This window comes from Triturus cristatus, chromosome 2_2 (genome assembly GCF_964204655.1).
Source record: "Triturus cristatus chromosome 2_2, aTriCri1.1, whole genome shotgun sequence".
Classification (NCBI taxonomy): domain Eukaryota; kingdom Metazoa; phylum Chordata; class Amphibia; order Caudata; family Salamandridae; genus Triturus; species Triturus cristatus.
The window spans coordinates 985,383,519-985,455,607 of NC_140582.1; positions in this window are offsets into that span (position 1 = coordinate 985,383,519).

Below are 72,089 nucleotides of genomic sequence, written 5' to 3' on the forward strand. Positions count from 1 at the left end.
TTTACGGAACAAAATCAAAATATTGAATTGGGGATGTTTTACCTTACAATTTTGGGAGAATCATGAAATGCTTAAAAGAATTTAAGAGGTTTCTGATGGGTGATGTTACAAATCTGATGCAGGAAGGTGAGGAGGCACCATACATGTTTATGGCCGCCTCAATGGTGCAAGATTAATGAGAAGAAGGTCCATTAATGTTTCCAAAATATAGTACCTTTGAGACTAGAAAGTTTGAGAATTTTAAAGAAAAATTGTGCAAAATTAAACTGCCTCCTAGACCCACTCAATATGAAACTTTAAATATATGGGAGAAAGTTGCACGAGAGAATGAAAGGTAAAAATATCAGAAAACAGTAAAAAAAAGCAATGTGTAATTATGCAGATGCTTGATGGGATGAAGAACAGCAGAGATGGAGGAAAGCCATACTAGGAGGGACTAGATTATATCGAGTTATTTCCATAGAAATACCAGATAAAAATTCAGTGGATGATATTTTAGAGGAAATGTTAGCTGTGTGTCCCCTGCCTTTTGCAACCCCAACCGTTAGTACTGGAAATAATGCCATTACTAGCAGTGCAATAGCTACTGCCCCTGTAGAAATTAGCATAGTGCAAGTTCAGAGACCCATTGAAATACAGCATATTGCTCCACTATGAGTTGCTCCACCACAGACTGTTATTCCACCTGTGTTAACTACATCTGTTATGGATGGTCCGGTGCAAGAATCGCTAACAGCAACTATGCAGACAGTGCCTGCACCAATTGAAAATGCCCCAATAAACAATAACTCGACTCCAGAGGTTCACACAGCTGTAGAAGGTTTACTTACATCAGGATTTGTTCCAACTAGTCAGAATTCCCAGATTGTTGTATGTAGACCACCTCCAATGGTCAAGCATTTAGAGATGAGGAAAGGATTGTTTTTACAACATCATTAGCACCGGGGGAAACAATTTTGTTTGAAGAAGGAACTTTGCCCTCAATGTTTTGAAGAAGCGGCTAGGATTAATAAAACAGACAACACTGTGCAAATAGATAACCAGAACCTGAAAAAGAGTGGCAACTAAATATTCACAAATTAAAAGAAGGGATTATTAGGGGATGTTTAGATTCAGAGCATTTTAAATGATATCAAGAAAAGGAATTGATGCACCTGTGTAAAGAAATTACAAGACGGGCTGCAATTACACATGACAAGTTTATTGAGTTGGATGACCCTTGTCACATTTGTAACAGGGTCAGGCATTGAAAATGGGAGTGTAGGTTTAGGGCCTTATTACGACTACTGTGTTCCATGCACCATCCGCTGTGGGACCACCAAACTTGTAATAAAGCCCTTAATCCAGATAAAGAAAATGTTGATGTATACATGCAGAGAGGAGTGAGGATGCATAACATTTCAGTACAACAGATGCAAATGCCCAGAGAAAAGCAAGTTCTGCAGATGCAAATTCCACAAGCCCAAATGATCCTACAAAATATGGGAAACCCGAGATTTAGTTTGAACAAGATGCCAAACGCAAATTTAAACCCTTTCCAGAACCAAAATCAAAATACATTTCAGCAATTCTATGTATTCAATAATGGCAGTTCAGGCTCTGTCATTTCCCAATGATGGTGCCTGAGGGGGGTAGAAGATTGCGTTCTTGGTGCAGTCTTAGAGGTAGACCAGAGTGGTCCATTCGTAGAAGGTGAGGTGAATGGCCACATGTATCATACTTTATTGGTACAGGTGCCACCAGATCTACTGTTAGAACTGTGGAAGTCCCTGACCTGCCCCTCTCAGGAAAAATATCCAAGTTGTAGGAGTTCCAAATACATAAATAACAAATCCAGTTTCAGGAAATGTTCCTTTAAAATTGGTTCATTTGAGGAAAATAATCAGTTTGTTGTTTATGATACGAGCCCTGTAAACTTGTAAGGGGGAGATTTATTGTGCAAATTAAATTGCGCAATTTTCTGTGCACCCGATGGTGTCTAATTTCAGACTAATGATGAGGATATGGAATTTAAATTGGTTCAACAGAAGACACCTGTAGTATTGTCTCCATTAAAGACAATTGAAGAATTACCCTCTGATTTGAGAGAAACTGTAAACCCAGAAGTGTAGCATCTCACAGGGAAAGATATTGGACTAATTAAAGGTGCGAAACTAGTCTGAATTAACTTAAAGGCAAATGCATTGTATCGGAGAATACCATTATACCATTATACCATCTGATAAAAGAGAATTGGGGGTATTTTTTCATAGGGAAAAGGTGCCAAAAAGGGTATGTCCACTAAGTATAATTACCACTATCTCAGTTATTACGGTGCTTATAGGGTGGAGAGAACCAGCTGCCTCCCCAAATTCTGTGGCCTAAGCTTCTACTCTAGTGCTATCAATCTCTAGCACACGTCAATTTAAATCAAACAGCAAATGACAGCAGTAGCTATTGTATGTCAACACAACTATGTACATGGATCACAGTTGTTTCTTCATTCTTTTATTCTTTTGCATGGAATCTTCATAAGCAGATCGTCAGCCAACACGTGTTTCGTCGCCTCAGTTTATGTATACATGTGACTTTTTCAAGGCTTCACTGTCTTCAATTTCTAATTTTAACGAGTGGTGAAAATTCCAACCCACATGTTCCTCCGTCGTGGGGAAAGTATTAGTGGCAAGGTCCGAAATCACAACTCTCGCGTTTCAGTATCCGGGTTAGATCACATCTTTATCTTGCTAAAAACGTCCAAAGCCCTCACGCCGTCTCCTCTGACCCCAGAAACAATTGCAAGAATAACATCTATAATAGAAGACATGATACAGAAAGACATTTTGAGGGAACTGATTGGGAGTCCATGTAAATCTCCAATCATAGGTAGAAACACGATGGACAACATAGGATAGTGCAGGGCCTTGGAAAAATCAATGAAATTGTTGTTCCATGTTGTCCTGTGGTACCAAATAATGCCACAATACTTTTCCAAATTCCATGTACTGCAGAATGGTTTGCAGTCATTAATGTTTGTCAGGTATTGTTTTCAGTGCCATTGCATGAAGACACCCTGTTTCTTTTTTTCTTTTTTATTCCAGCAGAAAGTTTTGGCATGGTGCCGATTCCCACGAGGGTATACAGAGGGTTAGTCCATTTTTAACCAAATCTTGAAAAACAATTTGGAGTCATTACAGATGCCCTATAGATCAGTACTCATGCTATATATTGATGACATACATGTGGCATCAGAGATGGCCGCTCTCTCTCAGTGCTTACCCAGATGCGCGGTGATGCTTGAAAACCTGTGGAATACTTTTTGACAACCCTAACCCTGTTGCCGCAGGACTACCCAGATACATTAAAGTGGTTGACAGTGATCACTAGTCTAGAAAAGAGTAAAATCATAGTGATGGGATACCCTTTAACTGTAAGGATCTCTTACTCTGTTGAACTACTTTTGACACGAACCAAGGGGCTCATTATAATGGCAGGAGGATCGCCACCGATGTGCCGGTGGTGGCGATCCTCCCGCCATCACAATGAGATTTACCCACCGGCAAATTAGGTTGCCGAGGGTATCGCAGCGGGCACAAAGCTCATCCGCCACTTTTCCGCCGGTGGCAGTCGTTACAATTCTCTGCCAGGCGGAGCAGGGCCACTAATATGGTGGTGGTGCCTGGTAGGCACCGTCCGCCGTATTAGGATCAGGGTATGGGATAGAAGGCACCGTCCGCCATATTAGGATCAGGGTATTGGACAGGCCTTTAGATGGGGATTGGATTTTCCTCTGTGAGGGTGTGTACTGGGGGTAACCCCTCCAGTACCATGCACTGAGTGGCAGGCACCGTGTGGTGCCTGCCACGTGGTGCAGGGAAATGCTTTGCATGCTCTTTTACCATTGCGGATGGTGCTGCATACAGCAGCACCGTCTGCAATGGTAAAAGGACGGGATGTGCCCACCATTATGGCGGTCGCATCCTAATTGCACTGGTGGGACCGCCGCATGTCTGGTGGGCGGTCCCGTCACCGTTATGATGACGGGCGGACTGATGTCCGCCCGCCATCATAATGAGCCCCCAAGACCCAATACATGACTCATAATAGACTCAAGTAATAAGAGCAGAGGTTTTTGTCATCAGAGAATATTGCGTTGAAACCCGTCTACATTACTCCCTGTAAAGGAAATAGCTTGTGATGAAGTTGAACATGATTTCCTAGATGGCATGGATTTATGCACAAATCATAGACCTGATACTAAGGATTAAACCCTGAATGAACCCGATTTTGTATTTTCTGTGGCTGGCTCGTGTCTGAGAAACAATGAAGGTACCATGAGGAAGCTTATGTTGTGTGTAGAATAAAGGATGTCATCGAAGCTTCGTGGCTTCAAGGTGTTACCTCAGCACAAGTTTGAGAATTGATTACCCTGACCAGAGCATACAGTCGAAGTGCTCAACTTAATGTGACTGCTTTTAAGGTTAGTCATTACAACTTTGGCATTGTCCATGATTTAGGGAAATTATGGTCACAAAGAGGTTTCATGACCTCTTCAAAACCACCCATTAAAAATGGGGTGCATATGAGAGATTTGTTGTAAACTGTCCAGTTGCCTACAGAAATTGCAGTAAAATGGTATTGCCATGGGATGAATTGAAGAGAGTACAAGAAAATATTTCAGAAGCATAACAACAATAGTGGATCAGAGCAGGTTGTGAGCTGATGGGAGATCAGTGTTAACTGATAGTTAGTTGTTTCCAATGACACAATACTTTCACAGATACACACACTTGGGGAGGGATTCCATGGCATGCCTCTTAAGAACGATTTGGTGTACCCAAAGATTAGGATGCTTGCAGAAGAAGCGTGCCATTGATGTTCGACATGTCAACAAATGAATGCAGGGAAAAGGATTATTAAACTGAGTCACATAGGGAGATCAGGTTTTCCTTTTAACAGAATACAGATGGATTTTATCGAGATGCCTGAATGCAATGGGCTGAGATATGACCTGGTCATAGTATGCACATTTTTGAGATGGCTGGAAGCCTACCTAACCAGAAGAATTGACAGTCTCACTGCAGCAGAACTGTAATTACGAGATCCCCTGCTATAGAATGCCTGTTTCTCTAGAATTCGATAGAGGGATCCACTTTAACAATGAGATGATTTGCACAGCATTATGTATTGAGCAAAGACTGCACTGCAGATATCGATCTGAAGCTGCAAGTATAGTTGAGCAACTCAAGTCACGACTAGCTAAAGTTTGTGCTTCTACATCACTGAAATGGCCAGATGCTTTACCTTTGGTGCTGATGAGTATTCGAAGCATCTCTAATAGACAGAGATATTTATGATCCATGCAATGAGGCTACCTGCTGTACCTGCAAATGCACTTGTGAACAACACAGATGATATGATAGTCGATTCCTGCTAAGGATTGACTGATGTGGTACATTCTGTTTCCTACCAGCTGTCAGTAAAGATCCACATCAAGAACAGTGCCACAACCTCAATCCTGGTAATTGGGTTGTAGTCAAAAAGCACATTCAGAAGACTTGTTTGGGATAAAGATGGAAAGGCCCCTTATAAGGTCATTTTGGTAACAACACTGCTGTTACCTGTGCCAGAGTTCCGACTTGGCTGCACACTTTAAGCACCAAGAAAGTGGGAAATTTGGAAGAAGAAAGGGTGCTCTTTGAACCTGAATGAAGAGCATTGGTGACTGCACCACCATCGGTTGTGACAACGCAAAGAGCAGTGGGTATTCAGAAAAAATATAAAAAATGATCAGCCTACAGAAATAAGCATCCCAAGAATGTGACACGCAAGTTTTCATGTCACAGTGAGTTGCACAGCCTTTTGCACATTTGCAAATTATTTACACGTACTCGTTAATTTTGTTCAAGTTCATCCAAATTTTATTTGCATAATTCATCCAGCTTTATCCGTCATACATCAGCCCCATATGAATCAAAATTAATTTCAAACACAATCTTTGTATTAATCTGTGCGACATCAAAATCTAACAATGTACAAGCCTCCCTTATAAAAGAACGTACCCGTTCGAAACCCCATCCACCCGCAAATACATATTTAAACCTCCCGCCTTCTTTCCTTACTCACTTCTCACCAGCTCTTTCCCACCTTAACCACTTTACATTTTATATATATTTTGTTTTTCCAATAACTTCCTTACTCCTCACACTCTGATTATACAGACTGTATTACCAACAGAATCTATGAAAGCAAAAACTGGGGAGTTGGGTGGTATAACTGAGAGGTTTAAAACTGAAGTGCGTGGGGATTGAAAACAATGGGTATTTCATTTGGGTCACGGAGGAGTTTTGGGTTAACATCAGATTGGTAACTGTGATATATGTTCATGGATGGGTACGTTCTTTTATAAGGGAGGCTTGTACATTGTTAGATTTTGATGTCGCACAGATTAATACAAAGTTTGTGTTTGAAATTAATTTTGATTCATATGGGGCTGATGTATACTTTCAATATTTATAGATACCCCTGAGGAAGGTCTAAAGTCAGACCGAAATGCATTGGGTGAAAAAATATGCAGAAGGAATGGAGACAGATTACGTGCCTGTGAATAGGCCCGGATGGGCAATTCCAGTGTCATTTAAAATGCTTAAAAAAGTTGATCTTCATTTCCTTGACGTAACGGATAAAGCTGGATGAATTATGCAAATAAAATTTGGATGAACTTGAACAAAATTAACGAGTACGTGTAAATAATTTGCAAATGTGCAAAAGGCTGTGCAACTCACTGTGACATGAAAACTTGCGTGTCACATTCTTGGGATGCTTATATCAAACACACGTTTTGGAACGGAGCGTGATTGAGTGTATGCACGCCAATCTTGAATACAGCAAAGTAACAAAGTTTGAAAAACCGAAGGTGTGCTTCAGAACTCTTCCAGCCTACAGAAATATCATCATTGACAAGAATATCGATTTCAAGGTAAGTAATATTGATTTAAAAATTATAGAAAGTGTTATCATTGATTACAAAAGTATCTATGTCGTTAATATCGATGTTAAAAATATTGGTGTTAATAAAATCGATTTTTTATTATTGTTATGTATTTTACTATATATTTTAATTGTATATGTTATAAATTGTTTGTGTGAATTTTTGTTAAAGTGTTTTTGACAAAGTTTGTACATTTAATTTAATACTTTAATACTTTTTTTGTTATTATTAGTACCATAGCGGGTTGTGCGTTTTCTATGGGATAACGAGTGTGAAGTATAATTAATTATTATTATTTTATTTCAATTAATCTAATTTAATTGATAATTGTTTATGTTAATTGTATAATTTAACTTTTTTAAATTTAAGTTTTAGGTGCGGTTTTGGGGTTTTGTAGGGCTATGGGGGGGGAGTAAATTAATTAAAATTAATTAATAAATATGTATTATTATATGTATTACTTAATTGATTGAGTAAAGGGTGTTCAACAAATTAATTATAATTGTAATTAATGTTAATTTATAATAATTCTATAATTGGTAAATAATTATGTAAATTGTGTAATTAAGATATTGTTTGTGTTATATATTAGGTGTGAGTATTTGTAGAGTTGAAGTGTGGGAAGTTAATTAATATGATTAATTTGTTATTAGTTAATTTTTATTGATCATTTAAATGAATATTATTCATGTAAATTATGTCAATAATATTCTTTAAAATATGTATATTAAGTGTGTGTTGTTGGTTTTGTAAGGATAAAGGCTGGAAAGGTAATTACATATAATTATTTTACTGTTAAGTAGTTATTAATATTTGAATTGATAATTAATTATGTAAAATGTTACAATATGATAATTTAAAAAATGTACTTTAGGGGTGTGTTGTGTAATTTGTACAGGAATAGGGTATGAAATTACATAAGTAATACATTGAAATATGTACATATTTTTTAAAGAATTGTGTTGTTTATTATGTTATATGTTAATTGTGTTGTGCTTTTAGCATTAAAAAAAGATGTATTTTATTTTTTTAAATTATATATATGATTTTTCTTTTTAAATATGTAAAAATGTTTTTATTTAATAAAATTAATTAAATGTTTAATTTTTTTAAGTGGACTACTGTGTGTGTATAATGTTGAATAGAGTGTAGTGGTAATAGTACATTTTATCCATCTGCAATCCAAGACTTTCTCTACTGATTATGTGATTTATTTCTATCAACAGTAATCTGATATGGAAAAGGCACTCCTGAAGAACCAAAACCGTGAACCACTTTTCTCGCAAATATCTACACTGGGAACACCATGATTGCAGAAACAAATATTATGGAGCATTGATTGAATCAGAGGCCTGCTAGGTGCAAAAGGACTCTGTAACATCCTAGGTTCTCTGAAATAATATGAATTGTAGAATAATATTTTTTTTTAAACTCACAAATGTCGGAGTACCAAATGTTAGTAGTTGTATTAGTCTGTTTTTCATTTCTACCTCAAATAATCACACAGAAAGAGAACTAGAGTGTGACCAGGGAAAATAATGAGGAACAAAGTAAAAAGTAAAAGTGACCTAGAGATGTGGTCAAGGTGCAAATCAAAATGTTTGGAGGGAGAAAGAATAAGGACTAGAAATTATTAACAGAAAAATGGAAAGAAGGCAGAAACTAGATAGAAGTGGAGAAACAAGTGGTGGTGGAATGGAGTATTGTGGTGACAGGTGGTTGTGATTTTATCCCCTACTCTCTTGGAGGAAAGACAATGATGAATGCTGTCAATTGAGGTGCGATCAAGGAGGATAAAAGAGATGAATGTGGTCAAGGAAAGACTCCTCCTTGTTGCTTCCTCCAATGCAAATGGAACTCTTTGCGTCGGAATTGAGAAGGTAGCTCGTTAGCAGGACTAACCTGGTCCCTGTATCTGGCCCGCACCACATCGTGGTCTACCTGAACTTGTGACTTTCCCACTGTCCAGTGCAACTAGATAACCGCAAATGGTGTTTTCTGCTTCTTGCTACTATTTTTACCAAAATCTTTAACATTTAATATCTCCAATTCTGCTGATTAGATTTGTGTCATTCTAGTGTAATCTTATCTAATATCATTTGCTCGGCTTTTCTAATGTGATTTAGGATTTTTCTTGTGTTGTGTTTTCACTTTTTTACTATTTGTGTACTGCATAAATACTTTACACATTGCCTCCAAGTTAATCCTGACTGCTTTTGTGCCAAGCTAATAAAGTATTAACACAGGTTAATTAAGTGACTTTTGTGGTTCACCTTCACAAGTTTTTTAGAGGTTGCTTGGATGAGGATTCCACCCCTCCCAACCAATATCCCGATTTCTTAAACCAACATTGGCAAAACCTTAATAGCAAATCAAACAACATTAAATTAACCACACTTTTAATATTTTGTATTTCTTATGGGTAGAAATATCTAATTTGTAATAAAAATCATAGATGTTTCTTTGTATTGCATGCACACATACACATCTATTTATGCAACTTAGGTTGTTTCATACAGGGATGACCAGCATTCCTTTCCATATTTGTCCTGACTCACACTCAGATGTCATATGGCACAAACGACACAGCAAGGACTGCATATTGAGGAAGGGGAAGAAATTGGGAAATGATTTACCAATACATGCCCATGCATTTAATCCCTACAGGGCATCCAGTTCAGGGATCCAAGTGAAGGGCTGACGTTTAAGACCATCTTAGCATCTTTATGGTATGGGCCAGTAAGAGTTGTGGATATAAACCTCTGCTTCCCCACATGACCTGATGTGCTCTTGGATGCTACAAGTTGAATTGTTCTCTGTTGTCTTTGAATGGACTCCATACAGCACTCACTTGGTTTTTAACAAACTGCTTATCTCAGTTCGATTCCTTACAGCATGCTAGTGGTGGTTTACTTATCCTCAATTGGGTGGGATCTCTTTCTTGTGTGTACTATCGAACTCCCTGAGCAGTTAAACATAGCCTCCATTGGAAATGTGCCTCTGTCTCTACTGGGTGAACACCGTCATGTGTTTAATACTGCCTACAATGGGTGGGACTTCTATCATTCCTCAATGCACTCCATATTCCTCTCTCTTTGTAATTGAGCAGTGCCACCAATGGATGCACACTCTGTGACTCCTGGGTTGACTCAATAGCACAGTTCCTTGATGGCTGTAATGCACTGAGTCTTTTGGTGCTTCTTAGTGGACTCCATATACACTAGCGAACCCTGGTCATGCACACCAAAGACAAGCTCTACATTTGGTATAGTCCACTCTAAATATGGTAAGTATCTGCATGTGCAAAGACATCTATTCGGTCACACTCTCTCTCTTTATGTCAGTAAGTTAGGCACACAATTTCCCGCCATGTTGGTCAAATTTCAAACACCTTAACCAACCTATCCATGACAGGTCAAAATACAAATAACTCCCTTTCTACCTTGTAATCTGATGGGTGCTAAGAAACCCAATACAAATGTGAGCACGTCATGACCAAACCACAGGGAAAAAGCAGTACATATATATTGTAATTGGACCATCTAGAAAGTGTTTTAGGCTTCAGAAGGGGTATAGAAGGTACTATATAATTTCAGGTATCTAAACCTTCCAGCTGATCTTCTGAGGTTAGATCCATCAGCAGCTTTCAAAGCAGTGAATAATGCCTCTGGGATGGCTGGTTAGGCTCTTGACTGGTTAAGGTTCTTTCATTGGAATTATTCCAGGTACCAGTTATTTCAACTTTCCTCTCTGTTTGAATGCCGCTAATCTGTGAAGTTCCAGAGGGCTTGGCACTCTTGGCAAGATTTGTACAAGGGGTACAATATATGTGTAGACTCTTGTGGAACGTATCAGGTAATGAGGCTTCCAGTGAGATCCCACATCTAAGGGATTGCTCATTCATTATTCAGGGATGGATATTTCCTATAACTGAGTGGCAACAAGACTGAGATCTCTATTACAAATGGCAACCAATTGGTCTGGTCTAAGAGACTCTAGCCAGCCTCCTTGGGGGCATTCCCTGCTCCACTGACTAAAGAAACTTGGGATGTGGTTTATCAAAAGTTATCTTTTCATTGTTAAATGGAGACGCTGTGACTCACCTACATCTTGATGCTATGCACACACTGAAAAATATATATTGTCCTCCCACTAAGAAACACATCACACTCGTTGGCTCACTGATTTTGTTCAATCTGGATTATGGCAATACTTTGTAACTCAGGTTCCCAGATCGATAGACCAAGAAACTGAAGACGATCCCAAACATCTCTGTGTGGCTTGTATCTAGGCTTTGTAGTGTTGGTTATGTATCAGTGTAGTAAGTAGATTGTTTATTGTAATGGTAAATGGGTAGTGTTTCTTTATGGAATGTAACTAGGTGAGCAGTAGGTAGAATGTTACTGGGGATCTAGAATCTCTGGGAGAAGTCAGATGAAGACAGGATGTTGACGGGATATGTCGTGGGTCGTTTGCTCTGAAAATAAATACTACATTTCAAGAATCTCCTGTTCCAGCGATTTCATTTAATGCTCTGAAGGTGAAGAGAGCATACTACAATCAGCAGCTCGTTCCTTTGTGCACTGTCTCACCATTAAGCAACATATTCATTTCAAAGTTCTTTGCCTGGTGCAAAGAGCTTATTTCCAGACATATGGGCACATGACGTAATATTTTTGTCTGGTGCTATTTTGGATGTCTGATAAACTATCAATTGCGAAAATATTATGTGGGAAGAATCAGTGTCAAAAATATGGAGGTCCAAAATATCGAGAGGTTAGTGAAAATAGGTAAGTATAGATTTTCTATTCTTAACTTCACATCTACATACCATGCAAATATATATTGTCAAGTTATGTATATGTGGAGTTAAGTATAGTAAAACGTTGCCTTCACATAAAAACATTACCTCCACAATATTTTTGTCCTCAATATTCTTGACTCAATATATTATCCACACAACATGTTTTCTTTGATATTTTGGCCAAACACTGCTATTTCACGTCCATGTACGAGGCAAGGCATGTTCCAGACATATTTTACCACTTTACTACGAACACAGGATTCTGTGAGTGGTAATGTGTGACAAGAACGTTTTTGCAGATTTGTTGTGTGGCATTTTGTTGTGTTGGTGATGTGTTTTGTTGTTTTATATGCTGCTCTGTTGTTGCTGTAATATTGCAATGTCATTTGTTGTGCTGTACTGCAGTTGTGATTTGGCATTTTATTTTTACTGTTTTGTTATGATGCCATTTTATGTTGTAATGTTTGTTTTTACTTGTTTGTGTATGTTATTTTGTTAGGTTTAGTGGTTTACAGTAGATATATTGAGAAATGTTACACTTAACACGTCTTTTAGGTTGCGCTCTCTATTTCTATTGACGATCTTGTGTTATAACAATGAACAATGTAGAAAGAGATTTGGGGATTTTTAGTCTTAAATTTGGATCACATTTCTCTTCCATCTTTGACAAACTTAATTTAGCACTTAAATTCAAAATCTATTTGTTTTTGTAAATGTCTTGGCACCTTTTAATTTTTTTTTTTTGTTATAGCCTCAATGTATTTCGGCGACTGTTTGTGCACTGTAGATAAATAAAGTCTACAAATGGACCACAAATGAATTCAATATTGATACAATATAATACAATCTCATTGCCCTTCTCACTTTGCCTAAATCTTTTGAACAGCTGACTCTTGCTTTCCGTGTAAACCATACAAGTTTAACAAATTCACCCCAAAAACTTTCAGCTTCCTAGGATTTTTGTGTTCACAAAGGGATACATGAACAGAAACTCAGGTAAAATTACAGTGACAAAAAAAATTTATGTCACACAATACTAGGACAATAGAAAACATAAACATGCCACAGGCAGAATCTGAGAAGGATTTCTGTCTGATGCTCTGTTATCAAATGGATTTAAAGCAAGTAACATGGGATGCTAAGATTTATAAATCTTGACTCCACACAGCAATGAAAGGTGTGTTTTTTCCATGATCTTTCTACTTTATTTCGGTTTTGGGCAATGCTTTTGAAACGCATTATGCTATCACTTAGTTTAAACCCCTAATCCAGTCACAAATGAAAAAGAAAATCAAGGGTAGCCTAAAAGAAGAGAGAAGGAGGACATAGTAAACTCAGAGGTGGGTAGAAACAAAGCAGCAAATGCTGCCTGGGTAACAGTGCAGGTGTAAAGGAGAAAGGTCCAGAAAGGAAATTGCGTAGTGACAAGGGATCGTAAACTCATTACAGTGAAAGGATGACATTTATGCAACAGAGGGCCATAAGTATTAATTACTGGTAGCAAAATACTGGTTTCAATTTAAGACCACTATTTTTGCAACTAATTAACGGTGGGCGGAGTGTGCATAGTTGCATCATGCGGAATTCCCAGGAGTTGCATAAAAACTGTGGAATTCCATGGAGATCCGCGGACTTGTGTTATAGTCCTCGTCAGATCACCGCCGATACTTTCCCGTAAATATTTCTTAGAGAAGACACTGAGCTGGGTAAGGGTTACTGAGTGTCAGAAGACTATTCGTGTGGATGTGAGACTGGGATGTAAATCTAATCCAAGTCACAGAAATCGGTATATTGTATATACAAAGGGCCTCATTTATGAGAAGTGACGCATCGCTGCGTGACAGCAGCGATGCGTCACTTCTCAGTGCGCCCTCCTTGCGACATGATTGATGCGTCATATTTACTGTATGACGCATCATGTCGCAAGGAGTTACAGATACGTCAGATACTGTTAGGAGGTGACACACTTTGCAGCAGCCGCACTTTCATTCTGTGCTTGTGTGTGATTTGAGGCCGGTGCACAACTGATGATGCAGGGGTTTACCGCGCAAGCCACCAGCGCCTCTCGCTCAGCAGTGACTGGACGTGTTTGGGTCTGCCGAAAGGGGAAACACTCATCTTCCCCCAGCAATAATGAGAGTGACTTCTCTCCCCTTTTATGAAATTGACCTCGCCTCTGGTAGTTGACCTGTCCTTTGCTTTGCTCAGTTATTTGACATTTCGCAACTATCAGAGCATGGTGGTAATCTCTCCTGAAATCTGTTGCAGCTGCCTTGCAATGCATCTAGCTGGAGGCAGCAGATGGACCAAGCAATTTTACAATGTTGTGTCACAGTGGCATCTCTAGAGGGAGCCAGATGAGGTCCCTGTCCAGGCTCAATTTACCCTGCCCACTTATCTCCACTCCCCCCCTGCCGTGCCCCTAAACCACTTTATTTATTTATTTACAGAGTTTTATATAGAGCTGGAAAGACCCGAAGGTATCAGAACGCTTTTCATGAAGATCAACGGGTTGCAGGTTCCGAGAATTACATCAGTTACATAAACAGTTGCAGTTACAAGTATAGGCTTAGGAGCTTAGGATAAACTACATGAGACTACATAATAATATAAGATATTAGCGCATAGCCAAGAACACGCATTTTATGGAGATAGGAAGGTACCGGGGGAAAAGTAAAGCAGGAGAGGGGAATGCCGATAGAGTCAGGCAGGCCGAAGTAGGAAAGTCCATCAGGGTGAGGAAAGCAGTTAGAGTGAAAGGCAGATAAAACCGAGAAGAACCGTGAAAAACAATGTCCGATGTCCAGCTGAGTAGGTGATGGCCGAGGAGTGAACCAGAGCCAGACTCCTCTATAGCTGCATAGGACAGCTCCACCGGGCAACGGCCAAGGGTGCTCGCTGACAGCAGTAAAAGAGAAAGAAGGATCCCTGGCGGAGGTAGTTAAGGAATCATCTCGCTCAGAGGGGTGAATTTCATGTGGAGGGACGGTGCGCAGTCACTGACAATGACTACATACCTCCAGTCGTGGGCTAAGACCCCGATCAAGGTCTGGTCTCGGGGGACACTGCATGGTCAGGCTCAGGTGCCCCTCGCCCTCCAGCCGCAACCTTACCTTAGAAGTAGCACGGGTAAACGAAATTGCACAATGCGGCAAAATCCCCCCAGTGGAAGTGGAGGAATCAGCTAGCTCAGAGGGGTGAATTGCATGTGGAGGGACAGTGCGCAGCCACCAATAAAGACCAAATACCACAAGCCGTGGGCTTGGACCTTGATAAAGTTCCGGTCTCAGGGGACGCTGCCAAGAGACCAAAGTCAGTATAAAAACCCATCTCCTTAAGAACTGGGCACAGTTAAAATTATAATGGGCACTGGCACATTGCTTGGCAAACTTATGGGAGGATGATCCGATTGGGCGAGGGTCCCCCCGTGTGGTGTGGTTGAAATCGGGCACACCATTGCTGCAGTTAGTTCTCTCGGGCACCATCTCAAGGTCAGGCCACACGCGAAGAAAGTCACCGCAATAACCATAACATTATGAAAGTTAGTGCTCCTATTATAGCAGCTGTACTTCACTAAGATCAGCATTAGCCCAGATTGGTCATCCTCTGCACAGCAGCCCCATAGGAGAAGGGTAAAGCGCTCTCAGCCATGCGCAGATCACCACCATCTTTGAGTCAGGATGCGTCAGCACAAAATCACATCAAAATGTAAAAAGCGGTTTTATTGTGCTGAAACAAATAAAGAACCATAGCTGAGATTGAGATCTGTTAGAGACTCAAGGATCAGGTACTTGGGAGGGTCATCCGGCATTGTTTATAATCCCTCATGGCTATCGGTGTAAGTGGTATATTGTATTCGCCTTTTTAGGCTGTCACAATTGCTCACTCAGTGGAGCCACGGGCGATTTGGTTAGGCTATAATCTGCGTGTTTCAACGATCACCCGCAACAGTGGGAGCTCGGGTGCGGTGAATGTCAACAAAGAGACTTGCCCAGTGGCTGCTGCGGTGGAACTCGGAATCAGCCCAGACTCGGGAGGCTCTCACTGAAAAGGTCTTCAGGTAGATTACAAGCCAAATTCGCTTTGTTGCGGGGTGTAAAACAGAACGCTGGGTTGCAGAAGAGTTTCTTGATGCAGGGATGTCGAGTGGAAGGGTGGATGGGGGGCATAAGCAGGTATAATCACAAAAGAGTGATCCCTAGCCCCGGAGCTTTTTTTGCGAGCTCCATCACGGCGGCCATCTTGCGAGTCCGTCCCACTGTTGCTTAAGGTGTCTTGAAACGTCCCAGAAAAAAACAGTTACTTCATGTAGCACAGAAATGAGCCCGTACAAACCCACTTCATTGTGAAGCAGTGCTGTGTGATAAAAATATTTAAATTTGGGGCTGGCCAGCTCTGGTAAATTCCACTAAGCTATGCCGCAGGGAGAGTTTTTTTCCCGATCTCTGTGTTCCAAGCAGAGCATAGAGTAAAAAAAGCTCTGCATGCTCCTCCAGCAAAGCGGAGTTCACCGCCCACCGTTGTAGATAATAAAGAATTTTAGAAACCAACCTGTGTCCCAATGGGGCAGTTCGGAATCGGGCCAACAGCATCAGTATTAATGCAGTAGGTTGCAAGTTGTGAATCACTAATTTTAGAGGTCATCATAGGGATGGACTCCTGCTCGGGTCAGTAGACCAGAATTTGAATGCCATTTTATGAAGCAAACTTTTTCTTAAATGGCACAAGGAAAAGGGACTGCATTTGAAAATGAAAGTTTACTTTTCTGTTTGTTTAAGAGCTGGTAGTGGTCCATTGGGCCACTGCCTTCTCTTCAGCAAACCTTTTTTTAACATTTGTAATGTGGAAGGAGTTCCAAGGGGACACCTTCCCTTTTGAGAGTGCATTGCTTCTCCTTTGAGGTGCCTGTAAAATATCAATGTTTTATGACTGGATTTCGTTCAGAAAACATTAATACATTAGATACCAATTCAGGATTTGGAAGGGACACCTAAAATATGTTCCGTCCAGATACCGATTTGATTTCAAATTAGAATTCCTTTTTAGGACTCTAAAACACTTTTCCGACTACTTAAATGGGATTTGTACAGAGGAAAAAAATGTAATGGTCCCAAATGCGAAAGTGGAACATTTGTGACTGTTAAAATGCTTGGTACATCTGGTCCAGAATTTGTAGCGGAATAGAGGATAACTGAATAAAGACAGTAAGGTAAAAAATAGTAGAGATCAGTAAGTGCATGAAGAATTTAGGCATATCAGTGAAACTGTGGCCATTTTAGCTCTATTTTATATTTTACTGACATCTTTGGAGATCTCTCCTTCACATTGCCTCGCCTCTTTGGGTTTTATTTCCAGGTCAATCAATTTGTCCACTTGGTGGGAGTTGAGTGGACTAAGCCCAATTTTGATTTGAAATTGTACTTTCATCTTTCCATTTGCAGCAAAATGTTTCTAACCTTCTGACAGTCGCACATGGGTAAATAAGTGGAAATTCTGTTCCTAAGCTATACATCTATCAGGGATTGGAGAGCATAATGCTCTAGAGAATCAGCCTCTGCTGGGAGAGCTGAAAGCTAGGAGCTGGTCAAGTATCCAGGAACAGAAATTAGTGACTAGTCCCCATGACTTTACAGTATTGACAACAAACTTCAGGTTCCTGCGTCCATTGTACCCATGAGAAAGCACCACATCTCCCACCATTGTACTTGTATAGTGCTGCACCGTTGTTGTGTCTCATGCCATCAAGAACCAACTTTCAAATGTTGACTAATCTTACAAAACTGGGAAAGTGAATCGAGCAAATTGCCACTTAATGCTCTATTGTGAATATATGCTTATACCCTACCACATAAAACGAAATTAGAGATAACCTTTACTAAACTATGAAAAGCAACTTTAAAAAGCCTGGAAATGCCATGTTAAGGCACAAGTATGTGGTGCAAGCTGAAAGGCATCGTAACTTGCACAAACTCCTCCTAGCAACTGTGAATATGTTTTAGACTGGTGACATTCAATAAGTATAAAGTGACTACTGGGAGGTCATGACCACCAGTTTTGGACCATCACTGTATTTGTATGACAGCCTCCACATCAGGCCTGAGTCACAAGTCCACTCATCCTCCACTTTCTGCCTCAATATTTGCTTTGGGAGTCCTCTTCAAGTCTCATATTAACATTGCTCTCACACCAGTCAGATCACATGCAGGGCCACCATTTTCTCCAGTTGTCTTCGGTAGCAGTAGTGCTGTAATCGTGAGCCCACAACCACCATTCCCTCTCCTCCCACAGTTGCTTCTAGTCTAAGGCCATAGCCTGGCATGCCACCCGAAAAATGGGCCGTAACTAATATGGTGGGAGTAAGAACTCTTTAATACACATACATTTGTCACACACCACTTGCCCAATGTCAGAAGTAATGTGAGGAGCTAGCAAAAACTAAATTCCTGGTATAGCTGCTTCAGTGCCACAAACATACTGAACAACCTGGCAGGGAAAGGCCCTTCTAATATTTGCTGTCCTTCTTTCTTCAGGGTAGAATTTACCCAGATTAATTCCTCCAGGTCCCATAATTGATGATTCTAGGTTCACCTTCCATTGAATAAATGTATTACCTATGCTCCTGATGCCATACCTCGAGGAGCTGTGACTACTGGTAGGTGTTCAATGTACCTCGACCACAAGGTACTGACAGTAACACATTTTATTTAAGGGTGGTTTATTTACATTTTCAGAAACTACATTACGGAAGTGCCACTGTTGTGGAATGCAAAAACAACAATTGATGGACAGAATGCAGAGCAATGTCATACATTCACCCCAGTACAGAGATCTGGGCCTAAATCCATCGTTGGCAGGGTATGCTCAGACGTGAGTCCCTTGCTCACTTTGCCACTGAATTCAAGCAAGCCTGGCTGAAGAGGGCTGAAATGCCAGAAACCGGTCCTAGGAAGCTTGTTTCCGGTCCAGGGAAGGCATGGCTTGGCAGTTCGGGCTGGACTGTTCCCATGAGGCACAGGATCAGACTGATTTGCATATGGCCATGTCTGAACTGGGGTGGCAGAGTGGGCTAAAGAACGGTGATGGATCAAACCCAGATCTGTTGACTGGGTGTGAGTGTTTGATTGGTTCTGATGCTCCGTCCATCACCACCCCCTTTTGTACCGCTTTGTTCGCCATAAGTTGGCAGGGTATGCTCAGACGTGAGTCCCTTGCTCACTTTACCACTGAATTCAAGCAAGCCTGGCTGAAGACGGCTGAAATGCCAGAAACCGGTCCTAGGAAGCTTGTTTCCGGTCCAGGGAAGGCATGGCTTGGCAGTTCGGGCTGGACTGTTCCCATGAAGCACAGGGTCATACTGATTTGCATATGGCCATGTCTGAACTGGGGTGGCAGAGTGGGCTAAAGAACGGTAATGGATCAAACCCAGATCTGTTGACTGGGTGTGAGTGTTTGATTGGTTCTGATGCTCCGTCCATCACCACCCCCTTTTGTACCACTGTGTTGAAATGCGCTTTTGTGTCCACGTTTTTACAACCCCATGGCACATCCAGACACTCTTGTGCTGCCACTTCTGAAACATCAATTTTGCTCCCACACAATATCAAATGGCCATTCCATCATTTACATGTGCCTGTGACTCACCTTTAATTTTGTGCCTGTGCCATATTACTGACACCGACTAGTGAATGAGCTGGCTTTTGTCAGTGCACCAATAAACATCACCAAGAAAGTGGGATGCAGTTACACAAGGCATTCGCTTGCTAGGGGTTCCATACTCCTCTTTAAAATCTGACACGTCTTCTACCTGCAGTGCCAGAAGAAGCTTCAGTTCAAAGTTGCCACTTTGTCCTTTACTGCTGCACTGTCACTAATTCAGTCGAGTTTGTGCCTGTGTTAGGAACAGTCTATTTCTTTATCTGCTTCGGACATGGTCCCGGTTTGCACCAGATGTAGTGTCTGTAGAAAGCACCACGCAGACACAGGTGTGGGAGGCTTGTACATCTCTTTATTCCACACGTCTCGTACCCTCAGTTGCCTGCTTCTCACTGACTTCTCCTTTCCCGGGCTATGCCTTGCCACGCCTTCGTCCCGCCCCTTCCTACCTCCTAGCCCGAGGCAGTCCTAGCAACTGTCTCATTCAGCCCCACATTACATCTCCCCCTTTCTTAACAAAATTCAAAACAATCATCCTGATGCTTTATGTATATATTCAAATAACATAACATAGTTACAGTTCCTCGATCAGCCGACTCGGCCTCTTGATGTGCCGGTGAGGGCGACTGTGGCCTTCAGGACGTTCACTGCTTCCTTCATTAGAGTCCACTCCGGGTCTCAGAGTGTTGGTCTCCATTTCACGAGTACTAGTTTCCCTTTGTATGGGACTGCCAAGAGACTCTCGCACCTTGGGGCTGCACTTCTGAAAGTGAGCTACGTTCCTGGTTATTCTCTTGTCATCGGACTCGGCAGTGATCATAGTCCCCTTTTGTTTGACGACCACCAGAGGAGTATCACTGAAACGACAGTCAGTTTTTCTTTGCTGTTCCTGTTTCACCAGGACCCAATCACCTTCCTGAATCCCCGATGGAGCAGCTCGCCTGCGATGGTCCGCATTCGTTTTAATTTTTTCCTTTTTGCGTTGGTCCGTGCGAGCAATGTCATCCGTGTCTGTATCGGGACACACAGCCTTGTCAGACCACTCAACCATCGGTATCCGGGTGCGCACGGGCCGGCCCAGCATTAGCGTGGCGGGACATTTCCCCGTCGTGGAGTGAGGTGTTTTCCGGTACGCCTGTAGGACTTCATTGAGCACTGTCTGGATGTCTTCCCGTGCCACCTCGGCTTGCTGAATGGCTTTCTTTAGCGTAGACATGAATCTCTCGATCATCCCATTGGCTTGTGGCCACAGAGGCGTGATTTTGCGATGTCTGAAGTTGAGATGCTTGGCGAAGTCCGCAAAATCCTGACTGTTAAACGGGGGTCCATTGTCTGTTTTCACTGTTGTGGGGATGCCCCAGGCAGCAAATACTTCATCCAGCACAGGTATCGTGCTTGAGGCTCTGGTGGATGAGATGATGTGAGCAATGGTGAAACAAGAGTATTCATCCATTATGGCTAAGATGTACTGTCCCGACTTAAACGGACCAAAGAAGTCTACTGCCACTTGCTGCCACACACCCTCCGGTAGTCTGGACATTTTCAGGGGTGCGGGAGGAACGGGCCTGCTGACGAGTTGGCATTGAGGACAGTCTCTCAACGTGTTTTCTACCATCTGATCAAGGCCGGGGAACCACACTCTTTCCCTCAGAGCTCTCTTGGTAGCCACTATTCCACGATGACCTTCATGAGCTAGGTTGACTACTCCCTGACATAGACATCTGGGGATGACAAGTCTATTGTCCCTTAGCACTAGCCCATTGGGGGCCACCGACAGTTCCTCTCTCACGTGCCTGAAAGCAGCCAGATCAATTTTGTCCACCGCTCTGTCAAGATCATCACCTTCCAGATGTCTCCATTCATTGTGTAGCAGTCGCCTCTTCACTTCTATCAACGTGGCATCCTCCAGAGTAGCATCTATGATGGCGTCGACCGGGACAGCGGGTGGCCGGGCTTGGTCCGCCACAAAGCATATGTACTCTTGTGCCACGGAAGATTTGCACCGTGTTGTTACCTTGGGGTGCCGTGACATGTAGTCGTCAGGATTCTCTGCTTTGCCAGGCTTGTGCACGATCGTATAGGTGTACTCTTGAAGGCGAAGGCCCCATCGTTCTATTCTGGGGGGCATTTTCGCCCATGAGTTGCCAAATATGGTGATGAGGGCTTGATGATCCGTGATTAGCGTGAAGTGTTTGCCATACACAAAAATGTGAAAGTGTTCGCAGGCCCAGACAACAGCTAGACTCTCCTTCTCTGGTTGTGAGTATGCTTTCTCTGCCTCTGTAAGGCTCCTGCTCGCGTACGCGATTATATGTCGTTGGTCACCCTCTGATTCGTATTGAGCCAGTATCGCTCCCAGACCTACGGGGCTGGCATCCACCGTAATTTCAGTTTTTTCCTTTTGATCAAAGTATGCCATGTTGTCGGCGGAATCCACAGCTGCTTTGATGTCCTTGAAGGCTCGTTCACACTCTGCTGACCACAGAAATGAGTGCCCCTGTTTCGTGAGCTGTCTCAGAGGGTAGCTAATTGTCGCATAGTTTTGGATGTAGCGCGAACAGTAACTGGCCATTCCTAGAAAAGATCGAACGTCCCCTACATCCCGGGGGCTGGGGGTGTCATTCAGTGCCGCCACTTTCTCCGGGTCCGGCCTCATTTCTGCTTGCAAGAAGATGTGGCCAAAGAACTTTAATGTTGATTTATGGAATTCACACTTCGTCTTGTTCAGAGTGAGATTGGCTTCCAGCAGCGCGTGGCAAACTCGCTCCAGCGCCGTGTCATGATCCTGCGTGGTGGACCCATACACAAGGATGTCATCGCTGTAGTTGAGAGCGTTAGGAATGTGGTGAATGACCTTCCTGATGGCTTCCTGAAATATTTCAGCCGCGGATGACACACCAACGCTGAGCCGCTTATACCGGAAGAGGCCGACGTGAGTGGAAAACGTCGTTATGTATCTTGATTTTTCGTGTAACTCAAGTTGATGATACCCTTTGTTTAGATCCAGTTTGGAGAATATTGTGGCTCCATTAAGTGACGCAATCATGTCACTGATGTGCGGCCCTGGGTGTCTCTCGCGCTCGATGGCGGTGTTGGGCGCCCTCATGTCTACGCACAACCTCACCTTGTCCGGTTCGCCCTTCTTTGGCACGACAACCACCGGAGAGACCCATGGCGTAGGTCCCTCTGTCCGTTCAATGATGTCCGCATCAAGCAGATCTTGTAGTTCTCGTTCAACGGCCTGTTGCTGATGGAAAGGAATCCGCCGGTGGTGTTGGGCTATGGGCGCCACCTGTTCATTGATATGTAGCCGAATTTGGCAGCGAGTCATCTTCCCCAGGCCAGTGAACAGCTTCGGAAATTTAAGTGTCACATCAAGCTCATCATCCACGCGATACAGAATGTCCACCAGGCGCAGTCGTTCCGCAGTTGGAAGACTGAGGAGGCAGTCAGCTTCCGGCCCTTCGATGACGTGAATGTGTGCACCATATGTGAGTTGCGTAGAAAATTTCCCCACGCATGGGAGTGGCTTTCTCGACATCCAGGTATATACTTTTACATGGGCGGGTCACAGCGACGGACGAGGCTTCATTTGCTGGTATTCTGCTACTGGCATGTAGTTCAGAGATGCTCCACTGTCCATGACAAATTTCGTGTGGTGTTTTCCTACTTGAATGTTGAGTCGGGGGTATTTTCTAAGTCGGTCAGGGTCCGCGACCATGCATACGTACTCGTCACTGTCTTGCGAGATGGGTGATAATGACCGGGAGTCTTGAGACGACAGGTGCCTTTGTCGGTGACTTTTGTATGAGTGACAACTGGACTGAGAGGAACCAGTTAACGAGTCCCGCCGATCCCGTACTGCTTTGGCCTGGTGTCTTGTACCATCCAATCTAGAAGCCCTGTCACGATCTTTGGGTGCGAGCTTTCTGTTGTTTCCACACACATTTTCAAAGTGATTTTCCCCTCCGCACATACGGCACTCCTGACCCATGGCGGGACACCCATCTGTGTGAGGGAAATCATAACCACATTGATAGCACTTGAGACGCCGATCTCTCCGTCTGTTGGTGCGACTGGAGCTGCGATGCTGTCTACGCGCCGTCTGTTGATCCCTCCTGTCTCTTGACGGCCTGTGTTTCGCTGGCGAGCGTCTGCGTTCGCCGTGCGATTGAAGTCTGAAGGCTTGCTCGCGCTTCTCACCTCTCCCAGCCTCCATCTTCTTGGCATGTTTATCCGCTTGGTCATGCACACGCGTCATCTCTTCAATCTCGCCGAGAGAGTAACTCTTCTTTAACAATTTCCTTCTCAGCGATTCGGATTGACGCCCTTCAATGACCCTCAGGCGCAGGGCATCCTCTGTCGAGAAAGAATCAAATTCGCAGTAGCGGGCCAAGTGGCTGAGGCGGGTGATGAACGTGCACATGGGCTCATCTTTTTCTTGAGAAGCAAGATTGAAAGTGTACCTCTCATAGTCTGTTTTTCGTTTGTGAAGGAATTTTTTGTTAAGCGCCGCACACACCGAGGCGTAGGATGCCGCATCCTCAGCCGGGAGTTCTTTTATTATTTGCCCAACATCCTTGCCGATCAGGTTGCGTAGCGCTATTAATCATTGGCCAGGATCCACCACCTGCGACCCCGCCATGAAATCTTCGAAGTCCTCCAGCCATTCCTTCCATCGAAGGCCCATGCCTCCGTCAGTTTCAAGGACCAGCCGCTCAGGTGGGCGCAGGAAAGACACACCGAGCTTGCCCATCTGTCCAGCGATGGGTGACGTAGACCCAACTGGCGGACCGGTGACGTCGACATGACAGCGACTTGGTATGGCCAGATCCTAATTCGTGTTTCTGTTCACCTTCGCCGGACGTGGTTACGGTTACTCAGCTCCAGTCCGCTTTGTCTTGCTATCAGGTAACAGTTACTTGATTTAAAGAAATTTTTTTCTTCTTGCCAGTGCTTGTTGAATTTTTTCCACTTTTCCTTCCAGTTACCAATGCTTGATGATTTTCTAGACCTCCTCTCGCCTCGATAAAAAATGTATATTGTTTTTTTTTTTCTTGCCAATGCTTGTTGACTTTTACACTTCCCTTACAGGAACCAATGCTTGATGATTTTCTGGCCTTCCTCTGGCACGCGGCAATGCTTGTTTGCACCTTTCAGCTTCTGCCTGTTTCAAAGATGGCCACCAGAGTGTCTTCGCAGGGGATTGGTGCAGGCGCCTGACTCAAAAATGGCCGCCACACTAGCACACGCCCCTCCAGGCTCGATCACCTCACGCAGGCCTCAGCTCCTCAGCCAGTCCAAGCACACTGCTCCACGCGTGCACGCTAGGGAAGGCACTCACCCCGAGTCTTCAATTTGCAGGCAGTGCATGAGAGGGGTGGGCACCCTGATCGTTTTTCCATCTCCTCCACGCGCGAGACCACTATGCGGAGTTCCACCGAGGGGAGACACTTCGGCTGCACAAGTGCACGCCGGTTCCACGGGCACAGGCACGACAGGCTTCTCCACATGAGCGACCGGGGTAGGCACCCGCATCGCGATCCGCACCCGCACAGACGCGAGCGGGGTGGGCTCCCGACTCGCGCTTAATCGTCGTCCTGAGCGCTCTCCTCACACGTTGCCGAGCCAGGCAACTTCTCCCTTCAGGGGTGTACCACGCGCTTCGTGGCCCACCTTCGTCGCCAGCTGTAGTGTCTGTAGAAAGCACCACGCAGACACAGGTGTGGGAGGCTTGTACGTCTCTTTATTCCGCACGTCTCGTACCCTCAGTTGCCTGCTTCTCACTGACTTCTCCTTTCCCGGGCTATGCCTTGCCACGCCTTCGTCCCGCCCCTTCCTACCTCCTAGCCCGAGGCAGTCCTAGCAACCGTCTCATTCCACACATTACACCAGGCACACCCAATAAGGATGTAGCTGGATGCACATCAGGACTTTGCACCCTAATACATAATATTGCAACAGGTCTCCAGTAACTGATTAAGGCCTATATAAAAATACCTTTAAATAAAATTTGTCAATGATATGTCTCCGTCTTTTTTTCTTCCTATCAAACAAATTGCTGCTTTGCCAACCCCTATGTGTAATATTTTCAATTTAGCAGGTTCCCTTCCAGTAGTGTTTCATCAAACTCCTGGGAGTAGGCAAACTCCCCATTTTCTCACACTTGTACAATAGTCTTTATATATCAGATGTTGAAAAGTTATATCATTCACATTCTGTTGTCCAGACTGTTCTTCTCATGACTCATTGTTCCTGGTGTCTCCTCTCCTCCTGGTAAGAACCTGACTATCAGTCGTCTAATACAAAACAAGTGCATATTCACTCGCTAATAGAAGGCTGCTGGAAAATGACAACATCTGCAACAAAGAGAAGAAAAATCTCTTGGGCAAGCAACAATCTAAATAAGAAAATGGGCCTTTGAATGTTAATTCATTATTTTCAGTTAACATGGCATTGACAGTTGGGCTAACTTTAATTTTAACATATTTATTTCACTTTTAGGCTGAGAACAATCAAGTGTAATTGCCTACTCCAAATGTTTGAGCTTTGTTTATGTGCTATTCAAATGTAGGCTTTGCACATTTTTAATAAACATTTTTGTTTGCAAATTGTTTGCAAATTAAATGTGTCTAACACAAGTAAAGTCAGTTATATTAGAATTGGAGGAGGGTATGAAGTGAGTCACAGAGAAGGCATTTACATTTCATACATTTCAAACCAGATGAAAATCTGAAATCACCAGACAGATATATGATAAAAACGTTTCATTAGAAATATGAAAATAATAAAACGCTGAGCTATATTGCAAGACATTATTTTAGTATATAACATAAACAATAGCAAAATACTGAATTACAAGTTATTCCATACCAAACATACAATTAGGTGTTTTACAATTATTTTAATGAGAAACGTTTAATTCCTCTTAAATTTAATGTTTTTAAATTTGTTTCTTGCTGTGGTACCCTACTTCCCCAGAGCAAATCTCACCTTTCCTATAATTCAAATATTAAGTCTAAATTTAATTTAGCATTGTCCAAAAATTAAAGGAAGAGTCCGTCGAATTCCATTGCTATTTTCCATTTTCAGCTGATGGTCTTGATGATCACAGCGGGCAGTGTTTTCAAGCAAATAAACACAACTACTGAGTTAGGAAGATATAAACCCTCTTTGAATAATTGCTCACCAAACAGTTATGAACCCAGGAGACCAACCAATAAAAATATATTGGATGAGGAGGTCTCACCCATCTAATGTGATGTGCTTTATCATCAACCACCTCACCCTATCCTGGTAAGTTGCTAAAACCGAGGCGGACTCAACCTGAACTCGTTTCAGGGAGTTCTTAATATTCATCTTCTGGATAAAACAGAGATTCAGGTATTCTAAAAATACATTAAGGCGTACCTCCAAGGTATTCTTTATTTGGTGGTACCTTAGGTATGATTAAAAACATTATAATGTGTAGTCATACAATGCTTTCCAGGTGCCAAAGACAAGCCCGTCTGCCCCCGTCCGCACCTGGACAGCTCCAGGGGTCAGGAATGCTGGCAGTTGTGTCATCTCAATTTTGCCAAGGTAGGGCAATATTCTCGTGCCCAACTTAAGGATCTTCAACCCATGAACCCTAAAGGGGCATGCTTAGCTAAACTTAATTTGTATGGTAGCGCAGTAGGGCATTGCCAGAAATGCATGTTTCATTTAAATACATTTCTCACTCTAACACAGTGAACTCACTTAGGGGCCGATTACGACGGCAGACGGACTGGAGTCCGTCCGCCATGGTGGTGGTGACCGGGACCATCCGGGATACCTGCGGCAGTTACGCACACCAAATCAGGATGCAACCACCATGGTGGTGGTCGCATCCTGCAGCTTTAACATTGCAGCGGGTGCTGCTGACAGCAGCACCGCCGCAGTCTAAAAAAATGCATGTTGTGCATTTTACTGCACTACGTGGCAGGAACCACACTGTGCCTGCCACTTGGTGCAGTGAAATGTAGGGGGGTACCATGGGTACCCCCGAGTGCACAAACACCCCCCCAGCACATTGAGGGGCCGCAACAGGCCCCCAAAGCCAATATCCACCAGCCTTTCGATTACGTTTTTTCCACAGCGGAAAGGCTGGCTGGAGGCAGCGTCGTAATTTGGCGGACAGTGCATACTAGGCACCACCACCATTTTGTGGATGCAGGCTGCTACGCCCTGCAATCGCAACGATTGCCTGTGGCGGGACCGTGGCAGACAGACTTTGCGTCCGCCGTGGTCGCAGTCTGGATCCCACCACCATCGTAATATGGCGGTGGGAAAATTGCGCTCTGCTGTGGGAAGCGCCACCACCGCCGGGCAGGCAGTGGTGGTCCTTCCACCATCGTAATCAGCCCCTTAGTACACTTATCTGTGTGCTAAAGAAAGATCACTCAGCTGCACTGCTGGAGAAACGGAAAACCAGATTAATATTTGCGGGGTGTTAATTAATTCCTGATCCCTCATAAACATTAAACAGAGATTTTTGATTTAATTCACTCACTGTCCCTTGACTGCCTACTCATCACTGTGACTCTGGATCTGATTTGGTGGTCGCAGTCCCTCCAGCTTATGTTGTTCCTAGTAGTGATCATCAGGGCCTGAGGGGGAGGAGGAGTTGGCTATAATGGCACATGATGTTTTTATAGCACCCTTGAACCTGGGCCCAGCAGTGCAGGAGACTCTCTGGAGGCAGCCTTATTTAGGATCAAACTTATTGTCAAGTACACCTTTTTGGGTCTCCTGTTATACCGTCCTCTAGGCCCATGGGTCAATTTTCCTGATGTCAGGTGCCAGACTTTGGAACCGACTCTGATGTATTCTCAATACACTATTTTAGGGGACTTCAATTTTCATTTTGATGACGTTTCTTGTAAGGTCTCTGCATTTTCTTCTCGAGTTTCTGTCAAATTTTGGATTTGATCAGTTGCTACAATCTCCTACTGCCATGGGGAGCTAAATTCTGGATGAGATTTTTAACAAACTATAGCAGCTTGCTCTTTGAGGATGTCCAGCCCCTAGCTGGGTAGATCACCAGGTGATTCGGTTTAAAGTCTTTCTCCTATGTCCTACAATAGGTAGGGGCTCCACCCCTCCCAAACATGTACTCTGTGGGAACCTAAACAAGATCACTGCAGATTGCTTGTAGCAGGCCCTTGAATTTTCCATAGTCACACACAGCTCTGTATATTGTAGCTCCCCATAAAACTGAGATTGCTACTAGATGTAAGTCCTCAACACCTTGGTTTTCAACAGAACTCAAGACCCTTAATCAGGAATGCCACAGACAAGAGTGGAAATGGAATGCCAATTCATGCCTTAGTAGAAAAGAGAAACATAAAGCTCTTCTTTTTGGCTATAAACAGAAGAAATTATCCCAACCTGATATTCAGCGTCTGCTCAATTCCTCTCAAGAGTTTTGTGACAAAGTAGAATCCTACTTTCAGGATAAAATTCTTTAACATTTTCTCAAACTTCAATTCACCTGTTGTAATTAATTCATTTTCTGGTAATTCCGGTACTTGTCTTTCTGACAACCTTTTTTCAGTCTTCTCACCTATTTATTTCCAGCAAACCAAGGACTTATTGCAGAGTTTAAATTCCGGATCCCCATCTGATCCCAGTCGCCTAAAAGTCAACAACTTGCTCTGGATCCTATTACTAACTTTTTGCAGAAGGGGTTTAAATGCACACTTTAATCTGGCATTTTTCCTACTATCTGGATGGAAGCAGTTGTCACTTCGCTGACTAAGACAGCTAATGTGGTTTTTGAAGATATGAAAATCTTCATCCCATCTCTCTGTTTTCAGCCACAGCCAAGATCCTAGAAAAGTTCACCAATCAGGAGCTGATTACATTTTTCGATGCCCATGGTATTCTCGATGCTTCTCAAAATGGTTTTGTGCTAGCCACAGTATGGAGAGTGTACTTATTGTGGCAGCAGACAGCATTCGCTGCCAGGACTATCAGGGTGGGGTGGCTATCTTGGTAATGCTTGATCTGTCTGCAGCATTCAATACAGTCTCGCCTGCATGGATGGTTCAGCATCTGCAGCAAGCTAGGGTCAGTGGGACGGCCCTGCAGCTTCTCCACTCTTTTCTATCCAATAGGGTACAAATTGTCAGCTGCGGTGGTTTCAAGGCAAAGGCATTCAGACTTTCTTGTGGGGTACCTCAGGGCTTGTCCTTGAGCCTGACCCTATTCAAGCTTTAAGTGGCCCTTCTTGCTGATCTAGTGAATTCCTTAGGCCATCAAGTGCCTTTGTACACAGATGGTACTCACATTATGTTATCTATTTCCAATGAACTGTCTTTGGTGGCAGGGAGGTTTAACCAGTTTTTGTATTGCATTATCCGTTGTGAAGATTAATGCAGACCAGACTGAAGTGCTTTTGTTCGGCTCTTAAGATTCCATCTGGTCTAACATCTGGTGGCCGGATGCCTGTGGACTGCTCCCCACTCCTAAGTCAGCTAAGAACCTCAATGTAATCTTCAATATCACCCTAAGTTTTGGTGCACAGGTCAGTCACACAACTAGTACTTACTTTTACATCATGAGGACCCTGAAAAATATATTTCCTTACATTCCACCAGAACATCACCAGGCAGTCGCTATTTCCCTATTCACCTCACAGCTGGACTAGTGTAATGCACCGTACCTCACCATCAACAGTTCTTCCCTGAAAAAACTATTTTTATTCTGAACATCCCCAAACAACACTCAGTTAGAGAGGGGATTCGCTCCCTCCATTGGCTCCCAGTTAGGAAGCAATTTTCCTTCACGGCTTTGTGCTTTGCTTTTGAAGCTCTACATCAGATGGGTCCCAGAATAATGAATGCTCTATTTTATTAGTACATTCCTGGCAGACCACTTAGACTTTTGTGCTGCAAAAAACTCAGGATCCCAGGTTTCGGAAAACAAGATGGGGGAGGGGGCGTAACTTCTCGGTTCCAATCGTCAAATTAAGCAACACACTGCATACCCACATTTCTTAAGTGTATCTCCTTATGGCCTAAAATTTGGCTTTTCTCATCTCATAATCCTTGATTTCTTGGCTGGTCTGCTCGTGTCTATCCTGCTATTGCGCTTGGCACCTGCAGGTTTTAGTGCGCTCTGTAAATCTTATCCTATCCTATATTGTCCTTGGAATCCTAATATTCTGCCAATATGTTTCTGCCTCTGTGGGTCTCGGATATTCTTCAGGGCTTTAAGGGTTGCCTGTTACTAATTATGCTTGGATGAATAGCCAGCAATGTAAGAAGGAAATTCCTACCATCTCCGTTAGCTACAATTTCACCCTAATTGGGATATTGCTATGCTCCATGGTCTGCAATGGGGAGGCAACTTCTTCAGTCACACAGTTATCAAGGAGATTGATAACGCCGGATTCTTATCTTATCTTACCATCTCGAAGAATCCTTGTTCGACTGGACCTTTTCACCTGCTGTGAAGTGTAAAGGGGAGAAACCAATTCATTCAATGTTAAACCAGTAGACCAAATAATTCCAACGCTGGAGAATCACTAACTCCGAGTTAAGTTTAGGGGCTTTATTACAAAGCCAAAAATAACTGGACATACAAGCACCTCATAACGAGGTTAAGAAAGTACATGGGAACTAATACACATTTAATCTACACAGTAATCTAATTCGATGAAGCATAAAAAGGATGATGAACTCTAAAAATATCAAACAAAAGACAACTGCTACAATATCTAAATCAGTCTTCATGGCTACCTACAAAGAAATTGATTAGCCTGTCCCTACTCTACCACTAAAGTGACATCCCTGCTTAGCATTTCCCAAGGCAAGATCGGAAAAGGTGTCAGCTCGTGAAGACTTCCTAAGAAGTACACTCACGTTGAAGGGTTGATAGCCAAAGCTACCAAACTTATTCTAAGTCTCCTTTCTCAATATCAATCTCTTCCTTGTACCCTCATCTGTTCCTTCTCTGCCGCTCATCTGCCTCTTCTCTGCCTCTCCTCACTCTGGGGACTGTCCCTAATACAAAATGCACAACTTGGAAGACACGCCTTCGTTCCACCTCTTCTGGCTGGACACTCCTGGAGGTAAATTTCCATTGAAACCTGTCTGGCGTCCAATAATGGTTGAAACGTCCTTGAGTCCCAGGCGTCTCCATCACTGAAAGTATCCTCCTCTCCATATCAGCATTCCTGCAGAATATTGTAAGTATCCTTCTTCGTACCTAACTCCTAAAACAAAAGGTTAGTCATAGCTAACGAGGACAATGTCCTTACACCTGCAACAGAAGCTTGAGAAGCTAAAATCCTTCCCAAAGAAAATACATTTCGGGCCTATGATATTCAGGTAACATACGAAACGACTAGGCCTTTCATTACAATACATGAACCTTCAATCGGCTTTCACACATTATAAATCACACATTAATAAACATTGCATCTACAAGCATTATTTTCATTACATTCAATATATGTGTAATCATTTCTACACGTTCATTCTTTAATATTGTGCACGTTTAAATCAAAGGCATTACATTGCACACAAATTAATTCATTAGGCACTTTGCAATAGGCAGTCACATTTAAAAGTCATTTTACTTTTTCGACGAACACGAATTACATTCCTAACATTACTCTCACATTATTTACTACTACATTTACTCTTCTAATGATCATCTGTTAATACAACATAAGATACATGTGTAGGTGTGGACTATACCTGATTATGATGCACCCCTACAATTTTTGAAACAACATGTCGCTCTATCAGTTCCCCCCTTTGATGACTAGTGCCATCACCAAAATCACAACTCCCTGGAGAAAGAACCGACCTAAACAGAGCTCGTTGCCACTCTTCCCTGTCCGAACTTCTCTAGAATCTTGATATTCTGATAGTGACTGTCCTGCATTCCAGCCATCCTTATCTCTTGTTCCCTAAGGGACCTTTCAACTTGGCTCGCCTTGTACCATTGATAAGCTCTGGCAAATCCCCACAAGCAAACCACACAAATCACTAGGATAATGGTAGGCTTTAAAATATAACCAAGAATGCCTTTTCCTAGATTTGCAAATCAATTTCCCAACTTGCCAAATCCTTTTCCAACCTTTTCCCAAACACCCTCTTCAGTCAGATCCTGGATCTCATGATGGATCACAGTGATGTTACTTATATACTTCTTCAGATCTTTGCTGTTATCTGGTATATAAGTACAGCACTCTTGAACCTTTAACGTTTTACAGACTTCGCCCTCTTTTGCCAGTAAAACATCTAAAGCAAGACGGTTCTGCATCACCATCGTCCTTATCGATAACATCTCTCAATCCACAAGTATCAACAACTTAGCTGTATTTATTGACAACTCGTCACAACAGTCGCCAATCTCCTAATCTTCACATCATTCAGAATCACTCCCAAACTTGGAATTACTGCTCCAAAGATATCTCCAATCACTGCTCTCGCACTCGCACCTTTTTTGACTCTAGAGTGCTTTCCATCTTCCAAAAGTTCTAATTCTTCTGCGTGGTAACTTTTTGGAAAAAAGATTCCTAAATAATAAATTCCATACCAATTTGCAGGCAATCTCACATAAGCATTCTTTCCACACACATAATATACTGTGGGCACCACTTGCACCTTACCTTGTAAAAGTTCTTTGCTGACTCTTCCATAGTGAAAATATGATCACATGTACTTTGTCCCACATAGACCTTATCATAATCGGTCTGCACACGCTTCACACACAACTTCCCCTTCTGCACCAGGTCCAATGCTATAGAGCCATAACTCCCCTTTGCTCTGTGAGATCTTTCCTCCTCAGTCCAATCTACTGGACTCTTCCCAGTATCATGTGTTTTTGTTAGCTTTCTATATTTATCTTCTACTTGGTCTACAGATTTATTTCCTACCTCAGTTAATGAACAAGTCAAATTATATCTATGAGCATACGCTGTATCTAATGTTGAAGTCGGAATGAAATACTTCTCAAACCTATCCTCCGGCTTGTAATAATCATACTTATTCAGGTGCTTGTAAGCTGGTACCTCTGAAAGCACTGCATCATAATTCGAAAAGAAGTACTCATAATGACCTCTCCCATAGAATATACCAAGCAACAAACTACATAAAATTCCATTCGTCAGTTGAAGATGGTGATACTTAATCCCCTCATCCCCTGAGGCAGGTAACTGCATACACTCATAGCAATTTTTTGCATCCATCGCCTCCACATATTTGTATAGCAGCTTGGCATACGCATTAAGCTTAAAATCACCTCTAGACAAATCTACATGCAATCTACGACTATCTTGTTCTAGCAAAGACTTTTTAGGTTGAAGTACTGGGTGTAGGCGTTCCCTTCACCTCTATGACTCCTACCTCATGTGGAATAGCAACTGACACTATAATAATTATAACTATTGAAACTACCACTCCTCCTATGAGTGTACCTATCATACATTTGGACATATGGTTCGGATTTCCAGCCTCCATCTTTTGTTATTGGTTTTGGATTCAGCAACGAACACTTAGAGTCTCTTTCTCCACCACAAGTTGCTGTTCAAACCGGTTCAAACACCACTCCGGAAGGGCTGGAAAATCCCTTTACAGTACTTTCAATCCTTATTTACACAGTCCAAAAAGACTTCCTTAACCCTCCTTCTTCTTCTATAGAAAGTCCCTAAATTTCTTCTTCTTCCCCTTTGGCCTAGGTTATCTTCCTTTAAACATTTATTTACAAATCACAGTTTATTCACAATCCACGATAAGTTCAGATCCAATTGCAGCTAGAACATGATGTAAAATTTCAAGACGGACAGTTACCAATTCATGAGTTTATGGTTCAAATACAGACATCGGGAAAACCAGTCTTTGCAGAACCAGGATGCGCACCTTGCTCAAAAGTGGAGGTTTTGGAACCGTGAGAGTCAGCACTCCCTCAACTTTAAAACCAGGCACCAGCAATACCACTTTTATCTTCAGTAGTGGATTCCTGCTGACCACGTTCACGGACCTCAGCCTCCCGGAACTCACTACTCCCGGCATCAGTTACTGTGTAAGCCCACTCCAGGGTAGCGTATCTCTGGCAAGGTACTCTCGTCCTCCTCGATCTTCTCAGGCTTTGATTCTGCTCTTCTTTGCTTTCTCCCGATTCAGAGACCTCAGACACAGGGGCAAGATCTTTCTCGGGAGCTAGTCTCAGATTCAGCCTTCTCTGCCTCCTGGGCCAGGCTTCTTCTGCGCCTCCAGCCCTTCTGCTTTCTTCTTGAGCGCTCTGCGCACCACTTCCCTCCGCTGAATCTGACTCTATGCCACTCCCAACGTCCCTTTCGTCTTCAGAGTCATTATCTGGGCTATGGATAACGTGACCCCCTTCAGCCTGGTCTGATGAGAAACCAGCCTCTCCTGCAACCCTCACAGCTTGGTTTGCTCTCTCTCGTGGCCCTGCTGCCACAGCTGGATTTTCATTTGTGAGAGGAGCTGTTTCTTCCAAGGGTGCTGAAACTCTGCGGGTGCAGGAAGCATGTACCTAGTTTGGCTATCCTCCGCACTTCACTGCAGTGCTCGTTACCAGTATCATCTGATAAGAGCCTCTCCACCGAGCGTCCAGGCAGCTCTTCTTCATGTGCTTACGGACAAGTACCCAATCTCTCGGGCACAAATCGTGGCATAGATCACTTAAAGCTGGAACAGCGGCAGTCTGCACCTGCTGAGACACAGAATGGTCCACATTAGCAAGTCCTTTGCAGTATTTTATTTATTTATTTATTTAGGTTTCTTATAGAGCGCTAACAATCATCCCAAAGGGATATCACGGCGCTGAGATTGCTAAAGTGTGGGTGCAGTGGGCATAGTTGGGTGGTTTAGTCGGAGTGGGGGAAAAGGAAGGTTTTTAGTTGTTTCCTAAATGCCAGGTGGCATTCTGTGAGTCGGAGGGCCACGGGAAGTTCGTTCCACTTCCTTGCAGCGACGTGGGAAAAGGCTTGTTCACCCATCCTGGCTCTCTTTACCCGGGGGATGCTGGCTTGCGCCGAGATTTGTGAGCGGAGGTTTCTGGTGGGAGTGTAGAACAGAATCCTGTTTCTAAGGATGAGAGGGCCTGTCTTGTGCAGTGCTCTATGAGTGATGCACAACATTTTCAAAGTTGCTCTTTGCTTCATTGGCAACCAGTGTAGATCACGCAGACAATTTGTGGCCGAGTCGAATTTTCTTTTCATGCAGATAGCCTTGGCTGCTGCGTTCTGCACCATTTGGAGTTTGGTGAATAGGTACTCTGCCATGCCTACGAACAGGGAGTTTCCATAGTCTAGCCTACTCATCAGGAGAGACTGAACTAGGATCCTTCTGCACTCTGTTGGAATCCATAGAAAGACTCTTTTAAGCATCTTCAGAGTTGCAAAGCCTTTACCGCATATAGCGGCTACATGAGTTTTCATGGAGAGGGAGGTGTCAATAGTTATTCCAAGATTCCTTGCTGTTGATGTCGGGGCAGGAGGGATACCCAGAGCTTCGGGCCACCAGGTGTCGTTCCACAGTTGAGTGTGGCCTCCGAACAGCAGTATCTCTGATTTGTCTGCATTTAGCTTAAGGTAGTGCTTGTGCATCCATTCAGCCAACTCAGAGAGACAGTTTAGAAGCCTGTCCTTGGGGTTGTTCTTCTCGTCCAAGATTACAGTGAGTTGGGTGTCATCCGCATAGGAACAGAGTTCAACACCCCATTTTCTGCCGATTGCAGCCAGGGAAGACACGAAAACGTTGAACAGAGTAGGGCTTAGCGAGGCCCCCTGCGGGACCCCGTATTTGATGATCCGGCGAGGGGATGAGAACTTGCCCAGGTGCACCGATTGTGATCTTTCCGATAGGAAAGACCGCAGCCATCCCAGTGCTCTGTCCCTAATGCCTCTAGATGCTAAGGTCTCCAGGAGCAGTTTGTGTGGGACGGTGTCGAATGCCGCCGAGAGGTCCAACAGGATTAGGGCAACTGTTTTCCCCTGGTCCACATGCATTCTGATGTTGTCAAGCATGGCCAGGAGAGTTGTTTCCGTGCTGTTGTTGGCCCTAAAACCTGTTTGCGTGATGTCCAGTAGGTTATTCGTTTCGAGAAAACTGACCAGTTGCCTGCTGACCAGTTTCTCCAGGACTTTCGACAAGTAGGGAAGTTGGGAAATGGGTCTATAGTTGGCCGGGTTGTTGATATCTAGGCCTGCTTTTTTTTAGAAGGGGGGGTGACTGTGGCGTTCTTCCAGCTGGATGGAAATTCTGCCGCTTCTAGCGAGTGATTCAGCACTTGAGTTACTGCAGGGCAAATTAAAGGAATGAGTTGTCGGAAAATATGATGGGGGCAAGGGTCCAAGAGGGAGCCAGATTTAATTTCGAGCATTGCTTTGCCCACTTCCTCTTCAGAGAATGGGCCGAAGCTAGTACAGTGGGCTTGGGAGGTGGGTGGCTCGTGGTCCATCGGGGAGCCCGCCTCGGGGTTGGGGAAGGAAGAATAGATCTTGTCTATCTTTTCACAAAAGAAGTTGTTCATTTTGTCGCAACTGATTTGCGAGGGAATCAGATTAGATGATAAACTGGGCGGGCTACATAGCTCATTAACTATTTTAAAGAGCTCTTTAGAGGAGTCTTTATTCTCTAGAATTCTATGAGAAAAGTAGTCCTTTTTTGCCTTCCTGATGGCTTTAGTATATTGCGACAGTTCTTATTTGTAGATTGACCCAGTCTCTTGGGATTTTGTTAACCTCCATTTGTGTTCTAGCATGGTGCATTTCCTTTTTAGTGATTTCAGCTCCTGGCCGTACCACTTTTCTGACATGGTGCGCCTGGGTTTGGGATTCATACACTGTCGAGTGCAGTGCTCGAGAGCCATTGCGATGTGGTCCTGCAGTCTATCTGTTGCTTCATCAACACTTATTTCTCCTGTAGGGGGATGTACAAAGTGTTTCTTGAAAGTTTCAACCTTGAAGTTAGCATAACTTCTTTTGTGGGTTGCTGTCTGATAGGAGGGCCTAGTGTTTTTAGCCGGTAATTGAATATCAAATTCAACCAAAGAGTGGTCTGTCCATGGTAGTGGTCTTATCCCTGAGATTGAGATAGGGTTAATATTGGAGAAAATCAGGTCGAGGGTGTGTCCGGCCTGATGGGTTGGTTGGTTAATTCTCTGAGACAGCTGCAGTATCTCCATATTTTCAGTTAGTTGTTTAGTGAGGGGGTTATTACTGTCATCGTAGTGGATATTAAAGTCCCCTAGGAGTAATATATTTTTGTTCTGAAGACAGATTGGCATAACTTGTGCCAAGAGATGAGTGTTGAATTCAGAGGTACAGCCCGGGGGGTTGTAGATGACGGCTCCACCAAATAGGATGGTGGTGTTAGAGGATAAAGAAAATGCCATAACCTCGTGGGTACTGGCCTGAGTGATCACTTCTTGTCTACAGGAAAATGAGTCTTTAAACAGCAGTGCTACCCCCCCCTCCCTTCTTTTTCTTCCTATTCAAGTTGAGAATTTTGTAGTTGGCTGGGAGGGCCGTGGCAATATCCGGGGTATTGTGGTTATCTAGCCAAGTCTCCGTAATGAAAGCTAGGTCTGGTTGATCATTTTCTAGAATGTCCCATACTTCAATTGCATGTTTGGGGAGGGACCTTACGTTAAGATAGATACATTTTAGAGTTACTTCGAGGGTAGAGAGGTTGGTGGGGCAGTGCCAGGGGTTGCTCAGCCAGTGGCAGTTCCAACAGCTGACTGGTCCCAAGGTGCTTAAGGGTTCCAGTTGTGCACATGATGCTTGGGTCTGAGAGTCAGCGGTGTTTAGTTTTCTTAGCTCGTTCCCTGAATAAGAGATGGAGCGTTTGCTCAATGGCCGTGGATGGCTGGAGGGTGGGACAGGGATTATGGCCCTGGGTCCCGGCCTGTTGCGGACGGGCGCAGACGGGCTTGCCTTAGGATTAAGTCATCAGTGATGTTTATCAAAGCTGTTGACGGTACTGCTGGCAATCGCATCGCCACCTCCTTCAGGATCGCCTATCTATCTGGGATACTGCAAATACTCATCAACACCAAAGGCAATGCATCAGGCCATTTCAAAGACATAGACTAACACACTTTTCCCATCCGTGCCTTTAAAGTTCCGTTTATCTGCTCCACTATCCCATAAGCCTCTGGTGGTTAACTGCAATGGAGTCTCTGATCAACATTTCGGGCGGCACATAGCAACTTCATGATCTCGCTGTGGAAATGTGTCCCCCCATCCGATTCCAACGAGGTTGGAAAACCGAACCTAGGAATCAGCTCTCTCAGTAGCAGCTTTGCCACTGTGAGAGTGTCACACCTTCTTGTTGGGTAAGCTTCTATCCACTGTGAGAAAACACACACCACCACTAGAATGTACCTCAATCCATTACACTTAGGCATCTCAATAAAGTCTAATTGCATACTATTGAATTGCCCTCCCGACCTCGCAATGTGACTTAGTGTAACCACAGTCTTCTTTCCAGCATTCACCTGTTGACAAGTAACGCATCTCTGACACACTGCTACAGCAAACATCTGTACGTCTGTCTGAACACTCGCACCATCACATCCCTTTCAAGATGCACAGCACCATGAATCTGTCTTGCCATTGGGCTCAATAAGTCATCTGATAATACTGCTCAACCATCACTTGAAACTCAAATGTCAATGTCTCCCTTCTCACAGCCTGCTTTGACCCATATCTCCCTCTCTTGTTCTGAAACCTCTTCCTGCAGGCGCTTGATCTCATCCCAAGTGTCTGCCATGGCTAACATCATGTTGAGCTCGGTTCTCTCTTGGCTCTCTCCTGTGTACTCTCTAGTAAAAATACAACTTTATTCAGCGCAAAAACGTGCAACTTCATCAGCATACCTGTTCTCTGAGGAAACGAAATCTGTTCCCTTACCATGCGCTGCACATTTTACAACTGTGATTTCTTTCGGACATTGCAATGCTTCAAGCTACTGTCTCACATACTCTCCATTTCTTATGGGTGAACCAGATGATGTCATATATCTCCTCTGAGACCATAGCTGCCCAAAATCGTGAACCACACCAAAACCATACTGGTTATCGGTGTAAATTGTGATTCAGATCTGATTGGCTGCCAAACAGGCGTGAGTCAAAGCAATAATTTCGACCACTTGTGCGGAGTGTACTCCCTCTAAACAAGCAGCTTCAACCACTCCGGTAATGGTACATACAGCAAATGCTGCTCTCAATTGGCCAACATTGTCCCTTAAGCATGAACCATCAACTAAGAATATTTCATCACGGTCAGGCAGAGGTTCATCAACAATGTCAGGTCTCGGCTTGGTGTAAAGTTCAGCCATATCGAGACAGTCATGGTCCTCACAATCATCATCATCTGCGTTTGGCAAAGGCATAAGTGTAGCAATGTTTAAAACAGAACACCTTTTAAGAGTCACATTCTCTGCGGCAAGTATAACTTGCTAGTAGTGTGTGAGTCTGTTGTTTTTCAGGTGCTGTGTTTTAGTTCTCGGCATCAACAGTTCAACCAAGTGCGGAATGTACACAATCAAAGGGTGATCCATGACTATGCTTTCACACCTTTCAATGCTGACACCTGTTGCAGCAATGGATTTAAGACATCCGGGCAACGCTGATGCTACTGGATCTAAAGTAGCTGAGAAATAGGCAACTGGTCTACAGATACTTCCATTACTCTGAGTCAGAACTGACAATGCATAACCTTCTCTCTCACAGCTGAACAATGAAAAAGGCTTATTGTAGTCAGGCATTCCCAGAGCCGGAGTACGACACATGCCCTCGCTCAACTCCAAGAATGAAACCAGACAATCGTGGTCCCATAGTACCGGATCACTTACATCCTTGTGAGTCAGTCTCAGAGAGAAATTGGAAATCCATTGGCGACAATAGCCAACCATCCCCAAGAATATTCTGACCTCCCTCTGAGTGGTAGGTACAGCCATGTTCAGATCGCCTCAATTCAATCTGGTGACACCTTCCTCTTGCCTTTCTCAATTCGATGACCCAAATACTATACTTCACTCAAATTGTACTGCAACTTGTTTGGGGACACCCTGTGTCCATTCTCTGCCAAATGATTCAGTAGGGCAGTTGTGTCAATTCTGCAAGCGTCCTCTGTTTCTGATGCAATAAGGAGATCATTGATGTATTGCAGGAGAACTGAGTTCTGCGGCAACACAAGACTCTCCAAATTCTTCTTCAGAATCTGATTAAAGATCGAGGGGCTCTAAGTATACCCTTGAGGAATTCGACACCACGTTAACACACGATTTTCCAGCCGGGAAGCAAATAAAAATTGGCTTTCCTCATGAAGAGGTATCAAAAAGAATGCTTGACACAATGGAATCTGGAATAATATCACTGATGGATTCTGGACAACATGGAAAATCAATCATGTTGACCTTTCGCAGGTCTTGCAAGATTCTGAATTTCCCGCTTGGTTTCTGTAATCCCATAATGGGTGAGTTACATGGAGTGCCCATTATCTCCTTCAGAATTCCTTGCTTAATCATGGAGTCGATTACAGGTTTTATCCCTGAGATCGTTTCTGGTGAGAAATTGTACTGTGGTGTTCTCAGGAACTCAACATTCTGCTTAATCTGGATCTCAACTGGCTCGACACCTTTGATTAATTCAATCTCTTCTCCCATGAAATCTCACACATCCAATGAAACGGAGTCTCTTTAGTCAAGTGGAAGCTCATCCACTGTCAACACAGGGTACATCTCTATACATAAGTGTTGATTCGCAACCTTAAAGGTGGCATCATCATCCTTAGTCTGTACTACTTCTACTCCTTTGGGTGTGCAATAGATGGTACAATTCAACTTGCACAACAGATCTCGCCCTAGCAGGCAGACTAGAAACTGGTGTCGGTCTCAGAAGGTTCTTAATCTCACAGGAATCGGTTCAGTTAGTGGATTTGTCATTGTCTTGTTCGCTACTCCTACGACTTGGATTGATTCCCCCGAGAGGGGTAGGTTAGGGACAACTGCAGATCTCACAGTAGAACGGGTAGCACCAGTGTCAACCAAAAAGGTGGTAGGGTGACTGTCAACATCCGCCTCCACAAATGGTCCCCTCTGGTCTACCTCCAAGACTGCCCCAAGAGTCCAGTCTTCCTCCCCCCTCAGGCACCGTCATGCCAATGGGTCTGGGCTGTACTCATCAAACTCTTCAAAGAGAGGCATCTGCTGGTACGTCTGGATCCCCTGCGGGATCCTCGGAGGTTGCGGGACTTGGACCTGCGGATCATCGTCCCGCCTTGCATGGATCTAGGTCTCGTTACTGTATTGACAACTTCAGGCACTTGCACTACCTCTACCTCATGTTGCACCTGGTTTGCTGGGTTCAATGGACACTCGCATTTCCAATGCCCGATCTTGTGACAAAGATGACACGGAGTGGTCTTCTTTAGTGTTGCCACATCCACTCCCGTTTTGGGGTCTACAGGTTTCCCCTGACCCTGTGCATTCTGATTCCCTCATTGATTGTTTCCCTGTCGTCTTCCTAGCGTCCCTCCACTGGGCTGAATCTGGAGTCCCTTATCAGCGGTTTGCATTTGAACAAGCATCAGCTTGTCCTTCAACTTCCTGTGTTTCGAGTCTACTTCACCACTGCAGTACCTGGCATACCGCAGTATTTCATCTAACGGTTTGTTCTGCCAGCAAATCAGATGTTGCTGAATCATGAGACTAACCTCAGGTCTCAATGCCAAAACAAACTTTGAGACAAACTGTCCCATATCCTTGGGGTCTAAGGTGTCCAATCCACTGTACTGTTTGAAGGCTTGTAAGAGCCTCTCATAATACTCATGCACAGTCTCCTATGGTTCCTCAACAGTCCGATCTATCATAACCCAGCCGATATCTTGAGGCGAGATCTTTAATTTCAGCCACAAGATTACTTGTTCAAATTCTTTCATGACTATAGGTTAAGGACCATTAGTAACAGGATCCCTATCTGGTTCAGAAGTTGGCCAATCAACTGCAACCTTGCAAGCTGCCCACAAATCACTTGGTACTACAATGTTAAACAATGTATTTAGATCGATCCACAACATCTTCGAGATTTTAACAAACCGATCGACCTGCTTGTACCATTCAACGGGTTTCTCCCTCAACCGAGGAAAATCATTAGTGAATGCTGCCAAGTCACCTACTCCAAAGCACATGCACATACCCTCCATTCTGCACCTCTCGTTAACGGTAATTCTCTACTCCTACCATTCCTCCCCCTGGAGGAGGCGTCTCCCCAATGCTTCTCTTAGTGCTTTTCTTTTTGGACCACCTTTCCTCCCATTTATCAAGCAAGCTCCATGCAGATATCCCTATAATCAATTCTCGAATATGAGACTTCAACCCTATGAGTCTCTTCTCTTCCAATTCCTGATCACTGTACTGCAATCTGTGATTTCCCTGCAACATCTTCATTTTGGACAGGTCCACTTCATACCTTTTTGCTAGTTTGATCAATTTCTCGTGTACGGACCTTGCTTTGCGAGTTACATCCTTCACTACAAACAGAAACTCGTCTGGCTCATAAAGTTCTATTCTTTCCAAAGGTAGATTCCCACTAACTATCTTGTCTACCTCAGCCTTCAATCTCACCACATCCAATATCTTTGCTCTTATAGCAACTTTCAGTGTCCCTTGACTCGATGTGCCACTCAACTCTTCGTTCTCACTGCTCTGATCTCCACACCTGTTTGCTTCTGCTATATTCCTAAGAACTGGTCGACCTCTTGAGTCCTCCCGATCCCAGTCTCCTTGCATTCTGTCACACTGGTTTCTTACTGGTGGCTCCCACATTCTTAGATCTGATCGAGACTCAGCCAGGGGCCTTGGTCTTTCTGATCTCACATCCACTTGTCTTCTAGAGGAGGAATGTGCAGTGGCTGGCAATGGCGTACTCGATTCTATAGGTCTCGGACGGTGAGCTATTCCACTCACCGTGCCATTCCCTCCAGGGGTAATCCCTTCTCCTACAGTTGACTGCACCGGGCTCCCATTTCTCACCTGATCCGGGTCATACAGGGACACTATGGGTCCAATGCTGACCGGCACTGTAAGAGCATCCAGTAACCTTGCAGTTCTGTTAGCCTCAGTACTTGCTGATGTCTGTATCCTCATCCCTTCTGTTTCTGTTGAAATTTTCCCCACTACTCTCGCATGGGTTTGGATCTGCGAATCCCCAGTCCACACTTTCGGTACTGACTTTCCCTCTTCTGAGTCTGGATTATATGGAGGTGGTCTCTCTGACAGTAGCATCTCTATCAAGCCATCATCTGTTTCGCTATCATCTTCTTCTGTACTCTTCTTATGCGTGTCCTCCACCTTCACCATCAACGGGAACAATCTATCCCCCTCAATCGTCTCCACCCTCCTTCTTTTCTGCAATGCATCCCATCCCGCATCCTGAAATGCCCTGATTGACTTTTTCACCCTGTCTTGACTTCTGTCTCTTATCCTGTCATACGCTGCTCTTATCCATGCGTGCAACGCCTCAAACTGCGTCGGTCTAGGCAAAGGTCGCAATGAAGACACCACTGTCTTCATTTGATACAACACCTCCACCCGGAAAGTGTCATCGTGTGGAAAAGTCAGTTATCCCTCTCCTTTAGTCATCTTATGCCAATTTTCAAGCCACAGTATAGTATGCAAACCCACATTTGTAGCCATGTAATGAGCCATGGTATCTTCGGGCAGAGCCTCTTCTCCTCCCCGAGTAACCACCGCTCTATCTCCTCTACAAATGTCTCGTAAAACTTTAAAACATTTCATGGTAAAATCGACTTAAATTAGCTCTTATACACATAGCGTTTCCTTCTACTTCCTGATGTCAATCCACCAATACCAGCGCAGATTCACACTAACCGACCTATCACAGCCCTGCACCCTCCGGCGTAACTCTCCCTCTGCATGCAGCAGTTCCCCATCCTTTACAATTCGCTTCTCACACTTTCCTGCGTCTCTTTCACACTCTGAAGTAACCGTCTGTCCACCAACCGCCTGGACAATTGCTTCTCTGACTGTCTGTCCACCAAACGACCGGACAGTCTCATGAAATTGTTGACCCCAACTTTAGCAATCGTCTGTCCTCAAAACGACCGGACAACTGCCTCGGACTTAATTGATAGGATCCAAACACTCAATATTCCACATACAGCAACCCAGGATCTGCATCGGTTACTCACTCACTCACGCATTTCTCTTTCACGGGTGGGTCAGTCTATGATGTCTCAAGACTCCCGGGATATCAAAGTCAAATCTCACGGACCGCGCACGCTTACAGTCCAAAACCACAATCACTCAACTCTCACACCAACTCCTCAAGACATCACACAATCAACACAACACCACAATCTAACAGATACACAACCCTGTTCATACTCATTCTCCCACGAACTGCTGCTTCCACCGCACCGTTACTCTCTGTCAGCTTCCATCAACACCCTTCTTCCACTCACGATCCACTGGATCACCATAACTCAGGCTCTATGGGGACTAGATAATTACTTACCCTAAACTAGATCTCCCCTTACTACAGAGACAACCATCCTACTCTGCTACCAACTGATAACTCCAGATTCTTATCTTATCTTACCATCGCTAAGAATCCTTGGTCGACTGGACCTTTTTACCTGCTGTGAAGTGTAAAGGAGAGAAACCAATTCATTCAATGTTAAACCAGTAGACCAAATCAATTCCAACGCTGAAGAATCACTAACTCCGAGTTAAGTTTAAGGGGTTTATTACAAAGCCAAAAATAACTGGACATAAAAGCACCTCATAACAAGGTTAAGAAAGTACATGGGAACTAATACAAAATTTAATCTACGCAGCAATCTAATTCGATGAAGCATAAAAAGGATAATGAATTCTAAAAATATCAAACAAACGATAGCTGCTATAATATCTAAATCAGTCTTCATGGATACCTACAAAGAAATTGATTAGTCTGTCCCTATTCCACCACTAAAGTGACATCCCTGCTTAGCATTTCCCAAGGCAAGATCGGAATAGGTGTCAGCTTGTGAAGACTTCCTAAGAAGTACACTCAAGTTGAAGGGTCGGTAGCCAAAGCTACCAAACCTGTTCTAAGTCTCCTGTGGAAAGGTAGCTCGTAACTGAACATTATCTGCGCCACCTTGTCTCTCCCCAGCGCGACACACAGGAAAGCGCACGGCAGCCCTTTTAGGCACCCTGGTCTCTCTCTCTGCTCATTGCCGATCGCCAGCGCGTCCCCCTGGCGCTGCGAACATTCCCCCGCGCGCCGGCCACCCCCGCTCTCTCATACATGGGCCATAAACCCTCTCCTTCTGCGCGACCCTGCCATGGAACCACATCCCACGCCTGACCAACATCCCACACATGGTCGTACATCTCTTTGATAATCCCCTTCCTCTACGCCCGATTGTCCGGGCCGATCCCAGGCCATCACCTAGCCCTGCTGATGCAGTTTATTGCCCCTACTGTAAGGGAAACACCTCACTTCATAGGGATTACAGTTGGTCAAGGCTCCCACCCCCTGAGACCCGACCGGTTGCACACGCCCCCCGGGAATTGGCAGAATGTCCAGCTGTGTGATAGCCATCTCCTACCGCGGGTGGGGTGGGGACCTCTACTGTAACTATGTGTGGGAGTGGCCCTGAGCCGGGGGCTCCGAGGATGTCCTTTCATGTATCAAAGCAATCTCAGGAATGTGCCATGTATGATAAACCTGCAATAAAGTCATAAACCTGTGTATAAGAGGCCAGGCCTCAGAGATGTGGTTAGTGCACCTCGTGACGATACCTTGCTGTCTGATCTGATGTGTTCTACTCCGACGGAATAAAACTTTGTTTCCTGCCTTCCAGTCTCCGGCGCCTGCCTCTTTTATTGGTTAAATCATCGAATGGTATAAGAGGCGATTACCGCCGGGCAAATCTTGAAAGGTTATCGACTGCAACTGCCGCTACCATTTAACACTCCTTTCTCAATATTGACCTCTTCCTTCTACCCTCATCTGCTCCTTCTCTCCCGCTCATCTGCCTCTTCTCTGCCTCTCCTCTCCTCTCCTCCCTCGGGGCACTGTCCCTAACAACAAATGTACAACATCGAAGACACCCCTTTGTTACATCTCTTCTGGCTCGACACCTCCTGGAGGTAATTTTCCATTGAAATCTGTCGGGTGTCCAATAACAGTTGAAACGTCCTTGAGTCCTAGGCGTCTCCATCGCTGAAAGTATCCTCCTGTCCATATCAGCATTCCTGCAGAATATTGTAACTATCCTCCTTTGTACCTAACTCCTAAAACAAAAGGTTAGACTTAGCTAACGAGGACGGAAGCTTGAGAAACTAAAATCCTTGCGCGCACATCATTCTTGCTGACTTTCTATATGAGATCCTTCCCAAGGAAAATACATTTCGGGCCTACGATATTCAGCTAACATAAGAAACGAATAGGACTTTCATTACAATACATGAACCTTCAATCAGGCCTTCACACATTATAAATCACACGTTAATAAACATTGCATCTACAAGCATTATTTTCATTACATTCAATATATGTGTAATCATTTCTACACGTGCAATCTTGAATGTTGTGCACGTTTAAATCAAAAGTATTACATTGCACACAAATTAATTCATTAGGCACTTTGCAATAGGCGGTTACATTTAAAAGTCATTTTACAAAAATTCCATTCCTAATATTACGCTCACATTATTTATTACTACATTTACTCTTCTAATGATCATCTGTTAATACAACATGAGATACATGTGTAGGTGCTGACTATGCGTGATTATGATGCACCCCTACAATTTTCGAAACAACATGACGCTCTATCAAGATGCACCTGCAATGCGCCTAATTCACCCGTTTGACTACTCTGAGTTCAGCTGTGAGCATGGGTGAAGTAGGCGCATTGTGGGCACATCTCTTTGACGACTGCTGGACATATTTTACCTCATATTTTCACCGAGTGATAAATCTTACAGCACATCACACCTGACCCATCACCTCATCTTTCATTTTTATCGCACTGCACCATCTTAAACCACTTCCCACCTTACATCAGCCCTCCACCCTGTTCTGTAGCAAACCACAGTACATTATAACCCTCACTCATCTTATGCAGAGTCATAGCTATCAACAGTGCAGAATGCAGTATCACTGTACACTCTGGCTGTCAATCAGTACCTAAGCAGGGGGCAGAAGGAACCATGATACCCTTGCTACTCCACTGAAATACCAGTAGCAGACAAGCTACATTGCTGTATAGGTCGCTTTGCAAAGTCAACTTCATGCTATACAAAGCACCACCCAACTTTCCATGGCAAACGACTCCACCTGAATTGCACCAATAAACCACTGAACATCAAAGCTCCATTTTGAAATAAACCTCAGAACACAACGCAAGAAAGAGAACCATGTGTACCTTTATCGCCAATACATAGTGTGTCTAGCTAATCTTTCAATATAAAGCCATAATGTACCATGAGCTTTACTGGCTAAACGGAGATCTGAGCACTTGTTTTTTATCCGCCTGCAATGTGTAAAGTGAAATCATTTAACCCAATATTTCTTTGAGTTAAAGCTTTATTTTCAGACAGTGCAGCTCAGAAACGGAAGAAGGTAAACCTGGGTCACTGTTGTCCAGCTGTACTATCTGAAAGTAAACAAGAGACAGGTGGGAAGAGGATGTGACATAAGGACCAGAGCTGCAGACTTTGGAGCAGGGGAACCAGGTTCAAATTGTGGCCTGGCTCATCATCCTGTGAATCTGGACACCTGTGTAATGCAACTGCTGCTCATGTGAAGCGCACCAATACCTCTGGTCGAGTTTTCACGACACATAACTGAAACCAAGCATTTGCAATGCAATAGGTCTCGCATGTACGTGAGTTTAAGCTATTAGCATTGTAAATGACAATGCCTTTTATTTATGTTCTAAAAACCAAAACATAAATAAAAGGCATTGTCATTTACAATTCCAATAGCTCAAACACGCGTAAATGTGAGATCTATTGCATTGCAAATGCTTGTGTTTCCATGGGTGGGCTCAGGCTGTGGGAATCCCGGCTGTCTCCTCCCAGGCTGCTGTTATCTAAGACACCTCACACTATACGGCAGCGATGGCTGAGTGTAGTGTCCTAGCATGGACACGTTCTAGTGTTCAGAAGTGTATGCTCTACACTTTACACCCACCCACCACCTACGTCACTGGGTCAGGTGACTAGGCTAATAAAAGGGCCGAGCGCACGTGCGCTCGGCCCTTTTATTAGCCTAGTCACCTGACCCAGTGACGTAGGTGGTGGGTGGGTGTAAAGTGTAGAGCATACACTTCTGAACACTAGAACGTGTCCATGCTAGGACACTACAGCTGAGCACCTGTTGTCGTGCTTGTCCAACACAACACAGTGCACGTAGCACCTACAGCCAACCACGGAGCTAAGTTTTCCAGGCACTGAGTGCAGAGAACAGAACACAGACTTCCCCTGCAGCTCCATGAGCAAAGCCTTCAGTATGATCTCCAAGGAGAAGCCGAGGAAAGCAACCCAGCAAGGATATCCTGTCTTCAGCCGGTACATCATGTGTAGGAGCTTCTTTATCCCATTCAATATTCATGTTTCTCACCAGTTTTGCACCTAAAAGTCCATTATTTCAATTTAAACTATTAGGAGAATACTCTCTTTTTCTTGAGGAATATCAGGTTTTGGATGGAATGTGCATACCAGTCCCGGGATGCTGTATACGGTCTGGTAATAAATATTATGGAGGTCCTGTATGACCCAAAGCTGCCCCCAAAACCCTGCACAAGGAGAGCGCAAAAATGGTCTTCAGCTGTTGACCGGGGATCTCAGACCAGCGCCGAGGAAAATTAGAAGCATCCCATTAGGAAAATGGTACACATCGGACTGATAGTGAGTTTAAGATTGTTTGTTCTATTTAGCCTACCATTTAGGGGTTAGTAAAGCTTACTGTGGTAGAGTAATCTGCCACTGAACTGGATAATACATACACTGAGCCACCAGGAACACAACACAGGGCGCTTAACCTGTGCAAACAGTCACGGCATGGGGCATGGGTCGTGTCTGGCCTCAGTAGCAAATCTGAGGTGAAAAATGCCACCTCTCCTTGTCCTTTTGTTGATGTTTGCATGGTTTTTCAAATGCGCCTTTTTGTGAAATGACTGTCAACATTTTACTTAACAACACACCTGGGGGCAGATTACGATCCGCAGGTGCGCTGCATTTACAATGCAGTGCATCGTGGCGCAAGGACAAGCAGATGCGTGACGCATCTGCCGGCGTAAGGTTGGCGCAGTACTGAAGTTGTGTCCCAAGCGCGACGCAACTCCAGCACTGTTCCAACCTGCCATATCCCTAACATGATGCGTCATGCCTTATGCCTGCTTGAAGCAGGCGTGAGGATTTGATGCACCATCTTGTAGATTTCACTGCGTCACTTTTCTGAGGCTTCTTCCGACGTAACGCCCACCCTGCATACATTAAACCTGACGCGGGTTTAATGTGGCGCAGGGCTTTCCAACGTGACGCATCTCCCTAGATGCGTCTCGTTGTAAATCTGTCGCAGCATGGCGCTAGCTTTGCGCCGCCACTGCGTCACAAAAGTGATGCAACAGCGGCGCAAAAGTGGCGCACGGGGCTTGTAAATCTGCCCCCTGGTTTTTAACTCGATTAATAAAACATACTACTCTATTTCATTTCGTTTTATTACTATACTACTGTATTTTATTTTGTAGCTTAAAAAGTGCAGTATGCCAATCTCCGGATGAACACCTGGATACCGATATTTTTGACAACATACATTATACTGTACAATAGCATTTTACTTCCCAATAGCCCACAACATATCCAAGTAAAAAGCAATATGTTTCCTATATATTTTTTGTGCTACACGCAGGTCACTGGTTACTTGGTCTTTTGCAAAATGCCCACTAGTGTTCATTGCACGACCTTAACAAGCAGAAGTTTATGCTAAAGCAATATGTTAAAACAGACACCACAACACACACAGGTGCAGGTGATGTGAAACGGGGGTATTAAAAATATTAGAAACTTCATAAGGAAAACAGGGTATTTTTCTCCATCCAACCTTTGTGTACATTGGTCGTAGCACCATCTCAGTCCCTCAGCCTTCTAAAGTGGATATTTTGAAAGCACCACACAGTTTATTAAAACATTAGGGTCCCTGTATCATTTTAATCCACACTAACAAGATCTTCAACCGTTGGGTACATCAAACGTTCTGCTATCTACTTCGGCATATCTGTTCGCTTGGGTGACATGGCTTAATACATTGCCAAAGCCAATAACTCTGGCTAAACACTTTTATGGTCCCAAAGGCGAGACCTATTGGCTATGCCAATGCTTGTTTTAACAAGGTTGTATATTGTGATAACTGTTCGAGACTGTATTTAACAGACAAACCTTCATTGTCCTTTATAATACATGATCACATATGGTTCATGTTTGATCACATGGTAGCCAATTTTGGGTTTCTTTCACTTATTTGTATGATTTTTTCACAAGCTGTATTTCTTTTTTGAAAATTCAATAACATTGATTGGCATTTTTAAAAAAGGATTGTATTTCCAACCATTTCCATAGTAGGTAAATGTCGGGGAGGGTTTTGGGCAAAAACGCACATATTCACCAAGCCTCCCCTCCATGGGAAACCCTTAAACTTACTTACTCAAAAAAACAGCATGAGGAAAACTTTTTATGGTCGAAAAAACAACTATAGTAAACCCCCAAAATATGCACAAAAATAGCTTTGTGACTCGAGCCCTACATCATTTCACTGAGCTTGTGGTTGAACTTGCAAGTAGGAAAGAAGGATGCAGACAAGTAAAGTAGTGTCACTCTTCTGAGGGTGTCCAGTGACTGAGTGTTTCTTCTATGGGGGGGTGATGGAGCGTTAATATCCTTTCGTGATGTGGAGCACGGGGCAGTGCCTCGTCTTGGTGAGAAAAAGGCTGTGCCTTTCCTGGGAACGACAAAGGAAATGCAGCTGCCCTCGGCCCCCGCAGGGGGCCACCTCAGAGGGCGGCCCTCCTTAGTTCCATTTGGGCACTTCCCCACCCCCATTAACTACTGCGGGACTCCAGGAGGAGTCCCCTTACAGGGCACACCAGACACGTCATGTCTGGTGCGCCGTGGGGTGTGGAGGGTATTTAGGCCTCCCCCCTCCATTTTGGGTCCTCTTTGTTGCCTGGCACACCGTCTAGAGGGATTGTGTGTTGTCCCGTCTCTCGTCGTCTTCAGGCCTGGTCTTGCTTCGTGCGCTCTTGCTCGACATCACTGACGGTGAGTGCAGCGCCCCCCCGCCCCATCCCTGGGCCAGTACCAGGTTGTACAGGGGCCATGGCAAGGGCTGCCATGGGTGGGTGCAAGCTTGTTGCAAGCACGTCTTGCGGGAATGCAGGCACTTTCCCTCAGTGCTAGGCGAGTGCCCCTTCGGTGGGCGGTGCAGGGCTGGGCCAGTTGAGGTGTCCTCCGGGGCTGCCCCTGGTGTTAGTAGCCTGGTGGGGGGTGATCCTGGGAGAGCGATGCCCCCCCTCGACACGATGTGGTGGAAGCACTCTGCATTCGTGGGCATTTATGCCCTTTGGTCATATGGGGTTTCGAGTGGCCTACCCACAGCACTGTTTCCTTGGTGGCTGCGCTGCTGTGACGAGACACCTGGGGACGGGGGCCGCAGTTGGACTCTGGGCGAAGTGCCTTTCACCTCCCACCCACCCGGGCCTCTTCTGGCTCCTCGCGGGCCCCGGCACTGTTTATTGGCGGCCATGGAGTGCTGTATTTTGGGAGGAAGTGCGATGTCACGGCAATTATGGGGGCCCACGTCCCGAGCAGCAGCCGTGTAGGCATGTACGGCCAACTGCAGGCAGAGAAGCGTTAGTGCCTCTCAACCTCTTCTCCAGCACAGCCTGCATGGATCTCACCTCACGTGAGTCACATGGACCAAAGTGGTAGGCCCCGCACCCCCTTACAGCCATCCTGCCTCCCTCCGAACCGGGGGGGATAGGAGCTCACCGATTTACTTTATTAAACGTGCTCCAGGGGGTGCAGGGGGCATTGCGTGCCCCGCGCAACAATTACACGGGTCGGCTGATTTGATTTAAAAGTTTTAATGCCTGGCGTAGGTTCCCACTGTTGGGAGGGACAGCCCAGGAAACCCCTAAAAGCTGGTAAAATCAGACACTGCACACCACACTGCAAAATCAGGTCACCCTCCTGCGTCTGGCGCTCTCGGCTGAGTGAAAAAGGAACTTGTGGTCTGACGGACGGATGGTGTTTGTGCTTTCGGTAAAGGGACGCATAGCATGATTAATCAGTGACTTTGGGAATGCACAGTTGGTAGAGTGTTGTATTGGTTGGATACTTTTAGGAAGCTGCCAAGGGAAGAAAGATTACAGCCTTGAAATGGCATGTAGATGGGCACTCTGCACCCCTTGATGTTAAAATTATGAACTATTCATCTAGAAAGGAAATGAGCACTTAATGGATGCTCTCTAGGCTTAATGAGATGCAGGCAGTGTGATGTTTGCACCTTACACTTCTGGATTGGGCACAGTTTAGAAGGCCACAGCTCCCTCATATACAATCTGCCTGATTTCCCCCGCTCAGCATCCTGGTGGGGCGACTATGGAGGGAGCTAGAGGAACGGTATTAAGGGTAGTTATTTGTTCACCTCATGGACGGGCCATGTGAACAATTTGACCCAGTGGTGCATTGCCGAGGAGCACAGGCGTCCCGGGGGAGCCCAAGTGACTATTGGCTGATGGGAGGAATCACACATTCTTCATGCCCGGAGTGGACCATTCACACGCCTGGTGCAGTCCTGAGGCCATTTTATGGGTGCATGGATCGCCTTTTCCCCCTGCAATTTTTGTGTTAGGGAGGCCGATTGATTGTATTTCGTGCCGCAGGGGGGGACTGGAGACGGTTTTGAGGCCTTAGTTGCAATGTTTTGTTCCATTGGCAACTGAGGCTGAGTGGCCTTGGCATTGGCTTGTCCTTATTTGGTGGTTTGGGCTCCAGCCAGGGCTTTGGGTGGGATGAAAAAACTGGAGGCCCTCTCAAAGGGGCGTGGCCAATATAATTAAGGGCGTGGTTTAAAACACTTAAACTAAAAATCTGCTTAGCATAGTGTGCCAGTCGACTTGTATTTTGCTGTTTGTCATTGCATCTAGATACATGAAACAACAAGTGATATCATACCTACAACAAGTCAGGACTATTGGCTTTGTCAATGGTTGCTAGTTGCATAAGATACATAAGTAGCAACTATGGCCTGTATATAACATTGAAAAAGCTTCCACTTAGACCCTGGTGACACCAGGACAGTGTTCCTGCTCCCCAGTTTCGAAAAGAGAAGAGAAGTCCAGAGAGAAAATTACCATAGATTTCCCTTTCCCCAACAAAGCTCACCTGGCTTGACCTTCTCCACTAGTGAGAGGAGAGCAGTGTGAGCACGCGCACATGATGTGCCTACTGGCACTGCAGTCCGGAAAATAACGGACTGCAGTGACTGCAGGCACAAAACAGCCAGAAAGAGACCTATTTCGAATCCCCCCCTTTAAAAAACTGCCGGTGCTCAGACCCGGTGCGACCCGGCCCACTTAAAGCCCTGCTTCCAGCCATGGCAATATACTGGCAGTAAGAAACACAAGCATATGCTACCGATCTATGCTCTGGGGGTGTTTTAGCCACCGGGTGGCACTGTTCAACTGTTTGTTTTACATTGGGTTGTTGGTGTGTTGGAAGTTTGGCAGGTTGAAACCTACAGTGATCCAAGTGGGGCAAACCGCAGCCTCAAAGACTACGGAGGCATGCTTGATCTGATAGGCCTTAAAGAGTAGCTGCACTATTACAGGATGCAAGCAATAAAGCTCTAATGCACATAGAAAGGATGGCACACACAGTTTTAATACAGAAACAAGATGGTAGAGGTTCATATCACCAGTTTCTAATTAACTCAAGGATAACACCAGCATGGTATGTGTATGTATTCACCCTTTCCAAAGCATCAACCTCCGTGCTGCCATGTGGTTGTAGTTTTGATACTGTTACGATCGGTATTAGCCACATTGTTCATATCATTGCAGTTTACTTGGTGTAATCGCCGACTGAGCGCCAAGTGGTGGTACGATGCATATGGATGCCCAAATGGGGTGGCGCTAGGTAGCATTTCGGTTTCATGGGTACCGGTCGCGTCAACAGTTTACTTTGCGATGGCACAGTAAGGGCTAGGGCAGCTTTGGGGCCAGGGCTACTTTGGATGAAGAGTGCAGGATGAGTTGGGCTTGTAATCGGTACACTGAGCAAATACTACTTACTCAGTAGGTTGGAGCACTGCATGCACGGCCATTCTCTGCTGTAGGGATACAAAAGCATTAGTCCCCTATAGTTAATGCAGATACGGGGATAGTGCCTAGCCGACCCACTGTGGAGGTCCGTCATTGGTACCAAGGCCCATATTCATATCCTGGCAGATCCAGCAAGCATTTCATCCTGCCAGGTGCAATAAATGAGTACAGTTGAGCTGATTATCAATAACCACCTAGGAATCAGCATCAGGATACCTCCCGGGCCGAAGTTGTGCAGAAAAACACTTGTTATGTTTGGGAGAGTCAATGTCAATCACATTTGGCCAACTTACCTCCTCCTGTGGCAAGGACAGGAAACACATAGAGGGTAGCACCTGCTAGACACAGCACTGGGATAACAGAGCACAGTCTGAAGTGCTAGGGAAAACAATTTATTTGTCCAACCCCAAGTGTTAGCTTTACTCTGCAGGGTTGGTTGTCTGGCAATGTGGCAAAGACTTGGGGTAGGTCAGCAGATCTCAAAGGTGTCTCTGCAGGTCTATGTGTCTTTCTCGCCGAGTAGAGCCAGTCTAATTTTGCATAATGCCGGTGGTGGATGATCAGCTGACCCACTTGAGAGATGTTATGGTGAGGTGTGAGAGCCTGCTGCAGCCAAAGGCTGTGTTGGTCCATGCAATTGCCATAAAAATAAGTTTTGTTAGAACAATACAGTCTGTTAAAAGCTCAGAATGTATTTTGAGGTTACGGGCTGCTTCAGTGATGCACGACATGCCTCGTCCGCATAGCCAGAGTATATAGGCTGGTTGTGGAAGCGGTCTTCTTAGCAAGCGTGCTGCTGTTCCATAAATTGGGGAAACAGGCGTTAGGGAGCACATCATGCTAGAAGGGCTGCAACTACAGGTTGCAGGAGGTGGGAGCCACATCAGCTTGCAGGGTAATATAGCGATGTTTAAGAGAGCTCCCTCCTGGGAAGCCATCACCTTCTTGCAGGTCATGTGAGGCACTGGTACATTCCCAGAGAAGGATAACCTGCTCCATGCGCAAGTTCGCAGAGCTAGGGGCTTTGGCTTCAGCAGGCATGGTCTATGCCGGGCGAACACCAAAGGTTATTTTGACAAAGTTGGGGTGCACCTGGCACAGGTGGGCATGAATCTGTTCTTAGTGGACATGAATGAGGCCCGGGAAACTGCAGGTGGCAAGTGAGAATACAGCTGTGTTGGTGGGGGGCTCTTTAGGCGATGGGGGCCGCCTCCAGAGCTGTGGCGGAGTTACAGGGCAATCTGGAAGCAGTTTGGGTACAGAAGGATACCTCTGCAAGAGCACAATAGGGGTGCAAGAGCCAAATCCCAGGAGCCTCATGGGAGGGTCCTGGAACAATGAGGTCGGCGCCCCGTTGGAGAAGAAATGTTGCCTGAAGCGACCTACCTATGGGGAAGAAATGTTGCATGAAGCAATCAAGGCTATCGCTTCCTTTTGCAATGCGACTTTAATGGGGTCCTGAAGCATATTGTGTACACAGAGAGACCTCGCAGAAGGGTTCAGTGTTACAAGAAAACATCATCTGACGCGATGGAAAAAGGAAGTGGCCGACGCAGATCAGAGCATTTGCTCTTTGAGGGTCCAAGTGAACACCCAGCTTCCAAATAGACCTACCGCAACGGAAACCTCCGACGCTTTCAGCAGCTCGCTAAAACAAACAAAGAAAATAATTAATCCGCCCCGAGCGTGGGGCACACGGAAGACGCGGGGAGCGAGCCAGGAGCAAGAGGGCGCCCCCCCGCTCCCCGCGCCTTATAAAGGGGGCTGCCTTCGCACTGGGGGCCCGCACCCCGGTCGTCCCACCCCCCTGCCCCGGAAGCCGAATGTCTGCTTCCGGGTCACGGGGGAAGCATCAACCTATCGGTGTTGGGGGCGCGCCGCGCGCGTCATCGCCCCGCGACACACCCCCAACACCGAAAGGCTGGGGGAGGGGGGGCGCCGCACCGCCATGTGGGCGTGAGGGCCGAGTGGCCCCCACTTTATATAGTGCTCACAATATAAATAAAACATACTGTGCAACACTCGAAGAAAAAGGGCCAGTAATTATGGAAGGATACAAATGACGACATGCCTGTAATAAGGAGGGACTAACAATCCTTAAACCAATCGGAAGGCAGCATTTAGGAGCTAAGCCAATGAAAAAGATGGGCGGAGAGTGGGCGAAGCTTCCATGTAGCTTCCACTCCATACTGAATACTGCATGCCTCTCAAAGCAAGCAGCGCATGTGCTCTGCCGCTATAGGCTCGACCTAAAAAGAAATATCCCTCATAAAACTGCTCTGCTGAGCCAGCGAAGCTCACCGTGATAGGGATCCATGATTTAATTCTTAATACAGTCAAAGATCTGGGAGAGACAGAACTTAAGTTCCACACGATCATGGACCTTTTATGTTACGAAGCAACAAAACATGTTTTTTGTGATAATCTGTTCCCTCTTTAAATTTATTTGCCACTACTTGCCATAGTTTTGGAAAAAAAAAATTTCATTAGAAGCCATGTTGGTATCATCAAGAGATGTTCCGAGCTGCAAGAGCAGAAGCTCTGTGGGATCTATGGTGGAAAAGTGAAGCGCTCTATGACAAGCGCACAAGCCTCTCACAGTCTCACGCTTTGCACAACATCCTGTGGTTAGCTGTACATTGCACAAGTGGGCTTGTCTCTGTCAATCAATATTAGTCATCAGTTAATCTATTGTAAATAAGCCTGCTCTATGACTGCTCTGTGGACTTTGCATCAGAACAGGAATTGTCCCCACTGCATAATGACGACCTTTTGCAAACACATTATAAAGATTTGCCGCTCCCAACGCCGTCAGATCCTGTTTGCGTAGACGCCGAAATTGCTTAAATCATTAATCCATTTTAAACAGTTACTTTATGATTCATTTTAATATGTGTAATCGCAAAGCAATTTCAACTGCTGGCTATAATCAAAAACTTGCGTAAGTGTAAACATGAATCCGTTTGTAAAGGCTTTGTCCTTAACTACCGCTCAGTGAATTTTCTGAAACACAACTTAATTTCCGAAGCCTAACAAATAGACTATTTGAAAACACGACGCAGGCACTGAGCAGGTCCGGACCGGGAAACCAAGCATCCTTGGCAGAAATACTCACACCAGCCCCCCTCGCTCTCTCTCTCTTTCCAAGTATCCGTTCCCTCTCACTCCTTCTCTACTCTCTCTTCTTCCGCCGATAGCTTTCGCTCTACCTTCCTTCTTTTTCCCTCTCTTGAAAACCCGCTTTGCCTGCTACAATTAACTTCCAGGACCTGGGGAAAGTGACCGATGGGCCAGGAGCAGCATGAGGCTTTCAAAATGGCCGCCCAGGGCTCCAGCCTGCCGGGGAAATGCCGGTGGAATAAAAGGCCTAACCGGCCTGGTACTGAAGCCTGGCACGCATATAAAAGCTTATTCCATTATTTGTAAATGCGCCTGGGAGAATATCACAGGCACATAGTCCTTAAAACTCATTTTAAAAGATCTCATTATTCATGCAAAGCACCACATTAAGGAAGCCATGTACTCGAGTGGCCCTAAAACATTTCATCTTGATTTGAAAAGACATACCTGATCAGAAGATCACAATGTGCTTGTTGCAGAGCTGATGCAGAGAGCACGGTGGAGCATAATTAGCATACCTGATTTAGAGCAAAGCTTAATCCACCCTAAGTGTGAGGGATGAGTGAGTATAGGGTAAGGTGATGTTACGCAGTGAGGAATTCTGCCCACTCACATATTTTCCCAGTCTGCATTTGAGGTGTTGCTACACTGACAGTAATGTGTACAAAGTTGTTGTGCTTGTGTATGTTGGAGTGAACAACTGATTATGTTGCAAGTCTGTCCTGGATGGAAAGGTCCTTCTCTCCTTAGAAAGGGGACTCCTAAAAATGAGAACAGAAAAGTAGTCCACGTCTGTCGATGCAAAGTGATATAAGGTTTATCTGGTGTTCAGGAGTTTACCATTTGTTATTTCTCCCAATTCACAAACCCAAATCTTGTAAAAGGACGTGAAGGACTGCACCATTTCGATCATGATGAAAGGCTGCTGGTGAGAACTGTGCCTACGCCTCTATGCAGCACACCAAATGCAGTAAATACAGACCAGCGCCGCATTCAGAACCTGCTAGAGGGTGAAGTATGCTTTTAGAAAGTGAATTAGTAAAAAAAACTCACTGAGAGGAAATAATACGCTCTAATGGGGACCACAAGCCCCAGCATGCATCAATGACATCGCACTTAGCGAGACCCACAGGGGGCCGAAATAAATAGCATGCAGTCCATTGGGTAATTAGAGCGCATCTTTGAAAAATCATATTCAGAGCTGCCTCTGAAGAAGAGTCGGTAGACTTGAAACACGTCAGGCTGGAATTTAATGGAATGCGGACAATGTGTTTCCTTATGAAAATAAACCAGATGGTGTTGAGTGTGTCCCTAAGCTTTCGGGCATTTGGTGAACAATATATATGTATATATGTATATATATATTCACCAAAACGTTTCCCTTGACTTGAGACCGCACTCCACATCAGGGTAAAGTATCCACTTTCTTTTATTTTGAAGACATGCAGCTTTCCATCCTTATATATCGTCCCTGGCCTGACGCGTTTCAAAGCATTGTGCTTCTCTTCAGAGGCCCGTTGCTGCAGCCCTTTCAGGATCGGCCAGCTACCACCATCCCCTGCGCTGCTCAAAAGTACTTGGCTTCCGGTGTGCCACCATGACGGAACTCCTCGTTCTGCAAGGCACGCTGGGATACGTAGTTTTTGGCCTTCATTTTCAAGTCAAGGGAAATCTTTTGGTGAATCTATTTAACGGCAGTTCCCAGGCCGTAAGGGACGACGCACCACCGATAAATGATCGGCCTGCATGAGTGAATTAGTTACTCGTGAGAGGACACTTTAGGAACATCACTGTAGCCATGCAGTCTCGACTCCAAAGCCCAACAGAGGGTGATTAATTGTGTCCCCAATTTTTCGTTCCAGCAGCCACACCCACTGGAGGGTATGAAAATGAAGGCCAAAAACTACGTATCCCAGCGTGCCTTGCAGAACGAGGAGTTCCGTCATGGTGGCACACCGGAAGCCAAGTACTTTTGAGCAGCGCAGGGGATGGTGGTAGCTGGCCGATCCTGAAAGGGCTGCAGCAACGGGCCTCTGAAGAGAAGCACAATGCTTTGAAACGCGTCAGGCCAGGGACGATATATAAGGATGGAAAGCTGCATGTCTTCAAAATAAAAGAAAGTGGATACTTTACCCTGATGTGGAGTGCGGTCTCAAGTCAAGGGAAACCTTTTGGTGAATCTATTTAACGGCAGTTCCCAGGCCGTAAGGGACGACGCACCACCGATAAATGATCAGCCTGCATGAGTGAATTAGTTACTCGTGAGAGGACACTTTAGGAACATCACTGTAGCCATGCAGTCTCGACTCCAAAGCCCAACAGAGGGTGATTAATTGTGTCCCCAATTTTTCGTTCCTGCAGCCACACCCACTGGAGGGTATGAAAATGAAGGCCAAAAACTACGTATCCCAGCGTGCCTTGCAGAACGAGGAGTTCCGTCATGGTGGCACACCGGAAGCCAAGTACTTTTGAGCAGCGCAGGGGATGGTGGTAGCTGGCCGATCCTGAAAGGGCTGCAGCAACGGGCCTCTGAAGAGAAGCACAATGCTTTGAAACGCGTCAGGCCAGGGACGATATATAAGGATGGAAAGCTGCATGTCTTCAAAATAAAAGAAAGTGGATACTTTACCCTAATGTGGAGTGCGGTCTCAAGTCAAGGGAAACCTTTTGGTGAATCTATTTAACGGCAGTTCCCAGGCCGTAAGGGACGACGCACCACCGATAAATGATCGGCCTGCATGAGTGAATTAGTTACTCGTGAGAGGACACTTTAGGAACATCACTGTAGCCATGCAGTCTCGACTCCAAAGCCCAACAGAGGGTGATTAATTGTGTCCCCAATTTTTCGTTCCAGCAGCCACACCCACTGGAGGGTATGAAAATGAAGGCCAAAAACTACGTATCCCAGCGTGCCTTGCAGAACGAGGAGTTCCGTCATGGTGGCACACCGGAAGCCAAGTACTTTTGAGCAGCGCAGGGGATGGTGGTAGCTGGCCGATCCTGAAAGGGCTGCAGCAACGGGCCTCTGAAGAGAAGCACAATGCTTTGAAACGCGTCAGGCCAGGGACGATATATAAGGATGGAAAGCTGCATGTCTTCAAAATAAAAGAAAGTGGATACTTTACCCTGATGTGGAGTGCGGTCTCAAGTCAAGGGAAACCTTTTGGTGAATCTATTTAACGGCAGTTCCCAGGCCGTAAGGGACGACGCACCACCGATAAATGATCGGCCTGCATGAGTGAATTAGTTACTCGTGAGAGGACACTTTAGGAACATCACTGTAGCCATGCAGTCTCGACTCCAAAGCCCAACAGAGGGTGATTAATTGTGTCCCCAATTTTTCGTTCCAGCAGCCACACCCACTGGAGGGTATGAAAATGAAGGCCAAAAACTACGTATCCCAGCGTGCCTTGCAGAACGAGGAGTTCCGTCATGGTGGCACACCGGAAGCCAAGTACTTTTGAGCAGCGCAGGGGATGGTGGTAGCTGGCCGATCCTGAAAGGGCTGCAGCAACGGGCCTCTGAAGAGAAGCACAATGCTTTGAAACGCGTCAGGCCAGGGACGATATATAAGGATGGAAAGCTGCATGTCTTCAAAATAAAAGAAAGTGGATACTTTACCCTGATGTGGAGTGCGGTCTCAAGTCAAGGGAAACCTTTTGGTGAATCTAATTAATGGCAGTTCCCAGGCCGTAAGGGACGACGCACCACCGATAAATGATCGGTCTGCATGAGTGAATTAGTTACTCGTGAGAGGACACTTTAGGAACATCACTGTAGCCATGCAGTCTCGACTCCAAAGCCCAACAGAGGGTGATTAATTGTGTCCCCAATTTTTCGTTCCAGCAGCCACACCCACTGGAGGGTATGAAAATGAAGGCCAAAAACTACGTATCCCAGCGTGCCTTGCAGAACAAGGAGTTCCGTCATGGTGGCACACCGGAAGCCAAGTACTTTTGAGCAGCGCAGGGGATGGTGGTAGCTGGCCGATCCTGAAAGGGCTGCAGCAACGGGCCTCTGAAGAGAAGCACAATGCTTTGAAACACGTCAGGCCAGGGACGATATATAAGGATGGAAAGCTGCATGTCTTCAAAATAAAAGAAAGTGGATACTTTACCCTGATGTGGAGTGCGGTCTCAAGTCAAGGGAAACCTTTTGGTGAATCTATTTAACGGCAGTTCCCAGGCCGTAAGGGACGACGCACCACCGATAAATGATCGGCCTGCATGAGTGAATTAGTTACTCGTGAGAGGACACTTTAGGAACATCACTGTAGCCATGCAGTCTCGACTCCAAAGCCCAACAGAGGGTGATTAATTGTGTCCCCAATTTTTCGTTCCAGCAGCCACACCCACTGGAGGGTATGAAAATGAAGGCCAAAAACTACGTATCCCAGCGTGCTTTGCAGAACGAGGAGTTCCGTCATGGTGGCACACCGGAAGCCAAGTACTTTTGAGCAGCGCAGGGGATGGTGGTAGCTGGCCGATCCTGAAAGGGCTGCAGCAACGGGCCTCTGAAGAGAAGCACAATGCTTTGAAACGCGTCAGGCCAGGGACGATATATAAGGATGGAAAGCTGCATGTCTTCAAAATAAAAGAAAGTGGATACTTTACCCTGATGTGGAGTGCGGTCTCAAGTCAAGGGAAACCTTTTGGTGAATGTATATATATATATATATATATATATATCGTGCTCTCGCTCCGTCTTGAGCCCTGCACTCGCGATCGGGTGCTTTCATGCACGGTGACGGAAACGTGCGGATTCCAAATCCCCCGCTCGTGGCCAAAAAACACCAGCACTCACAAGAACGCTCCTCTCAAGTATTTAATTGAAAGGTCTACACACACACTAGACGCGTTTCGGCTTGCCGCCTTTGTCAATAGAGGCCGGCGCCAGTTTACCACAGATTTAAATGTCTTTGCATTAAGAGACATCAACAAGGGACACCTACACTTACTTCAGTGAAGGTGTCATCCATCTTGGAATGGGTTCATGCTATGCATTATACTCACATAAACATAAACAATTATGCCCTGGATGGGCTTAAACAAACTACAAAGAACATAATGTAGTCATTAATGCATACAAAACCGAAAACTGTGCAATTATGCCCTGGATGGGCTAACATCCTAATATACGTTTTCATAATAATTAACCCATTGATCTCTCATTTTAAAAAAACAGAAAAACAAAAAGACGCAAAACCTTACAGAGTAGAGAATATTATAAATGTACAGCCATTTCCTCCCCACTGTTGAGGCCCCCTGGTCTTTTGGTCTGATTGTCAATAATGTGACGTGATTCCAGTCTGCGTAGTTGCAGCAGTCTGTTACCACCTCTCACACTATTGGGCACTTGGTCCATACAGAAGAAACTTAAAAGGTCTCTGTTACTTTGATGGAACATCTCAAAATGCCGTGCCACTGGATAAGTGGGATCTCTATTTTGTATGGCCCTGAGATGTTCTAAAATTCTGATCTTTGTCGGGTGAATTGTACTGCCAATATATCTCAACCCACACGGACATATCAAACAATATACCGTGTGGGTTGTGTTGCAGTTCATTAGAGTTTTGATTTTCTTAGGTTCCCTCATTCCTGGTACCTTGTACTCCAGTGTTTTTTTGCTATTCTTGCATGCCCTACATTTAAGACATGGGTAGAATCCTGCAAGTTTGCCAAAATGTTGAACTTTACTGTCACTCTCGCAATGGCTTTGGACCAATATGTTGCGTAGGGATTTAGCTCGTCTAAAAGTGAGTAGTGGAGCTTTTGGCAGATCCTCCCCTATTGTTGGGTCTGATCTTAAAATGTGCCAATGTTTAGCAAAGATTTTTCTAATTGCTCCCGCATCCCCAGAGTGATCTGTGATCATCCTCAAGGTATTTTTGGTTCCTTCCATTAGTTTTTTCTTGTCTTTGATAGTACTGTTCTCATCTAGCAACTCTTTTCTGGATTTCTTTTCTACTTTGAGCATGGCTTCTTCCAGAGTCTCCTGTCTGTACCCTCTCATTTTGAATCTGTTCATGCTCTCCCTTGCTGCTACTGTATAGTCACATGGACGTGTACAGTTTCTTTTGATTCTCAGCAATTCCCCGTATGGGATACTTGTTATAGTTTTCCCCGGGTGACAGCTACTCGCGTGTAGTACGGAATTTCCCGCGGTTGGTTTCCTGTGCAACGCAGTGCACAGTCTGCCTCTCTCAGGAAATACCTTCAAATCCAAAAATTCTACACTTTCTTTGCTCACTACTCCTGTGAACTTCAGGTTTAATATATTGGTGTTTAATATATCTATGTAGTCCCTAGCTGATTGTTCGGTACCTCTATAGATGATAAATAGGTCATCTATGTACCTGCTCCAGCTCACAACTCTGGTATTCCATTCCGCATTAACCGGTTCTGCCCAGGCCACCCGCTCCTCCCACCAGCCCACGAAGAGGTTCGCGTAGCTGGGGGCGAAGCAGGTGCCCATCGCAGTACCGCGTATCTGTTTAAAGAGTTGGTCTTGGAAGAGAAATATATTGTTACATAAACAGAATTCAACAAATTCGATAATCATACAGTTGTGTTCAAATAAGTTCATAGGTTTTCTTCCTAGAAACCATTTGATTGCCTCAAGTCCTTGGAGGTGATCAATGCTCGTATACAGACTCGAGATGTCTAGTGTAATCATTACCATGCTTTCATCCCAGATCAGTTCATCAATTTGCTTTAAAAAGTCCTTAGTGTCTCTTGTGTACGAGGCCAGTTCTTTAACAAAATCAAAAAGAAAAAAGTCCACAAACCTTGACATATGTTCCGTCAAACTTCCTATCGATGAAACAATGGGACGACCGGGTGGGCAGGTTGCATTCTTGTGTAGTTTCGGGAGATGGTAAAAAGTTGGTACACGTGGATGTTTACACTCCAAATAGGCAAATTCCTCCTTGTTGAGCATTCCTCTATGATACCATCTGTTTAGTAATGATCTGTATGTGTTCACGCTTTCCTCGAACACTTTTCTTGTCACTCGAATGTAACTTGTCCCATCATTCAACTGTGTCATAGCTTCCTTGATGTAGTAGTCTTTAGTCAATAAGACCACGTTCCCCCCTTTATCGGATGGTTTGCATACAATGTTTTTATCTTGTTTCAAATCCATAATTGCTTTCATTTGTGATCCCTTGATGTTGTTCCCACTTATGTTTCTTTTATCTGTGTGGCGGAGCCTTGAGAGGTCCTTAGTAATCGCATCATTAAAGACGTCGATGGCATCAGCTGGCATTAACGGGCAGAATTTTGACTGAGGTTTGAAGGGACTTCCGGGATTAATTTGTTCCTCTCCTACATGTCTTGTGGACGGTGGAATCAGTGTTGTCGGATTTCCTTCATCTGCCAGGTCCTGCAGAACTGCCAAAGTCTCCACATCACTCGCTGTCAGATTATCTTCTCTCCATGTATCCCCTACATTTCTGTCCAGAGTGGTGCGTTCCTTTCCTTTAAAGAACTTGAGCAGTTTGACTTTTCTGCAGAATTTAAAAACATCAATTTTTGTTTGTGTGTATTCTGACGTTTTCATAGGGCAGAAACTCAGACCCAATTGTAAAGTTTCCTCTTCTGCTTTACTCAATTTCCTTGATGTGAGGTTCACAACGGTAAGGGTTTCGGTGTTTATCTCTTGTTCCATTGTTTTCTGCTCCGAGTTACTCTCGGCGATGCGTTGCTGCTGCTTGCGCCACCCTCCTCTCCTCGTCCTGCGTTTGCTCTTCTTTGTCTCTGTTGCGACTTCTCTGGTGGCTTGCCTCTTCCTCCTTTGTTCCACGTTTCTCTGATTACCTGGAATTCCTCTAAAAAAGGTGCCGATGTGGGGCCAGCACTTTGTGTTGGTTTTGAGGTTCTGCGTTCTCTCAATCCCTCGTCCTCACTCTGGTCTGTGACTTCAGACTCCGAGGTCTCCCTATGTTCAACAGCAAGTTTGCTTTTATCGGTTAATAACTGCTTCCTTGATTGCTCATATCTTTTTGCAAATGTCAAGATGCGTCCCTGTGAATAGTCTCGCTCGTCTCTTTCGAATTTGTCCTGCTTCCGTTGTTTAATCTTTTGTTCGTAGGCTTTTAGACGCTTTCTCATATCCTCGCGTAATTCATTTTGTTTGTTGGTGTCGGTGTTCTCAGTGATGCGTTTTTCCAATTCCTCGATTTCCAACAAAATTTGCTCTCTGTCACTCCAGGCAAATTTAATGAGGATGATTAGCATCCCTTTTGATGATTCCGCCGTATGTTGTGCCCATTCCTCCAACAGTAACGGGTTTGGGTTCTCATACGCGGGGACAGTGTAGATTCTGAGCCCCCGCGGGATCCTCCCCACTTCAATATAATTCTGGAGTGAGGTTGCCTCCCACCATTTGCGGGTTTCCCTTTCGTATAGTTTCTCTAGTTGGGAAAATTGGTTCTTAAGGAGGTTGCTGCCATTGGCTGTAGTGCGTGTATTTCCGCTGTCTCCTTCACTGCTTGGCGAGTCTTTATGTTTTTTAAAGATCTCTGTGGCTGCCTCGCGCCGAGCCTCTTCATCAAACATATTATATTGCTTCTATATGCTTTAACGTGTGTTGCGTTCTTTCGATCTGCCGAGAAAGTTCACTGAACTCAAAACTCATTTAGTATGGTCCCGCGCTTCGGATCAGTTTCGTCTTTGAAGCGCCAGCTGCTACGTTTCCGATACAGCCTCTGCGGACCGTTGATACAATGTTGATACAATGTTGCAACTTACAGTTCTCGGCGGTGAAGGGAAATGTTTATCGTGCTCTCGCTCCGTCTTGAGCCCTGCACTCGCGATCGGGTGCTTTCATGCACGGTGACGGAAACCGTGCGGATTCCAAATCCCCCGCTCGTGGCCAAAAAACACCAGCACTCACATTATACTCACATAAACATAAACAATTATGCCCTGGATGGGCTTAAACAAACTACAAAGAACATAATGTAGTCATTAATGCATACAAAACCGAAAACTGTGCATATATGTATTCACTTAAAAAACCATAGGTTTCACACATGTTATAGTTAGGTGGATATTTCACTCGTAAAAAAACAATGAAATTCCCCCGTTATAGTTAGTTGAGATAACTATAACTCGCGCGCCCGCAATCCTCTGCTCATGACATCACATATTACATCACTCATGACATCATCCTTGTGATAGAATGGCGGTCGCGCGAGTTATAGTTATCTCAACTAACTATAACGGGGGAATTTCATTGGTTTTTTACGAGTGAAATATCCACCTAACTATAACATGTGTGAAACCTATGGTTTTTTAAGTGAATTTGCAAGGTTTTTTAAATGCTAATTCCTAACTATAACGTATGTGAAACCTATGGTTTATTCAGTGAATTTGTAGGTTTTTTGAAATGCTAAGTTATGTATGTATTATAATTTTTTTTATATATTTATTTTTCAATAAACTACGTATTATATATTTTTTTTTTATGGTTTTTCACCGTGCGCGCACATCTGCGATTTAAAAAAACAAAAATTTTAATGTTTTTTTCTGCCTTCGGGGTCCTTCAGGGACCCCCTGACCAGGGCTAGGGGGTCAGGAACTCTCTACCCTGCCCCCTTTTCACGTTCGCTACCTTCCTTTTCCACTCTTGCACTGAAAACAAACAAAATGGCAGCCGACACTTCCTGATTTCGACCGATTCGAACGTTGACTGACATGTAACAACCAATCAGAATTACGCTTGCGCACGTTAGGGTGCGCGCACGGTGCGCGGCTAAAGATATGTATGTGCTTTTAACTGCAATTTTCTCAGGAACTACTGAACAGATTGACTCCATATATGCAAAAGGCACATCCCTGACCTGAGGACTACCTCTCTGCCAAATTTCAAGTAATTCTGTTCAGCCGTTCAGGCTGTACCTTCGACTAAAGGTCCTATGGGAAAATGCATGGGGAAAACGCGTTTTGGGAACCCCCTTTTTTCTCGGCCCCCGCTTGACGAATCCCCCCGAGACTTTCAGGGTAGGAGCTGAGCGGAGCGCCCCATTAGTTTTGAAAATGTCTCGAAGATTCGTCAACCGGCGCCAAAGTTATTCAAAATAGAATTTTGAGATTTCCTATGGAAACACGGTCCTAACTATAACTATCTACTGGCGACCGGCAGTAGATAATATATATATATATATATATATATAATTTTTACGTTAATTAATATTTTGTAATAAGAGTTTAATCATTTTTCTACATTCACCGGGTTACCTTTATTTGTAATGTGTATGCAGTGAAGTGTTTTCCCTACTCTTGCATATGCTGTGGTAGGAATAGTAAAATTAACCTTTGCACAGTTAACACTTTCTCTACTAATGTGCAGTTTGGAGTAGGGATAGTAAATTTCACCCCTTCGAAATGCACTGCTTTCCCTACTGTTGCATAGACTGTAGTAACAATTGTAAATGTTATCCCTCAGAAGTTTAACACCTTCCCTACTGTTTCACAGACTGGAGAGGGAGTAGTAAATGTTACCCCTGCAAAGTTTAACACTTACCCTACTATTGTGCTGTTTGGAGTGGGAATAGTGAATTTTACTGCCTGAAATCTTATGGTTTCCCTACTGTTGCATGCTGGAGGGGCAATAGTACATTGTACTCCTTCTAAGTCCAATGCTTTCCCTACTATTGCCCTGTTTTGAGTGAGAATAGTATATTTAACCGCTTCAAAGTTGAACACTTTCCCTCCTGTTTTGTTGTTTGGAGTGGGAATGGTACATTTAACCCGCCTGAAGGGAATGGTAAATTTAACCCTCCTGATGGCCAACATTTTCCCTACTGTTGTGTAGACTGGAGTGGGACTAGTAAATCAATTTCAAAACAAGGACCCCCTGCTACTAATATAGGTTCCTAGGGCAGGGAAAATTCAATTATTGAAGAAAAATCCCTAGGTGACCTATCGGTCTATATAATCTGAAAGACCTAGTTATACAAACACATGATATTTATAAACTCGGTGTACAATCATAGTCAATAAAAATTCATTTTATTCATGCAAAATCATTTCACATGACCATTGTAGATTCTGTGAAAAACATACATAAGACAGTAACATCACAATAGGACCAACAGAATTGACAGAAGTAAATACACACAGCAATTATGTGCATATGTCCTATACATATAATCTTATAAATCTAAATATATGATCAATAATAAAATAAACTGATTATAATGATGCAAACAATACAATAAACAAAGGAGAATGATCAAAAACACAAAAATCAAAAAATCCATAATAAAGTGGCTAATAGTTTGATGATGAATGTTCCTAATATCAATTGATATTAAGAACATTCATCATCAGACTATTAGCCACTTAATATTAGTTGATATTAAGAACATTCATCATCAAACTTTTGGTCAAAATATTTTTACTTCTTTTTCAGAGACTATGGGCCGAATAAGGATCTTGGCGTAAAGGTTCACTCCGTCACAAACACGACAGATATACCATCCGCCAAATCACAATTCCAATATAACCTATTGAACTTGTAAATTGGCGGACGGGATATTCGTCACATTTGTGACGAAGTATCCCATCTACCAAGATCGTAATCAGGCCCCTAGGTCCAAAGGTAAAAAGTTTGAGATGGTGACCCACTTGGTATATCCGGCCTCTGTTTCATTGTGGTCATTATGAAATTACGCCTAGGTCCCAGTCACCGACAAACATTTTTTTATTAATACTTTAGTTTTTCTAGGTGTTTTTTTTCATTAAAACCTCAAAAAAATATATCACCAATTCCTCTTCACCTATTTTAGTGGTCTTGGTGTAATTTTGCTGATTAGATTGTTTTCCATGTTTCTAAATAAATGTGACTGTGTTTTGCTTTTGCAATTGTTGGTACTGTTTGAGCCTAACGTACTTTTCTGGGGGTTCCCTGATGCTTACTCCATAGCTACCATGGGTTGAGTAGAGATTCTGTCAGAACTGCCTTTTGACCCACCCAGATTGTGTTTATTAAGTTAGCAGGAGTCATCAATGCCCAAATTCATACCCCAGTTTTTGACGCTTTTGTAAGCACTGAAAACAATTGCAACAAAATTAGTACAGTGACAAATTTCTGTAAAACTGTAAATGAAAATTAGATTGTCTTGGCATTTGAAAAAAACAAAATAACTTCTCAATGAAGACGTACATATCTACAGGTTTAGGATCAGTGGTAGTTGGTCATTGAAAATTGAGATGTCTTGTAACACTTTGGACCTTGTGGCACAATATTTATGGGAATTAACTCAGGTGATGAAAGGGACAGATAACAGTTTGATCTCAGGATACAGTGCCTGGACTTAGAGAGCACAAGCGGCACATAATGAACAAATGAAACCCTTCTTGATCTCACTTGTGCACAGTCCTACTATGTGCTGGACGTCTGCACTCAGTGCTGGGTCAAGGGAAAAAAATAACAACACAAGAATGTAATGCGCTCATTATGCAGAGTTAAAACTCAACTAATCAGCATTGCCAACAGTTGGTTCTTGAAGTATCACTCCTTTGCTCTTTGTTTTTCTTTTACATTGCTGACTAACATTGACCTACTGCTGTGTTAATTTTCCAATTTGGTAGTGACATCTACATTCATTTTCTCTATATGCTATTTTATTGTTGTGGTCATTCTGTTGGTATGGGTTTGATGAAGTATCTAATGATGAAGGTTTTCTTATCTAGTGCCATTCTACGATAGTTTTCATGTGGCCCATTTGTTTACAGTTGTTTACATGTTTTTCCGATTTCTGATTAAACATGCATCTCTATTGTTACGGTTTCACTTCACCTGTTCCTATGGTGACTCCGGTTTCTGTGTTTCACCAGTATGCCAAGACCCACTCCATGAGCAATTATGAATCCATATTAGCTCTTTAAACATGGAATTAAATGTTGGATAGCTAGTAAAGGTTTATCAGATAGGGCTAACCTACTGTAGCATGGCTACATGACCCATCTGCAGTTCACTCTGATATACTAGGCTTACATTACAGAGAGGGGACGTCTGGTCTATTTTCTTTGTTCTAGGTATTTGCTTTGGATTTTTTGGGCTCAATTCGGTTCCGCCCCCATATCAGATATATATAGTGGGTTAGCTTTATCAATCTATCAATCAATCATTCAGAGTTTGTAAAGCACAACTACTAACCCGTGAGGGTCTCAAGGTGCTGGGGGGGGTGGCTCTATTGAGTGCTGGGGTCATCCGAGGAGCCAGGTCTTAATGTCCTTCCTGAACTGGGACTGTGTGGGGTCTTGCCAGAGGTTGAGGGGGAGGTCATTCCAGGCCTTGGCTGTGAGGTAGGAGATGTACTTTATTCCCTTTCTGGTCCTGTGGATGTATGGGACGTGGCTAGAGAGAGGTCGGCTGATCTGAGGTGTCTTTTGGGTGTGTGGAAGGAGAGTGTTCAGGTATTTTGGTCCCATGTTGTGCAGGGCCTTGTAGGCATGGGTGAGGAATTTAAAGGTAATTCTTCTTTTGAGTGGGAGCCAGTGGAGATTGCTGAGGTGTTGGGTGATGTGCCTGTAACGGGGGATGTCAAGGATCAGTCTGGCTGAGGCATTCTGTATGGTCAGGAGTTTTCAAAGGTGTTTCTTGTGGATTCCGGCATAGAGCGTGTTGTCATAGTCTAGTCTGCTACTTATGAGGGCATGCATGATGGTTGGGATCCATCAGACCGTCTTTCGAAGCATGCGGAGTGTGTTGAAGCAGGTCAAGGATACGGCGTTGATCTGGTGGTTCATTGTGAGCGATGAGTCCTGAATGATACTGAGGTTTCGTGCATGGTCTGTCAGGGTAGGGGGATTTTCTAGGGCAGGGGGCCACCAGGAGTTGTCCCTTGCGGAGGGGGTGGAACCCAGGAAGAGGACTTCTGTTTTCTTGGAGTTGAGTTTCAGGCAGCTGTGCTTCATCCAGGTGACTATGGCCTTCATCCCTTCCTGGAAGTTGTGTTTGGTGATGTTGGGTTCGTTGGTGAGGGAGAGGATAAGCTGGGTGTTGTCAGCGTAAGTGATGTTGTTGAGCCCATGGGTCCTGACGATGGTTGCGATTGGGGCCGTGTAGATTTTGAAGAGAGTGGGGCTGAGGGAGGAGCCCTGGGGCACTCCACAGTTGGT